Here is a 60,948-nt window from a genome sequence, read left to right on the forward strand (position 1 = left end):
TGTCATATGTATTGAGCAACAGAAAGCTGTATCGGGGGTTTTCATCTCGCTCTACAATTTTCTCATTGGCACTTTTCATCTAATTATACTATTTGAGAAGGTAATTAATTAATCAGGACTAATTATGCAATTAGTATGAAAAAAATCGGAGTATCTCCAAGCGATGACAAGCAGCCTTGGTTCACTCCAGCTACGTGGGATTCGCATATTTGTAAACTCTGGCTAAAGTTAGCTGGGACATCCTGTATATATATGAATGGAACCACTGTTGCAATTATGCTATCTAATTTGTTATGATGAATCTATTGCTTTCACTCAACAAAGCGCTTGCACATATGCTGTATCCAACATCGTCTCTCTTGCTCTTTACCGCACAACCCTAGTTAATGGCGCATCACCGACCCCGTCCCCGCCTATACCATCCCGAACGTCTCAAGTCATTCAAACAGGGCGACGATATATATTATTTAATAACAACGCGTTCTAACGATAGGTACGCTTCACAGTTTTGATAACGTGTTCAGATAAATTCGTTCTCACTGCTCGGAATTTTAGTGTGACTATTTCTTATTTGGGATTTGGGAGAAATATTTGAAGCAAATGGATTTTAAACGTCATGTTGAAGAAATTTCTGAAGCAGCGCAGCACCTAATGGACCGTGGTTCGCAATGTATTTCACGGGATCACAGAAATTTTGGTGAACTAGAAAGGTGCATTCCTTAGCAGACACGCCGAACTCTGAGACTTCTCGTCGCTCTACGTTATTAACTTTTTTTTTCTGAGCGACAAACTTTCTTTAGCACTGTGTAAACACGCATTTTGTGCGGCGGTAGCTCATTTTTTCGCAAACTAGCGTAATACAGGCATTACCGATGATTTACAGCAATTTGGAGATTTCAGGTTAGCGATCCTTCGTTTGTTCTCTTTATTGTAAGTTCTGTTGCGTTTACTTCATCGCCCAACACGACCAAGTTGAACTGACAGCGACTGTCGCGACGACGCATAGCGCGCAAGGCAAAAAAACGTGAAAAACTTCTGCGTGTCATTTTCATACACACGATTAAATGGCTCTCGGAAACGCGAACAATCCGTGGTGTTAAAGCGAAAATTGCTTGAGCGTTATTAGCAAATTACCCTTCTACACATAACGAAACAAACAAAAAAGATGCAAAAAGGAAATACGGATGGCGGCTACACCATGAATTTCCTGCACAAGCTTGCCGTAACATCGCGTATTTTCATGGCGCCTGCTACGGCCTACTTGTTCGTTTTTCTGTAGAGACGAACTACATTGTATTCTAAAAAAATTAAGGAACTGAAGTTCGCATATTCAAAAAGCTTTTACTGAGCCGAAGAGGTCCAAATACGCCAATCATTTCTTGAAATGCGCGACCCATTTCTGATCCATATGCGATCCATTTCCTCACAAATACACAATTAACAACATTCTCGTATGTGCTTCGCTGTCCTAAATGTACCTAGGTGTTCCTATATCTAACAACACATCCTGGCACGCACACGTCACGATCATTTCATCTGTTAACAAATGACTCGGTCTTCTCAAGCGCGTCATCTAAAATGCCCCCACTGGCTGGGTAATGTACTAGCGTTCGAGTCAACAGTCCGACCGAAACTGGCATATGCATCCGCTCTATGGAGTCCACACCAAAAATATCTGATCAACGCAGTCGAAGCCGTTCAAAAGCTCTCCACGAGGTTCATTCATTCTAATTATTCATAAGACGTGAGCACTTAGAACGGTTTGCGCACGAGCTAGCTGGTTCGGATCACTCATTTTAAACAGAGTCAACAAACACACACTAGGAAGAGCGCAGGACCAGCGCTGGTCCTGTGCTGTTCCTTGTCTGTGTGTTTTTTGGCGCTGTTTAAAACCAATGACGTGAGCACATCCGACTTAAAAGAAAGCATCCCATTTACTTTTACTTTGTACGCGCCGACGCATAGCGACCCTTTCACTTTCCACAAGTTTTATCACACGCCGCTTGATCAATCACCATATATCCTCCCCACAGTCCTAACATCTCACCGTACGCGACACACTTTTTCAAGTGGGCCGCCCTCGCATATACGCACCGTTGCCTTTACCGCTTCATTCTTTTGACATGCCGCTACACAGTGGAACAACCTGCCCCAGCAAATTGCCGCCATTGTTTATCCTTGTACGTTTATAGAGAGTTCGCAATGTAACTCGGCCATATGTTAGTGCACTTACCTGCTCGCGCACTTCATGAGTTTGCATTATGTGGTACAATGCGCTTGTACTTACGTATTTAACAATTTAACTCATGCACAAGGGCGAATCAGAAAGTCTTTGTCCCTATTTGTTATTAGCCAAAATAAGGTAGACACATGTAATTAAAAATGTACGTACTGTTCTACGTACAATACACTATTTTTCCCTATAGTCGCCACAGCGGTCCAGACATTTTTCCCATCGCATCATTAAATTTTAGATGCCCCTGTCGTAGAATTTGTCCCCGAACAGCTTCCCCGAACGCTAATTGTCATGCAAGTCTTCAGGGCCTCTTGCGAACTCGCAACAGCACCGTCTCGCACTTCTCAAAGCGAGACACATTTTCCCATACCACGGCTGCATTTCCCTGTGAATTCCGACGGGCGTTCCTCCCTTGCTCCACAGAAAATGAATCATACTTCGTTGCTCGTAGACCGTGAACGTGTGAAGCACAACCGCCATCTTCAACAAATGACAGCAGCTGCGCCGTGCCGCGGAGCTGCCGACAGATAAGGACGGGCCGGTCCAAGAAAGCTCCACCGCTTGGAATGGAGAAGTTGACTTCGTATTTACAGCTGTTATTTGGCTTTAAAAAAAAGAGCGGGGGGAGGGGGCAAATACTTTCTGATTCGCCGTCGTAGTTCCTTTTTCTTTCTTTTTGTTGCTGTTTGCGTCTACAATTAAGTATTATGCAACTTATGTACTGACGTATTCCCACCTCTTATCTAATACACCTACCAAGCGGTCTTTAAGGTAATAAAGTGAAATTGAAGTGGGGTCACATTGGCGTACCGGGGCGGGAGCTTCGGTGCATAGTTGGAGAAACGAAACTTTGGCCTTCATTTTCTTTATTAAATAATGAAGCCACTGCAGGAAAGTTGCAAAATATATAGTTTTAAATAACACTTCCTCAGTCAGTATACTGATATATACTGTCTCTCTTTCTTGTTCCTTTAAAGTCACTGCAGGTGTAAACAGGGCTATTGGTGGAAAGCTATTATCTCCAAAATGAATACAAAGGGTGCTAATAGTCACAATTTTCAAGAGGAAAGCACAGGGGAATTCGATGTGTCTGTTTTAAAGAAACGATTAATGCAGCGCACATTCAACAACTACTTGCCATTCCTTTTACCGCTATATCTCCTGTCTTAGCGACTGAATACTGGTAAGCGTAATTCCAAGGCGGGACCGAAGATAGATGCAGAACCACAGGATAAGCACTATGTATCTGTGTCTATCTTCTGTCCCGTCTTGAAATTGCGCTTAGCAGTATCCAATTGTTAAACAGGAACCAACTAGCCCAACAACAGATTTTATTAAGGTACATTTCTCTCCTGTTATGTGCTGCTTCGCATTAGTTAGGTATTAATGATGCGCGAAAGAACATATATGCACCCAAAGAACAAGGACAAGCTTTCGTTGAAAATCACTCACTCACTCACTCACTCACTCACTCACTCACTCACTCACTCACTCACTCACTCAATCAATCAATCAATCAATCAATCAATCAATCAATCAATCAATCAATCAATCAATCAATCAATCAATCAATCAATCAATCAATCGATCGATCAATCAATCAGGCAGTCAATCAATCAATCAATCAATCAAATGTATACTTCCAACAAAAGGTGGGGCTACCCTTGGGGAAAAGCAGTGACAAACCACTTGAGTATTCCTGGGTTCCCCGTAGGGCTCGCGTACCGCCGTGGTTGCTTAGCGGCTATGATGTTGGGCTGCTAAGCACGAGGTCGCCGGATCAAATCCCGTCCACGGCGGACGCATTTCAATTGGGCCGATATGCGAAACACCCGTGTACTTAAAATTAGGCGCACGTCAAGGAATCCCAGGTGGTCCAAATTATTCTTGAGCCTCACGCTACGGGCGTGCCATATAACCAGGTTGTGGTTCTGGCATGTAAAAACCCCATAATTTAATTTTTGTACTCTCTCTGCTTTCTTCGCCTAAAGTGAAAGTCATCTTCGGCAGTATACTAGCCGCGGTGACTCAAATGTTGTTGCAATGCCGAACACGAGGTCGCAGGTTCGATACCCGTTCATAGCCGCAGCATTCCGATGAACGCAAAAAAAGAAGACATCGTGCACCATGCTTTCGGTGCACGTTGGAGAACCACAGGTGGTTAAAGTTAATCAGGAGTACTCTAGAACGTCGTCCTACATCACCCAAAGTTACCAGAGGGTAAGCAGCCCCACAATTTCTCTAACCTCAGACCAAGGTTAATTGAATTGTGGGGTTTACCTAACTCGCAATCTAAACCTGAAGCTGAGGAACAATAGATTGTCCCAAATTTTTTCTGCTTCTTTTTGGGTTTTTATCAAAAACTGCGCTGTGGTCGCGGTGACCCAACGCTGTAATTTAAGAAGAACTTTAGATTTACTTTCCCTGTACGAGCAGTACACAACGCGCGTCTACGATGAGCTCATTGTCTTTCATCATGGCGATGCACTGCCTGAATCATTCTGTAAAACCCTGGCGGCTTTATGCTATACGTGGGAGGGCGCGTGCCTCGTATAATTATTGAATCTTTACAGTTGTGACTGGAGAGCGGAGGGGGAAACGCGTTCAGCACTCGATAATATGCTTTAATTTCCTTGCTAATTTTTGTGACAATCATGAGACGCTGCTTTTAAGACACACCAGAAAATGAAACACTGAAATATCCGGCTCTAACTATAGTCGATATTTTTTTATTCGGGGCATTTGCCACAAGACATATTTATAGTAAAAAAGAAATGAACGAAAACGAACACTAAATAAATACATGCAGCTCTGTGTGTTGCAGGTACTGCTACAGTGAGTTTGTGCAATCGTTGTCCGTCATCCAATGGGTATACACTCACCTGAAATTTCATGATTGGCCTTTCTGATCTTCTTGTACCTAATATTCGGAGTACAGGGGCAAAACCACGGCACTTTGTGTGTGTCCGCCATATACACGTGAGCTTAAGACTTAGGACACGTTCTAGGGTTGCCAGTTATAAACATCCTGGCCCGAGGGACAGCAGGCGTCGGGGCCAGCCCTGCCCGAAGCCTCCAAGGAATAACTTCATCCATACAGGAAAAGTTGATTCGTGCCACCTTCCTTTCTCTAATGATACAGATCTCGTATTTTCCTTGCTTACTAAGCGGTGTTATCCAGTTATAGAGAAATGAAAATAATAATAATAATAATTGTGGACTCAACGCGCGCACTTAAATCTACGTACCTGAAGCGAAGCTTTCGTGCAGTCGTCAATTAAATGCCGCATACAACTGAATCCGATGCGCACAATGATCTTTATTGTAATCCTAAGAAAAGTGTAATATCATGCAATGTTTTATGTTTATTCACCACTTAATTCACAATTGTATAGTCACGTAAGGCTTATGTTTATGCACTGCATTGTTCGCAAACTATGCGAGCTTGTAAACAATTCAGGTGGATGCACGCGGTGATACGTCCGCACAGCGATGCCACGAAGATGAAGGCGATGTTTGATGCTTCTGTGATGTTTTTCATCTTCCCTTTATTCATTTCCTCCTCTTCTTCTTCTTCGTTGTGGAGGAGAGGGGTACGCAGAAAAAGACCAAAAAGGAAAGGGAGGTATCTTAACCACACAATAGTGCTGTTGACTACACTATGCTAGGGGCAGGGAAAAGGGGAATAGAAAAAGAAGAGGAATCGAGGGGGGGGGGCGTAAAGAGACATGCATGGACAGCACTGCGGAGTCAAGGGTGCTCGCACAAGCCAGATGTTCTCAGCAAGCAGAAAAGTGCCTTCACACCCGCCGTGGCTGGCTATGGTGTTGGGCAGCTGAGCACGAGGTCGCGGGATCGAATCCCGGCCATGGCGGCCGCATTTCACTGGGAGCTAAATGCGAAAACACCCGTGTGCTTAGATTTAGGTGCACGTTAAAGAACCCCAGGGGGTCGAAATTTCCGGATTCCTCCGCTACGGCTTGCCTCATAATCAGAAAGTGGTTGTGGCACGTAAAACCCCCGATTTTTTAAAAAAAAGTGCCTTCTGAGTCGATAATCAGTGGGGACGGTGTTTTAGTATTGCCCGTTCACTCAGAAGACGATTGTGCAGTTTCCTGAATCCGTTGGACACAGATTCTCTTTGTGCTTCCCATTGAAGACAGTGGCACAATAGGGGGTCAATGTTCTCCTCGTAGCAGCAAACAGCACATACAGGACTGTCAGCCCTTCCAACTATTTTCGAATAAGCTTTCGTGATAGCAACTCCCACCTACAACTGATGCAGAAGAGACGCTTCGCGTTGGTAATGTCCAGCTGCAGGTCTGAGTTGCAGTGAAAGGTTTAGTATGTGCAATCTGCTACACCTTGTATGTGCGCTAATAGACTCAGCTAACTAGAATGTGCATGCTAGAATGAGAAACTGCCTCACAGCGTCTGTCCTTGAGAGAGGAATGAAAACAGAGTTGTCTTTTTGGTTTGACGTCCGAGCTACCATATCTGCGTCATCGTTTCCAGTGATACCGTATGGACTTGTATCCACTGAAGAGTGTACATGATGACCTTTTTATCTCAAGTGATCGATAAGTTTCACCATTTCGTGCGTCAGTTGATTGTAAGTTCCATATAGGAGAAACGGCTGCATACATTGTAAGGCCAGCCTTGAATCGCCGAAAGCTGCCGATTTCCAAGGACTCTGTATTAAATACATGAAGTGCTGCAGCTGTAGACGTAGTGATATGGGAAGTCTTGAACCATTGGGTTGTTCCCCGTGTTGGTATAACTACAGCGCCACCGGAACTTGTTGATCTAGTTGAGCCATCAGTATAGACGTGTGTGCACTCACTGTATTTCGCGTACAAGAGTAAACTAAGCTGCTTGTGTGCATATGATGGTAAGTCTGACTTTTTCCGAAGTCCTGAGATTGTAAGGCTTACTTGAGAATGGCTCACACATCATGGAAAAATCTAAGGTCTTGCCGCAGGTATGTACTCTGACGTAATAGAGGCAGGGGGCGCGAAGACAGTTACACTGAGTGTCGTGTGGGGCCTTTCTGCTCGGAGATTTGCGAGCTGGTGGGTAAGGGCCCCGACGAAGTGTGTTAGTGCACACGCATTGTTTCAATAATAATGTGCGTTCTGATAGTGTAAACTTGAACGATTGAAATAACTTCTGTGGTTGACGCGCACCGCGGTAGACTAAGGAATATCCTCAGGGCTTGGGCTGAGATATTTTGGATTGAATTCAGATTAGTTCTGCAGTTGTTAGAGATGACGGGTAGGTTGTACCGCAGGAATCCAATAAAGATGCCCCTGTACAGTTGCAGCATAGTGTGTATTGATACTCCCCGGTTCTGTCCTGCTAGGAACATATACATATGCCAGATTCCCATCAGACCTTTCTTCACATAATTCATATGAGAGGTCCAGGAGAGATTTCTCTCAATAATAAACACCCAAAATCTGTGACTTGGGCTGTAAGAGATCAGCTGCCTGTTGACAGATAGCACGCATGGAGATATTTGTTTCCTGGTAAATTCCACCACTGCACACTTTTCACATGATATTTGAAGTCCTTGTTCCCGAGTTAGGATGATGTTAAAGTGCCTGCCTTCTGAAGCAGCGCGAGACGCCGATGTCGCGTCATACTCGACGTCCAGATACAAATGACAGCGGCATAGATGGAAAGCCTAGCGTGCATGCAAGCATGTCGGCGAGTCCAATGAATGTTAGATTGAAGAGCGCTGGGCTCAATACTCCATCCTTAGGGATCCCAAGGTTACTGGAATGTTGGGAGGTTGGGCCATTCTCGGTAAGTATGGAAAAGATTGTCGTTTCCTGGTCGCTATTAATCCAGAAGTAGATCTTGCCGTCAAGTCCTAACTGCCTCTAACATGCTGACGATCGCTTCGCGTGTTACGTTATCACGTTCCCCTTTAATATCAAGAAACAGGGCAGTATATAACCGTTTGCAAGGCTTCTGGTGCTCGGCGTACGTATGTCGTCAAGTCAACAACGTTGTCTATGGAAGAATGGCAACGCCTGAAACCAGTCATTGCGTCTGGATATACCTCGTAATTTTCGAGGTACCATTTTATTCGTGCTAGAACCATCCTCACTATTAGTTTTCCGATGCAGCTGGAAAGCGCGATAGTTTGGTATGAAGTCGCCAGGCTTGAGCAGTGGAATCAGGCGACTGATCTTTCATTCCTGGGGAACCGTGCCTGCCTGTCAGGAGCTGTTGGACAAGAGCGGGAGCACTTTCCGAGCCTCTTCGCTGCGACCGGGCCGCGACTGGGAATGAACCCGCGACTTCAACAACGCGACGCCCTACGGGTTACAAGCTTTCCACAAAACTTCCCTGTCTACTTGTGAGCCTCGCGGTTGGTTTGTTTACAAAGTGAGGGTGTCGAAACGTTCGCGTCAGCCGTCGCGTTCGCGTCAGCATTTGCGGCGACCGTCAAGCCAGACGGTGGTTATCCCCGTGTCGCGTCTCTCTTCTGTTTACGACGTGAATGTTAGCAGGAAGCAGGGGAAGGGGGTGTGACGACTTCAGGTACAGCGATGAAAAAGGCGTGAACAAATGTTAAAGAAGACAGGACCGTTCTCGCAGTGGTGAAACATTTGGCAACTCTTCAAGAGAAAGCACGTCATTCGTATTCGCGAGCGTCTGACTGAACCCCTTCCGTTATCATTTACTTGCAAAGGTTTGATGAATCTCTTACCTTGTGATTCGTTTAGCAGAACCACGCTCTAGAGAGGCACCGCATCGAGATGACTGTGGTGCCACAAATGGCGCGAGGTTCGAGGTACATGTCCGAGGATGAGGTCAGTCTGAAATTGAATGCGGCTTAAATGCAACGCGTAGGTTATATAACCGGTGGACATTTAGGGTTACATTATGGGTGCCAAGGAAAGGGAAGCGCAGTCAAGGACTACAGAAGACTAGGCGCGTTGATGAAATTAAGAAATTCACAGGTGCAAGTTGGGATCAGTTGGCGCAGGACAGAGATAGTTGTAGATCGCAGGGAGAGGCCTTCGTCCTGCAGTGGACATAAAATAGGCTGGTGATGATGATGACAAAATGCAACTCGTGAGCATAAAAAGGGTGATCATATTTAAGATTTACAGAATTTTTAAAAATTGCCTGTCGCAGATAGCATAGTTCTTGTCCTTGAGCTTGAATAATGGCAGACGCGGACATGGATAGTACGAGAAATCAAAATATATATCCAAATAATAAACTAAATTTCAATAGTTAGCTTCCCAATTAATTACTACACGGCGCGTATTGCAGTTCACGACGAATTGTAGCCAGTGAGCTTGCAAGTCGCATCCATTTGAAGTTAATTTCCTGGATGACACCAGTTTCGAGATATTATTTCCCAAAGTGTGGAACGAAATACATGGGCGTGCCAGTTACTTTTCTCGTTCAATGCATAACAGAAAATGTTGTTAAAAAAGCAAGTGGAACAACAGTTCATCTTTAGAGCAAGCTTGACGGCGCATATCTCCAAATTGGCGTAATTCTGGAAATTAATTACAAGTGGATACCCCTTGCAAGCTCACCGGTTACAATTCGTAGGTTTGCTATATGCGCCGTCAAGTAATTAATTCGAAAGTTAATTAGCGGATGTTTGTTCATTAGTTCAATATGTGTTTCAATTTCTTGTGTAAGTAATGTCCACCTCTCAGAATAATCCAGCTCCAGGACTCGAATTGCGTTACCTGAAACAGGCTATTTAAATAAAATACATAGAACTTAAAGAGGATCACCCTGTATAACCACATATGACGATGGATGCCGATTCGACACAACCCCAAAATTTTGTATCGCACGCAGCTGTTTCTTTTTTTTTCTGATGTCTTATGCCACTCTATGCAGCTTACGAGATAACGCAGTGATACGATTCTCAGTTCTGCGCTTGAAGCGTATATTTGTTGCGCAGTCTCTGGCGGTGATGTATATAAGCACAGACGTAGGGTGGTCATTACTTTAGCAATCACAGGTTGTGTCAGTGTATGTGTTAGTACATTATTAATTTTAGCTACCACAGAAGCGTATGCCTTGCGCCTCTAAGCACGGGGTCGCGGCTTCAATTCCCAACCGCTGCGGTCACGCTCGAAGGGTTCGAAATGAAAGAAACGCTCGTGTACAGTGAATTGTGCGACCACGTTAAAGAACGCAGGGTAGTTCAAAATATTCCTGATTCCCTTAGTACGGCGTGTCTCATAACCGTATTGTGGTTCCGACACGCGACACACCAGAATTTGGTTTGTTGACGGCATGAGTTTCGAGTTTTCCGTGTCACTTTCTTCTGTGCTTGCCGGGGTTTCGACGTAATTTTAAGGGCACAGGCATTAACTGCAAGCATGGAGTACCCGAGCAAGATTTCGCCACTCAACCCGGTACGCAGTTTTTTTTTGTTCCTGCGCTGTTCCGACTACAACAGCCACAGGGTCAATGTCCAAGGGCCAGACAGAATAGCGATGCAACTCATATGCTTGATCATGCCTTCGACATTGCTGAGTTGCAGCATGCAATATTGAAAGTTAATTGCAGAAGTGTAGCTTCAACTGAGCGTTCGACATGTACGAGACTCCGCTATGTCACATATGAAAGAATGTCAGAACCTCTCAACCTTACAAATGAAGTATGGGGAACTGGAATCGGTACCAGAAACCTGAAAATATTCCCTGGTGATTTGCATCCCCGTACCAGGCAAGCCAGCTAAGATACAGCAACGAAGATGCGCCGTATTTCTTTGACGTCAAATTTGGGCAATACCATGGAAAAAATGGCTGCCGATAGACCACTGGTTCCTCGAAATTGAAAGAAAACTCTATCACACACAAACAGGCTTCAGTGCTCGCTTTTTGGCGCAATACAGCCTCCTTATGATCCACGAAGATCTAACTTTTCAACCTTGCAAGACCCAAAAATAATATCTACCACTGATATCAGGTGTATCAGTACGTAGAAGTGGGTGCGTTCACAACAGCAGGTCAATGCGTTTGCAAACACTGCTGAGAGGCTTACATAGCTTTAATTCATGAGCATATAGTAGAAATGAAGAGTGTTGAATTGTTGACAAAAGGTCATTTATGAACAGTAGAAAGAAGGCCGAGAGCAGATCCTTGAGAACTTCGCTAGTGACCTCGTACCTACAAAACTTTGTTCTCGGCCGTGTGTGTGTGACGGGGCTCAGGCTGTCCTGACGACTTGTTCAGACGTACTGAATGCCAACGAAGCACAGTCAATTGTTTTAGTTTGGTGTCAGGGCAGTGATGGAATAAGGTAAGTCTATTTTCGTGAGCTTTGTAATGAGGAGCTCATGGCAAACTGCATCAACTGCTTTACTTAGGTCAAAGTACAGACCATCTAATTGGAGCCTTGATGGAAGCATGGGTCATAAAGGTGACCAAGTTTGTTGTCGGGCGCCGAAGTGCAGATAACAGATATAAGCCGGTAGTTAGTAACTGCTTAGCACACGATTTGTTTAGAGGCACTATATCTGCTACCTCCCAAGCGCTAGGAAACGTACTAGACTTAAGGGACTTAGTTGTTTATGAAAAGAGTTGTTTATGAAAACAGGATTAGGTATGCTTCCATAGTTCTTAAGCAGTGCGCGGCGAAGGGGATACTACCAGTGCCACTAGGGAAGATTTGAGGCGCTTCATACCCTTGAAAACAATGTCTTTATTAATAGCGTACACATCTTACCAGACTGAGAAGAAAGCTTACTTGAGGTAGAGCATCTTTTCCACCATACACAGAGAAGAAATGTGCTGCAAAGGCATCAGCAGTGTCCGACACAACATCGCCATTTTAATAAACAAAACATACATCTTCGGCACTCTCTCTAGAAGAGTGAGAGCGCACGCAGTTCCAAAATTATTTGGAATCACCTGTCATAGCGAGCTATTTAGAGCAGGAATCTGCAGGGTGCAAAATACGCACGCACGCACGCACGCACGCGCACACACGCACGCACACACACACACACACACACACACACACACACACACACACACACACACACACACACACACACACACACACACACACACACACACACACACACACACACACACACACACACACACACGCACACACACACACACACACACACACACACACACACACACACACACACACACACACACACACACACACACACACAGGACAAGAACTGGGGATTGGACGGCCGCCCAACGCACAGATTTAGTGTTCCAAGTTGCGTGAAATGGCGCGCAGAGCGCCAGTGGCCTCTGGCATTGAGGAAGAGGAGTCTGAACGGCCAGATGGGCAGAGAGAAAGCTCTGTATGCCAGAGATAAGCATGTAGGCTTCAGCAGAAATAATTTCCCATCAAAACACTTTTGATACGATTCATCACCCAAGGGTCCTATTTTCGCACACTCCCTTCCGGAGATATCACTTTCAGTCCACATTGATTGGCTGGTTGAGCAAGATTGCTCCAATCATCCAGCACGCCTTGTACTACGTCAGGCAAAAGTGAAAGCATTGCCAAAAGTGATCGTTCGACAATACCGTTGCAGATCTGAAAGACAAATATGCATCAAGACTTCGTGCACAGGGCACGAAGTGCAAGACTAAACCAGAAATTTAACGAAAGGGCATAGAAGAATTGAAAATGAACAGAGAAGGACATACACCCGAGCACCAAATTCAACAAGAAGCATAAACTGCGGCAGACGCGGAGCGCTGTCATTTAGCGTAGCCTTCTGCGTAGCTGGGCATGCACTGAGTCATACAAATTTCTATGAACTCCCCTGTGTTTGCTTAGTATTATGCAAAACACACGGGCTGCTGGGCAGGTACGTTGTGTTTACATCAAAAGAAGAAAAGGAATTCTCTCTGTATTAATATTTCAACTGTAAGAAAGAGAACTAGACAAGAAGCTGTACAAATTCCTAATTTAGTTCTGCCTTGTCTTCCTGTCTTCTCTTCTCATTGGCCACACTGACTTGTGCACTCAGCCTTTACACTTGCCAGGTAGCAAGTTTTGGGCACGGCTTGGAACCTGGCACACAACTTGGCAACGACTTCAATAAAATATATGTGAATAGATACCGTGGTCGAGTAGTTCAGGGAAGTCAGGTCGTTGTCGGTGAGGCATAGAACGCACAAGCAACTTCTGTGGCAGGCGGCATTGATCGTTGCACTCTAGTCGCATTTGGGAAAGCACTGCGGGAGCTCCTGGGCACTGAACACAAGATGGCCGCACTGACACACCGTGCAAACAGCGAGGCTGTCTCCGCAGTGGTTGCATGCATCTTCGCAGCATTGCCGCCGACTGGCAGCTGCTAGCCGACACGCTCAAGTCAACCGAGCGCGACAGAATGTGGCATGCTGCTAAGCTGTCAATTTTCAAAGGTGGGGCAGAGGGCACCATCTGGTCAGAATCTAGGACGTTAATCAGAGACCTCGTGCTCACAAATTTGTAAGGCGGTGGTGTGAGCTTTTCCTTGCTCGAATCACGGGACAGCTGCGTCTGCGTCGAAGCCTGTAGTCCCTTGCCCGTATTATAGAAAAACTTGGACAGCGTGGACAGGTCCTTGATAATGGCCTCAGGCGTGTTGCTCGCATTGACTTCATTCCGTAATACATCGCTCAGCAGGGGGCTAATGTCTGCGCACTCGGCCAATGACTGCACTGAACTCGGAGGATGTGGCCCTGATGGAACAGGACATCCCCTTGCGTATCCTGTCAACTTCCCCATCGTAAGAGAGAGAAACAGACAAGTGGCCGTTCCGCTGAACGCCTGCTTTACTTCTGCCTAGCCGTACTCTCTTTTTTTTTCATTGACCGCGCTGCCTTGTGCACTTCATCCGTTACATAATGTATTTATTTCAGGCGCGTATGCTGCATATCAGCCTAATGTTGCAGTGGAAATGTTAACTCACTAATTAAACACATGTATTCGGCGACAATGCATTAAAAACGTGATTTTGAGTTAATATTTTCCGTGACAATAGTTTGTAGTATCACAGCAAGAAACGTTTTATTGGAAGCTGAAGAGATTTGTACAGTTTAAGTATACTGACTACACATCTAAAGCACTGATGACACCTTCTCTCTTTTCCTGCACATGCACGCACACCATCCGCTCTTTGAATCACCACAAAAAAAGAGATGAAAGGCCAATTACAGTTTTAGTGACTGAGTATGCATGTGTTGCTGCTCCCGCAGGCATAAGAGCGATTCTGGCGTACGCAGCTGCGTGCATAGGTCTTGTGTGATACAGACCCCTCTATGCATTTCACACGGTGCACATATTGCGAACAAAAGATTTTTTTTTATTTTGCTTTGCTCAAGTAGAAATACACACGGAATGAAACACGACAGTGCTTCATCACTTTCCTTTCATTGCGTCAGTGTTGTTGAGTGCTGCACGAGCGATTTATCATCAACTAGCCCATAAGACGCCGGCACTTGAAAGAAGTGAGCGAAGGAATACTGTGAATTCACGCGTTGAATGGAAGAACGTATTGACAGCTGAAACCGACGGCATGGCAGAAGATCTACTTCCCGTTGTTCGGCTACTAGTGTCTTTCGCTTTAGAAGATTATTTTTGCAGCTACAAACAGCACAGAGGTAGCCCATTATATTCGAGTTATCTGAGACCAAGTTAATCACAGAAGAAACCCGCCACGGCTCACCACAAGAAGTTCCACGCGGATCACCACAACACACACGACCCGAAATCAGCAACGCCCTGTTTCAAATCGCTGCAGCGCAATCAGAACTGAAAATTAATTTCCTTCAACAGAGCTACTCAGCTGGGCCCGTTCGCTCGCCGGTTACGAACTCTACGGACATGCTAGGCATATATACTGAATGTAAACGACATCAGCGGTAGGCGAGTGCTGGTTATCAGATTTTGGACTTCGACAGAATATTTCCGTTCGTTTCGAGCGCAACAATATATACATACGACTAGCAGAGGCGTTACGGCAATCATGATTTGGTGCGATTTTCAGCAGACGATCGCATTGAGAACAGTGCGAGGACAGTCGGCAGGTTGAATGTGTCGGCGCCGTTCGAACTCGGCCCGAACTCTCGTCGCACTGCCGCCACCCACGGTCGTCATCCGTGTCGTTGTTGGCCTAGTATCACAACACTGTCTTTCAGAAACACTGTCGCGCACGTCGTGCGTCCGTCGGCGGCCATCATAGGCATAATAGCCGGAGGTACACTGTGGCCTTATAATCCGTTTTATACATCAGATGCAACACTGTGGAAGCTACGTACGTAGCGCGGCCTCCAAATTTGATCACTCCGCGCGTTCCGTCTATGCTTCTCTAGGCGCCAGCGCCGTTGGCTCGCGCGAGCATGCACGTGAGGCTACCGCGACGGAATGCAAATAAGAAACAACGAAAAGCAAATTGACGCAGAAGAACGTGTTAGCGGCCAAATAAGCGGACGGTTTGTCTGCTTCTAAAGGTAAATTCTTATTTTTCGTTCAGAACTGACTTTATATAAAGAACATTTTCACAAAAGCGGTCAAAAGACACCGAACTGTATCGAAGCGCGAACGCGGCCACTGCAAAAAAAAAAAAAAAAAAAAAAAGCCAGTGGCTTAGCTCGGCTATGCCAGGATATACGTAGCAAAAGCTAAGGCATAGAGCATGGTTAGCCTTGTTTAGTCTTGATTTCAAGTCCAGGTTAGTCTGGTTGTCTAGCTAAGTTGTGGCGTTTAGCCAGCCGTTCGGCGCGCTGTTCGTCTGTTTCCTGGGCGATTCGTTTCCTCTTCATCTCGTTCCGATGTCGATTCCAGGCCTCCTCCTCCTTATCAGAATTGTCACCGTCCACAATGCCGCCTCAACTGTGGTTGCGGCGCACGCGAGCTCTCCTTTTCAATCCCCCGACATGTTATCAGGCATGCGACTCAGCTGGCGAAGCGAGCGGAGGCGAACGCAACGACGAGGAACGTGGTGTGACGAGAAACACGGTGTGACGTCATGTGCCTCCTCGAAGCACGGCCGCTGCGAAATCGCAAGTTCGCGACCAGTAAAGCGTTCACTTTAAAAGTAATGGGCGGTGAAGCTCCCGATCGGCAAGCATGTGACGGCGCCAATGAAGGTTTGTATCATGCACATTGTTGGGGCCAAAGATTTCTACTGAAGCGGCACATATATATATGATGACAAAATCCTCATCGTTAAGCTTTTACCACGTTGTGACTGCAGCTTAAGTGAAGGGGGACGCTCAAGGCCGCACGAAAATACAAGCTAACGAGTCTGCGACTAAGCCCTACGCTGTCGGAACGCCACTGTAACAGCTGATTAATTGCAGACCCGTTAGTCAGCTGTGTCTGGTTTTTCGGTGCCAGCCGAAAATGAACCCGCGTTAATTTGAGAGGCGGTCGATAATTTTAGCTGGTCATATGCGACGCTACGTACATTTGCAGTACTGTATTTTGAAGTATGCTTCCCGTCTTACTTTCTAGTGCGGTAGTATTGTGATGGTTATTTAACTTTCTAAGCTACTGCGCTTGAAGAAATATGCAGCACCACTCTTTCTTTGAGGAGAAGCAGATAACCAATTTTTTTTTCATGCCTGCCACGACAGCCGTATTTCGATTGGAGCGAACTGCATATATATATATATATATATATATATATATATATATATATATTGTACCGTGGCACAAGAAGGCACGCCATGCTGTGTATGCGCGATAATCATTTATACTTACACGGGGCCAGTTTGACATTACAGAGGGGGGGGGGGGAGGGAGAAGTACATATGTCATTGACAAAAAAAGCAGTTAATATAGAACACTTGAAGAGAAAAAGCATAGTTCAGGGCAAATCGCTGACGCAATATGAAAAGATAAGCAGAGCCTAATCGTACGTGCGCGAAGCGAAACGAAGCGGTTCTGGTGACGCAAGCACAGGGTACAGAAAGGCAATGGAAATCACGCGGCTGAAGCCGTGAGATTACATCGCGCAAGGCGTGGCAAGGCGTGCGAACAGCGCGACTGAGAAATACAACAGAGATCTCGTGCAGATTGATTCGACTGCCTTCGTCAAAGATAAATTCGAACTCGTATGCGCCTGGCCTTGAACGTGCAACGTCTGCATATACAGCCCTTGAATAGCAATAGCTTCAGCGCTGCATGGCTTCAGGGACATCGCGACAAGTGCGATAGCTGGGGTTCTGAAATTCCTTGTCTTCTTTTAGTCAAGGGCTCTTTTCTATTAATGCGAAAGCATTATATGTCCCATGAAGGGGAAAATCCAGTGTCCGGCATTAACATCCAATGGTGCCAAAAGACACGGGACCAAGTGATGACGTCTTGTTCCCGGCGCTGGACCTGCTGCGTCTCACACTGCGAAACCCCACGGTGAATAGTTCGACGCCGTGGCCCAAACCCAAAAAATTGACTTCGCCCAATTCGAAAACTGAGTTGACCTTGACACGCGTTCAAAACCGACCTGACCCACTTCCGAAATTGACTTGGCCTACTCCCAAAAATTGGGCGGCCCACCCCCAGAATTGACGAAAATTTCATTGAGCCACGTTCAAAACCGACATGGCCCACTCCCAAAAGTAACTTAGCCCACCCAAAAATTTTGGATGGCCCATCGTCAAAACCGACTTTGCCCAATTCGAGCACAGGAGCAGTGAAAGGTATCGCGCGGAAGAGTCATACTGCTTTCACATTCGATGAACGTAAGGAGGCTTAAATGCCTCTGTAACTTTTTTTAGAGGTTTGAAGGTGATCCGTCATGTCTGCTAAAGACACCTACTTTGCAAGAAGGCAGCGTCATCACTGCCTTTTTACACAGTTGATGAGAATAAGCTCGGCGTGCTACGACATCTACGGCCAGTCGGCGATCCTAATAATATCCGTGTCGGCCGTAATGGATCACCTCGCGTGCCACTTATAGTCCGTTAGCATTGCGAATAAATTGAGCTTTGGGTGCTTGCAAGGCTGGACTCTTGAGGAAGACGAAACCCCGGCGTTTGCATTCCTACGTGTGCCTGCACTTCCTCCTATATATATATATATATATATATATATAGGGGTTTTCTTCAAAGTTCAGCACGCAGGACCCGACGTAAAATACGCAGGAAAGAGACGACGAACTTTTTGGGAGACTTCTTTTACTTAACGTTTTCGGCTGGTGGACCAGCCTTCGTCAGAGTACAGTAACGCATGGACAACACATACACAGCTTTAAAGGCACCGTATCACGAGCAGAGGGCGCGCTATCTACACTGACTAGACCATACACTGCGCATCATAAATCATTATCATTGCGCATTATAAATGATTGTCCATGACACGCATTTTGGAATATACAAAAAATGAAATGCAGATGTGTTCACGATACAATACATACAAACATGACTCTCAAGTAAGTGCCAGCGGTTACAATGGTTATGTGTAGTGAAAACAAAATGACTTACACGAGCAGATACAAAGGCGTGATGTTTGACACATGGCATCTCTAAGTGCAACCTCGAATTATCTAAACATGTAATATGTTAAGCGTACAACTTCGAGCCACAGCGACATACGTCAAAAAAGCCACATGTAAAATAAGAGACAGAAAAAAGCGCTGAAATCATGTCTGTACACTGTGCGGGAAGTGTATATTTGTGCTCAATCTAAAGTTAGACAGGTTAGTTTTCCTTTGTTTTCATTTATTCCAGACGAGACAGTGTTAAATTTGTGAATCAGGTAAGATTCGCGAAGCTCGCGGTCATGGTTGGTGCGGAATGCAGATTCGAGTATTGTTACTTTGAGATTATTAAATGAGTGGCCCGGCATGTTAACATGTTTCGAGAGTGGTAGATTTGGTTGGGATTTGGCATGTGACCTGTGGTTGTTAAAGCGGATCCTGAAAGGTGTTTCAGTCTGGCCTATGTATTGCATGTGGCAAGTGCCGCACTCGAGCAAGTACACTACGTTATATGAATCACAGTTGAAACTGCCTTTAATAGTGAACATGAATTGGCTGGCTGTGCTGGTGGCAGTTAATGTAGGCGTTATATGAGCGCAGACTTTGCAACGTGGTTTATTGCAGCGGCTGCAACCGGTCGGGTTAGAAGTGGCGATTTTTGAAGACGTTAGTATGTCACCTATGTTTTTCGAACGTCTATACACGACACGAGGTGGCTCAGGAAAAATGGATGGCTTTTAACCTGTCGCTTTGGGTAAGAATGTTATAGTGTTTGCGGAGTATGCCTGAGACCTTAGGGTTAGATGCGGAATGTGTGAGTATCAAATTAGTCGACTGGGAGCCACTGGGCTTGTTCCTGCCTTTAAGAAAGTCCATCCGGTCATATCCTGCCGCTCGGTGTATCGCGTCATCGATCATCTTCTCTGGATATTTACGGTTGAGAAGTTTCTTTTTGAGTTCCTGGCAACAAGAATTAAAATCGCCTTCTTCGGAACATATGCGCTTAAAGCGCTGTGCCTGGCTATATGGAATCGCAGTCTTACAATGACGCACGTGGCTGCTTTCAAAATGAAGAAATTGATGATTATCAGTTGGCTTTTTGTAGAGTTTTGTGATTAGGCGTCCATCGGCAATGGTAATCGTCACGTCAAGGAAGTCTACAGATGACGGGGAGTAATGATGCGTGAATTTGATAGCGGGGTGTGCCTGGTTGAATTCCGCAATGAAGTTTAGGAGTTCCGTTTCGCTATGCGTCCAAATACAAAATATATCGTCGATGTAGCGCTTAAAGTAGACCGGTTTTAGTCGTACACTATTAAGGAACGCGTCTTCGAGCACTCCCATAAAAACATTCGCATAGTTGGGGCCTATTTTAGTTCCCATCGATGTCCCACTAATTTGTACGTAATGAGAATTATTAAATTCGAAGTTGTTAAACTCGAGAACTAACTTAAGCAGAACCTCGAGGGTTGAGCTATCAATCGGGCTATTACATTGGAGGTTTTCATAGGATTTCAAGACAGCTTGAATGCCATCCCTATGGGGAATATTCGTGTAGAGGGAAGTGACATCCATCGTTACCAGAAGCGAGCCTTCGGGAACGGTTAGATCTATTATGTCATTAAGAAAAGCATTAGTATCCTTAATGAAAGAAGAAAATGTGGCTGGAATAAATTTGATTAGACTGTCGACGTAACGAGAGATGTATTCTGTGACTGTTCTGATGCCGGATACAATGGGACGGCCTGGATTACCTGGTTTGTGTATCTTGGGCAGCAGGTAAAAGCGCCCAGCTATTGGACTAAGTGGGATCAAGGAGCGTGCTGTTTTATCGTCGATCTTCTGCTTCTTCACCAATGCTTTTATGGTCTCCTTAATGATGGAAAGGAATTCGTCGGTAGGATCACAGGGAAGTTCTTTATTAAATGTACCGTCAGATAACTGTCTTACGACTTCTTTGTTGTAATTTTCTTTTGTCATTATCACGACCGAGCCACCCTTGTCTGCCGGTTTAATAACAATATCATCGCGCGTGCTTAGGCTTCTAAGAGCATCGGATTCGCTAGTGGAAAGATTTCTCTGGAATGGGGCGCGTGTCTTGTAGGTGTCGAGCACGTCGCGAGAAACAGCTTTGATATATAGGTCTAGGCATTTGTCCCGTTGTGAGGCAGGCGTCCAGTGTGTCGCGGACGGTATAGCTGGGTGGTCCTGTTTGCTGCTAGCGCGGCCATGAAAATATTCTTTGAGTCTTAAGTTTCGGGAGAAGTTTTCAATGTCTCAAAGTTCGTCGTCTCTTTCCTGCGTATATATATATATATATATATATATATATATATATATATATATATATATATATATATATATATATATATACAATGGATGAAAGTGGATGAAGACACACCTTGCCGCAGGTGGAGAACGATCCCATGTCTTCGCATTAAGCTTGCGATGCTCTATCGATTGAGCTACCGCGGCGCAGTTTCCCCATCCACTTTCTTGGATGTGTTTGTTTCCTACTAGAAATAGTAGATAAACTCAAACACAAAACTGAAGAGATGAAGGTAGCTACGCAGACAGCCAAAGATAAATACTTTAGCACGTTCCACTTGCGTATACAGAAAAGACCGAAAGAACTGTGACCATTCTTTAAAATGGATTTCGCAGTGGATTTCCTGTACAACACAGTTGCTTGAGCTGACGCATGATTTAGCAGGAGCTTTGGATAAGGGTTTTTCTGTTGACTGTTTGTTTCTAGATTTTAAGAAGGCGTTCGATGTTGTCCCTCACTCTTTACTTATAGAAAAATTAGAAATATATAATATAAACGGTACAGTTGTTAACTGGATAAAAGAATACCTAAATTTAAGAAAACAAAAAGTTGTGCTTAATGGCAAAACATCCCGTGAAGTTGATGTGTCCTCTGGAGTGCCGCAAGGATCAGTCATAGGACCACTTTGATTTCTTATCTATATAAATGATATTTGCTCCGGTATATCATCGAAAATCAGGTGCCGATGATTGTGTTTTGTACAGGACTATTCATACTACCCATGACTGCAGTGTTGTACAAAACGACCTGTACAAGGTAAATGAGTGGTGCAACAAGTGGCACATGCGCATTAACATGAAAAAAAGAACCGTTCATATGCGTTTCTCGAGGAAAAGAACCCCCCGTGACTTCTGTTACTCTTTAAATTCAACCATGATAATATCGGTTCAGGAGCACAAACATCTCGGCGTTTATTTCACACCTGTTCCTTTTTGGAGCCGTCACATTGATCGTATCACAACTTAAGCACGCCGCATTCTAGGTTTCCTGCGCAGAAATGCAAAAACGTTGTCGCGGGAGACAAAGGTATCATTGTACAAATCAAATGTCCGATCTGTTCTGAATTATGCGTGCGCAGTGTGGAATCCGTGGACGGCACGTGACGTGAACAGTTTAGAAAGAATTCAAAGCATAGTCGTTCGTTTTGTTTATTCAAATTACACTAGGAATTTCAGTGTTTCAAGAGCAAAAGAAAGCCTCAGTTGGGAACCACTGCAGCAACGCAGGAAATATCTCAGACTGAAACTCTTTCATAACATATTCCACTCTCGAACAGGTATATATGCCGGGAAATATTTTTCCAAGCCTGATTACGTTTCTCAACGGCTGGACCATGAAAATAAGATTAAAGAAATAGCCTGCAAAACTGAAGGGTTTAAAATGTCATTTTTCCCCAGAACCATAAGCCAATGGAACAAGCTACCATCAGATGTCGCAATGATTCTATCAAATGATGTATTTTCAAACTCTATACGCCCACTGAAGTAAGATAGTTTTTTTGTGTTTTTGTGTGTATGTGCGAGTATGAAAGCATTCCGGGCATATGTTTTGTTTTGCCTGCTTTATTTATTGGTTCTTTGTTTCCTTCTCCTCCCCCGCTGTAATGCCTACGGGTGGTGTGGGTATTGTGATAAATAAATAAATAAATAAATAAATAAATAAATAAATAAATAAATAAATACATAAAAAACCCTGGGGGTGTTCCATTTCCATTTATTAATTTCCATTTATTTATCATTTAGGTATTTCATTTATTAAGCACAAGTAATTTCCCTATGTTGTCCTTGGTGTCAGTGTTAGTTGGCTTCTTATGATATGATTAATAAAAATCGGGCCCCTCATTTAACCCCCTTTCTTCTCGTTTATATATATACCGGGTGACGTAGTAGTTCTGCGGAAACCTGCAAGGTGGAGAGAAGCAATGAATAAAAGGAAAATCAGACATCCACCCGTTCGTAGCAATTGCTACAAAGGAAACCCATACGGGTTCCTCGAAAGAAAAGCCTCATAGTTGAAGAAAAATTCGTCCTGGTCCGGGACTCGAACCCGGGACCACCGCTTTTCCGGGGCAGCCGCTCTACCATCTGAGCTAACCAGGCGGCTAGCAGATGGTAGGGCGAAGTCGAATTTGTCGACAACACGAAGCATAAGTAAGTGTTTGACGTAGTAGTTCTGCGGAAACCCGGAAGGTGGAGAGAAGCAATGAATATTGCTTTACATTTTATTTTTTGTGCAAGTAGTGTCCGCCGCTTTGAGTAGACCAGCTCATAAACTACAATGGAGCTATCTGTCAAAGGCAACCTTTAAAAAATTTTCAAAGTGTTCGCTGAAACACCCTGTATATATCTGCGTCTGTCTATGTATGTGTGTGTGTGTGTGTGTGCGTGTCATCGAAGTGCAGCACCACAAGGTGTTGGCCCTGAGATAACATATTTCCATTCGGGATGCAATATTTCTTCGATGGGTGCTATAAAATATGGCACACCTCGATATTCTTAGGTATGGTACACAGATAAAACAAACACAAAATTGTGGAGTCACGCCTAGAACTAAAGAACGGGTCATCTTTCTTTTGGTACTTTGATTACGCAAATATAGTGTTAAGAAGCTTAATGAAGATGATGGTCTTTGTGACGACGTCAGACACGTAGACAGCCCTTCAAAAAGATAAACAACAGTGACACGTGTGCGATCAAGACATGGGCTGGTCATAGCCTTTTTCTGCGCTTGCTGTGGTTTTAGGAGATCACGTGGTTGTATATTTCAGCAATAGGTTTCACACTACTGAAATTTACTCATGCTCCTCCTGTGCACGCGTCCAATACAGACTGATTCATTTGTTTCAACAAAGGCCCCCTCCCCAGCGCATTGCCGTAACCTTTGGCGCTGACGGGGGCAGTCAAAATTTCCTTCTATCTATACCTTCTTTATACCACTTTGCTATTAAACTATTTACCACGTTCATCAGTATTGTTTTCTTTATTTCCTTAGCCTCTGGTGATGCTTCACTTCATTTCATACACCATCCTAATCCCTCCTCACTCGATTCTTTTTATACCTGTGATAGAGTAGTGGAACAGCTTCAGGCTGCCTCCACGTCTCCAGCCTATCTCAATCTGTGTACTTCTCCGAAATAAACTCTTTTTCTTCAATGACGAAGCTGTGTGCTCGTGAACCCCGTCTGAGTTATTCTTATTTTTTTGTGTGGTATACACACTGTAATTGCCAACTTGCTCTGGCTTGGGTCATCCTCTATCTTGTGAATTTATGCACTGTTCGTTTGGCTAACCAACGTTTTCGAATGAATGTCAGCACGAAACAGAAAGCAATAAGACACATACGCTGATGACACCATCTGCCTTGTCGCTCCCTGTTTCACGCTGTCATTGATACAAAAATGCAGTACCCACTCACCTGAACAACCACCCCGCAGGTAAAGAAGACTCCTTCGTTTATTTAGCTCTCGCTTCAAAATGCCACCCTGATGTAATTTGTATTTTGCTTCTTCTTGCTTTGTATTGTGCATTTTACTGTGCATATGCCTCCTTTGGTCAGTTCTAGGCTGCGGCAGCACTGCTATCTCGTTTCGTTTTTCTTGCAACTGCCCTATAGTGGCCTTCAGCCAACAGTATTCCTAAACAAAAATAAATAAAATCAAATGGTTAGTTGCAATAGTGGTTATTCGGAAGATAAGCCGGACGTACGCACTTTGCTGCATCCGGAAAGAATCGGATGACCCGCACTAAATGGCTAGGAGATATGATGCAATCTAACTTGGTTTCTGGCTCAAGGAGGTGTCAACAAAACATAAGCAAAAGCCAAAAGAAAGCAACTAAATTGTGCTGTTACCAGTACAAAAAAAAATGTGGACATCCTGGGCACTGTGGGAACCCATATTATACGAAGCGTTTGGCAGGTACTCGGCAAACCAGCATTGTTTGGGGTTCCGCAAAACCCTATCAGCTGGCTGGACTAACGGGCTTATGTATATTGAGTAAGTGCGGCTCGCGGGCGTACGTTTACGAGACGACAGCAGCACGACGATGACCACGTTGAAGACAGTTGTAAGACGGCAAGGGCACGATTTCTGTGCCGGCTGTTCGACACGAGCTTAGACACGGCGATTGGTGGGTTCTACATAGGCAAGGGACGAAAGAAGCGAAAGAAACACGGATTGTGAAATCGCCAGCGACTACATGTTATACAATCGTATGCACCTACAGTTGAAACTCGATTTAACAAAGTGATGACCACGCTCGAATTATTTCTTTAAATCGGGAAGTTCGTAAAATCGAGAAACGACTTTTTCGCTCCTTCAAAATCTAAAATTGCAACATGGCCACACGCAAAAGCTATCGCGGAATTGTATTTACCGCTAATCTAGCAATCGATCGCACAAACCATAAAATAATGGAAGCAATCACCGCAGCCCCTACCGAGGCGGTGGTGAGTCCGCTGTTCCGTGAATGTGCGTGGCGTGCGGCCTCGTCGAAATAAAGCTAGGGCCTTGACTAGGGCGCCTAGATGGTTTAACACGATAGCTTTAGAGCGCACGCTCGAAGAAAAGCTAGTCTGTGTCAAGATTACAAAGAAATCGCCGCTTTTTTACTCATTTATTTCAGGAGAAACTTCGTTAAATCGAGTTCGGCCAAGTAAGTTTCGTTAATTCGGTTTGATGACAACATTTAACCCTATGGGTACTGCCGGGGAACCGAAATTTTTCCGTTAGATCGGGAACTTCGTAAAATCGGGTTTCGTTAGACCGAGTTTTGACTGTCCGTCTATGTCAACGTAGGGTATCTTAAGTCGACGATGGTATTTGTACTGCGGCGAAGAAATCTTGAAATATGATTAACTTGGGCGATCATAGAATTGGATAACGTGTAACAGTTTCCGTGTAGCGTAAGCTGCTACGGGGAAGGTACTATGGAAAGTTGGCCAGTGCCTAAAATAGTGCAGCTTAACAGGGCACCTCAAAGCGCAAGCTGTCACAAAGAAAGAAGACGAGAGGGTGGTACGAGGCACACGCGCCGAGTCTTTCGAAGAGCTGGCTGGCTTTGGAACGAGCAAAGTACGAATCCGATTGTCGTCTAATAGCAAAAATTGCAAGAAAAAAAATGATCGTGGTCAAATGGTTGGGGCATCCGGCTGCTGTGCTCGGCGACAGATGTTGGATTCTGCCATTGGTCACACATTGTTTTGTTTCTTTATGAAAGCGAGGTGAGACAGGAACTCGCCTAAAAAGCTACCTACCTACGTACCGTACGACGTCAAGAATGAGACAGAGTATGCTGCTCATTAAAAACTGTTTCCAACGAAAAGCGGGGGTGCACAATAATACAATGCGTAGTGAAATTCAAAGTGAGGTTCTAGCTGCGGGAACCAAGTCATTGATCTGCTTAAGCTGTCAATATGCCCGCAGTCTTGTGAAAGCGATGAACGCGGAGTTAATAACAGGATGACAACGTCATTATAAGCAGCGCCAGGGACGCAGACAGCAAAAAGAAACAATGGAATGGCATGCTGTTGTTTCTTTTCGCTATCGGCGTCCTTACCGCTGTTTTAATTCCCACTCGCCCATGGCAGTGCCTACTTTTGGATGACAATTACTGGAGGACGGAATCTGGGCAGCAGTCCTCGGGCATGACCGTCGTGCCTCCATCCCGCTATTAAGTTGTGTGAAAAAACATAAATAAAACGGAATGGAGAAGCAGAAGCTCTTGTCACTTTCCTGTTTTTTTTTCTTCTTTCTTTTCTTCTCGCTTTCCCGTGCCGCAGTGTAGGGCAGCAAATGAGCTACAACCTGATTTACCTCCCCCGTCTTTCCTTTTCTTTCTTTATCTTTCTCTTGGCTGCATCAGGAAGGCTGCAATGTGGGCTTGTTGGTAATGCATCTTGAAGGGGTGTGTGGTCGCACTACCGTGCACCCCTTCAAGGCTGCATCAAGTCAGGGTTAATGGCTGTGGAGCGCGAGGACGCACCGACAGTGCACAACCAGCGCAGAACGCCCAGGCTAGGGACGGCTCGCCTGTTTCATTGCACTCGCGGGTCTACGCAAGCGTTGGTAGTGCTTACTGCACTGGGCCCGCTGTCACCTCAACATAATTGTCGGGGGTACTGAAAACACCTACCGCTGTAGAAGAAAACCGAAAAAATTAAAAAAAGAGATCGTGGAATCGATGATTTAAAGGGATACTAAAGAGGTTGGGAGAGTTAAGAAAGAGGTGAAGAAAGTTAAGCTAGTTTCCTGTGTTACTCGTCTGGAACGCCAAAAACGTCAGTATCGCATCCGAAGCGCTGGAAAGCCGGAAAACGCTCAAACACATAAGGCGGGTGGCGATACCAATGATGTGTTCTCGATGTAACTTATCATGGGTACGGACAGCCTTTGCTCGTGTATAACATTCTGGTTGATAAACAGGGTTATTTTACATTTTAACGGAAGTATAGAATCAACCTAGTGACTTTTGGGAACTTCATTCGCACATGGACGACTCAAACACGTGATAATACTATGAAATCCGCAACATTACACTGACGTAGACCGACGCCTCGCCTAGTGTGCAGAATCTAAGACGATAAACTTTGACCTTCATTGTCTCCGCTAGTAAATGACTATTTTCTGTCGAATGAATTAAAGCAGAATCTTGAACCTGTAGTTTCTGATTCTGAACTGGTTTAGTTTTGCTCTAAAGGCTTCCATCGCAGTGTCAGCATTTCTCTAGGCGTTCCTATAGGCCAACTCACAATCGAAAGAGCAGGCCAGGAGCGTTGAGTCTGGGTTCATGTAGTCCGGCAATAAATATATTAACGTTGACATCTATTGTTCAGCGCGAAAATCATGGGAGAAGTATACGCAATGCTTAAAAATTGCTTATCACAGCTGATGAAATTTTCGAATATTGTAAAATAAGGTGCTTTTTTGTTTTTCGCAATGTAATCGAGCAAAATATAACTCCCGGCCCAGTCAGCATTTCTCAGTGTGAGATGTCATAAACAGAAACCAATTATAGACGATTATACTGCACTGCAGTGGAATTTGAAGTGCACATTCTGCCAGGGCAACATTGTTGCACATGGACACAAAGTCGAGCTGTATACGTTACGTATTACTTTCCACGGCAATATTAAGCCATGGTCGAAATCGCAGACACGACTGACGATCCGAATATGATAGTATCAGGTCAGCGACTGTAATTTAATATCGAACGCTTCTATCGAGACAAGCAGCTGCGTTTGTCATCGCGTTGGTAAATCAATGCGCCTTTTTAATTAAATTCCGTCGAGTCATGTAGTTCAATATGCAAGACAAGGACGTTCCCTACATGTGATCAGCCCTTATTGAAACAGGAGAACATAAATTGCAAGAACGAAATCTTTTTTTTTTCTTTTCCACGAAGCGTTTGTTATGCAGGAAAGCAAGGAAAGTATAAGAAACATTTCAAAATTTATTTACGAAGTGAATCCTCGCTTAAAATCACTGACTTTTCCTTCTTTGCCAGATAAGTGGGCAGATAACAGCTCCGACAATCGTCTCTATTTGGTTTCTGTTTGTGACATCTCACAGTGAGAAATGTTGATTGGACCGGGAGTTATATTTCTCGAGTACATTGCGAAAGACAAAAAAGCACTTTATTTTACAATATCCGAAGGTTTCATCTGTTGTGATAAGCGATTTTCAAATATGGCATGTATTTCTCCCATGATTTTCCCGCTGAACAATAAATGTCAACGTTAATGTATATATTGGCGGACTACAGGAAAATATTGTTTTCACCAATTTCACGAATCAGTGACGTAACATTCCCATCTGCTAGGCAGATGTTCAGCCTATGCCAGGCAACACTTTTTCATTAATTAGTCTGTTAAATATCGTGCCACCGTCTTGTGTGTGATGTTATTAGTGACACCATTACTTCTGCTTTCTACTTCCGAGTTTACAGAAATTTCGGCAAACTCGTGCTCACGTGGCGATTCTGTGCTTTGCTGTGTGGTAACCAGTAATTTTTAATTTATTTATTTGTTTATTTACTTGTAAAATACCTTTCAAGGGTTACAATACGTTACAAGGCCTTACACATGGGGATTGAGTAAGGGGGGCATACAATCAAGCACATACAATCTAGTAACAACAAAAATAAAAGAAAACAGCAGCCAAGTGCACAGCCTAAAAGTCAGAGAAACATATTAGCTACATAAAGCTGCATATGAGTTCAATAAAAAGGAAATATATCAGTTTGTAACAAACGTGTAACAGTGCAAGAAAAAGCTAGAAAAAATAACACAGAACAGTGAGTGTGATATTAAAGGTTAACAAGGGTTAAACGAGTTCAGTGAGTGCTTGAATTTTTTACGGTCAGTTTCCTCAACTATGTTGTAGGGGAGGTTGTTCCAGAGCCGAATGGCACGTGGGATTGCACACGAATTAAGTGCTTTTGTTTTACCATAGATGTGCGTGAAGCTATGATGATTGTATAATCTGTGCGGCGTGTGCGATGACGTTTCTAGGTGTAGGGAACGTTTGTTAGTGTGGTGGGCGTATTTATGAAATAATGACAAAAGGGCTATGTCGCGGCGATTACTTAGCAGCTGAAGTGAAAGGTGAATCTGCATTTGAGTTGCGCTAGAACTGTGGTCATAATTCCGGGAAATGAAACGTGCGGCTCTATTTTGGATTGATTCCAGCATGGTAATTAAGTAATTTTGGTGGGGAGACCAGACTGGAGCGGCGAACTCAAGTCAAGGGCGAACAAATGTGTGAAATTATGATTCTGAAATTAATTGTAATTATTCCACACACTCAAGTAATTCAACTTGTAATTAAAATTTGCTCTGATATCATATACATAATGAAACTCATGAATTTTCTACTGTAATATTCTTTCTATTTTTTGCTAATTTATACTGAATTCGACGCTCGTGCCACTGAAAATAGTTGATTTTACATGCATATGTTTAATGACCTTAATGTTTTTCTTTTCTTTTTTTAATCCTTCTCTCTCTCACCTATTGCGTCCCCTTGCCCCTCCCCCAGTACAGGGCAGCCAACCGTAGATAATCTCGGGTTAACCTCCCTGTCTTTCCTTTGCTTTTGTCTCTCTCTCTCTTTTAAATGACGCTGCGAGATTTGCAAACTCTTTAATAAAATTGAGTATTTCATTTCAAATTTTCGTACTGACATATGATATACATCATTATCAAAGGATCAATGTGCGAGGCGTAGTTGAAACTCACCATTCGATACAGTATGTTAAATGTCAATAAAAGTACACACGTAAGTAAGACGTAATGCTTCAGGGTGGAAATTATTTGCACACACTAAATACGGTATAACAACCAAAAACTAAATTTCTAGTTACTTGTTCAATATGTGGTGCCTAGAGTAGTGACGAGCCGAGAGTTACTTCTATATATTTATGGCTGCTTTTTTGTTGGATTTATGCGTCTTCAAGATACAAGTTACGTGTGCTTTTCGGCAAGAAGCGAATGCTATGTATATTCTTGGTATTCACGGAATTTAAAGCAAATGTTCGTTAGTTTGAAAAGTTTCAAACCATGTAAATCTCTTGCTTTGGCAAGTTGGTTCATGCTTGAACTAGTAAAGGCAAGGCGCAGAAGACCAGGACTCGAGATCAAACACAACCGACAAGCTTTCAAACCATGCTTGACGTATTTTGCAGCTCACATTGAGCAATGTCTTCTGCTTCCTGTCTTGGAGTTAATAGAGCTGCGTTATCTGCTGCATCATCTGAAGCATCATTCCAGCATCTTGTTTTCTAATTCCCTCCCCGGATTACAGCTGGAAGCTCCCAGTTAGTCAAAAGGACGATTCGTCATTGTGGGAAAAGTGTTTGTCCGCAACAAATAAACAAGTTACTGGCCGCTCAGACATCACTTTGCTACGCGCTCTGCCACAGATAACACAATTCTCGTAACAGGCGCTGTAGCTCCAAACAAGGTGTTTCCCAATGAGGCGAGAATCCCGCAACAAGCTTCACCGGAATAAAGCAACATATGATGCCCGCAATAGCTGTTAAAATATCCCCACAAGATAAAAACAGCCACAGCGGCCCTCGTGTGCCATCGGAAGAACCACCCAGCGGTCGTGGGCCCGCAACCCGGCCGCCTATGAAATTCCCTCTCTTTGCGTTCGCGAGCGTGCGTAATGTAGGCCTTTCGGCGAAAGCCGTGGTCTTTTCCTCTTGTGCAACCGCTGACCGAAGGGTGCGCACGCGACGACACCGTCTAGGCACGCGCGTGGCCGCGTGTGAGGCGTGCGAGAGGCCAGGGTAAACAAACACCGACCGACGCAACAGCAGCGACCTCCTCGCGCAATCCCCACAACGCCGGCGAACGGTGTTTCCCCGACGCTGACTCGTTTGCCGTCTGACGCGCCGGCAACGGACGCCGAAAAGAACCCGCTCTTCCCAGCCTCCTCTTACCGTCGCGTCAATCCGGTTTTGTGACATCACTACGTCTCGCCCGCCAATCGGGAGCGTCCCAGCGCGACTGCCGCGACGTTCGATAGCGGAAAGGTACGCGTGCCTGGCCACATCCTCGCCGCGCCGCACGCCACAGCGCACGCACGCCCAACTTCTTGTGACCGAGCCGGGCGGCGGTGTGAAGGGACACGCGCGGGGTGCTCGAGCATGCGCTTCGGAACACCCCGTGCTTTACGGGCGATAATGATGACGTCAATGACGTCACCGACCAATCAGCGGGCTCGCAGGTGTCCGACGCCGCGCCCCATTGGCCCCAGAGAACGCACGGTACTACGCCGTGTACGCGAGCACGTGCCAGGGCTCGAATTTCTCTGACGTCAGCGAGACGGCCGCGACCGACTGTCTAAATGGCGTCGATCTCGTTCGGAAATTGTCAGTGTTGGCTCCGCGCTCGACCTAGACGGACACACGCAGGGCTGTGCGACGACGTACCGTGCCGCTATATACACGTCGATCGACCAAACCGGGAGGCGCTACAACCGGCAACGTGCTGCAGTCATGGCCCTGTTGGAAGACGGATTCCGATACCTGTCCTCCCTCGCCGACCCCCGGGTCCAGGGTTGGCCAATGGTCGACAGCCCGATCACCGTGATCAGCGTCGTGGCCGTGTACGTCTCGTTCGTGACTACGGTGGGGCCCCACTGGATGCGCGACCGCAAGCCCTACAACCTCAAGCCTGTGATCATGGCGTACAATCTGGCCAACGTCATCGCAAGCGCCTACTTCGCCGTCCAGTTCTTCCGGTACACGTACTTCGGGGGTGGCTACAGCTGGGCCTGCCAACCGGTGGACTACTCTGACAACCCGAAAGCTGTGGCGCTGACCAACCTCGTCTGGTGGTACATGTTGCTCAAGATCGGTGACTTGCTGGACACCGTCTTCTTCGTGCTCACCAAAAAGCAGAGCCACGTCACTGTGCTGCACGTCGCCCACCATGCCATGGTTGTGTGCACTGTGTGGCTTGTGCTGAAGTACGCCTGTGGCGGCAACAACATGCTGACGGCGGCCGTCAACAGTTGTGTGCACGTCATCATGTACGGCTACTACTTCCTCTCCCTGCTGGGCCCCTCGGTGCAGAAGTACCTCTGGTGGAAGCGCTACATCACCCAGATACAGCTCATCCAGTTCGTCGGTCTCGTAGCGCACGCCATCTCGCCTCTATTCTTGCGATGCGGCTTCCCCCTTTTCTTCAGCTGGCTATGTATCAGCGAGTGCATTTTCTTCTTCCTCATGTTCTACCGGTTCTACCGCAACAGCTACAAAAAGCTAGTCAAGGATTGTTAGTGCCCAGTCAAGCTATACTCGAATCACTTCAGCAGGGACCATTGCCGGCAACCGACTGTCCACAAGGCAACCGACAGTCTTTCCTGGGATATTCAAGTGACCGTGCAATCTGTGAGCGTCGCAGCAAGAGCTCGCAACACTTGCCCATCTGTTGGACATAATCGTGAGCGTTTTCTCGGACAGGTCAGGGTGCAGCATGCGTTAACGCATGTACCGGACGTTCGGTGGTGTCAGAAGCAGCATGCTTGCGACATTCGCGCAAGCACACAACTCCGCCGATCGAGGACAGAGAATGTGAGAAGACGAAAGATCCGCACTCGCCTGCAATTATACAGGCGCGTCTACATGGATGGGATCGTCTGTCTTCACATCGAAGGTTGTCAGGTGCATGCACTCATACATACTCCAAGACTCTATGTACTACGACAACAATTCGCAAGATAAAGCGACAGGCGGCAGAAGCAAGAGGCGGCGGCTGAAGCTCTTGTATTGCACATACGACGTGCCAGGCACAAGCGTTGACGAGGCTTCTTTGTTTTTTCTATTTCCGTTTGCCGAATTTTGTTCCTCTCTTTTTTTTTCATTTAGGCGAGCGCGATCTGCGTTCCCATTTCGGTCTCGCTTCGAAGGCGGCCTCCCGTAGTTTGTTTTCATTGTCACTGTCGTCGCTTCGTCGGCCCAGACACGCAGAATGGTACTATCGTACTACCCGCACTCCCCCCTCCCCTCCCTCGACGACGCCTTTTACCAATACTTCCTCTTGCCATAGGCGCCCTTTGCGTAAAAGTCACGCCAACTGTTCTTATGCCCCGTGTAACAGTTATTTGACTCATGATTCCCAGAAGAAAAAGAAAAAGAATGATATAGACGGCTCCGGAAGACATGGTCTCGACGACAGCGGTGAACGCGCAAGGCCCCATTGAATGCGGTCGTGAGTGCGACCCTGCCGACAGTGGGGAGATTGGTATCGGCGCTTGCTGGAGAAAGGTCGAGCGGTCACAGACCATCCTCTTCGCCTCGCAAGTCAATCTTCCGCTCTCGAAAACAATGCGAGGTCGTGCAGCAGCAAAACGCCGCATATCCGTCCTACGGGGAAACGGTGAGGCGCCATATCAAGGAACGGCGTTACCTTGTGTTTCCAATGAGCGAATCAAATTACCCTCCCTGTCCCGCGTCTTCGTGCTAATACTAGTCCTAAGGGCAAGAATGACGACGCAGTGGCGATGGATTTTAGATCGAGCGAGTTAAAGTAATGAAGGCGTGTAAGTTTTGCTCGTTATGTTCGTGTTACATCAACGATGTAACACGCTAAAACAATGTTGAAAGCAGCCGCGAGGACCGGAAATGTCTTAATGTGAATCACTGATGAGGGTACACGCGTAGTTTCTTAGGGCACGCGGGGACCACCACCTCCAGCGGCCTTATTATGATAAAAGCTTCTAAAATATAACATATGTTTTGTCGGAGAGCCATCGGTAGTATAATGCGAGACGGATTTCGTACTGGACAGGTCCTCCTCGCGCATTGAGCCGTGCCCTGATTATGCCACCCACGCTCCATGTGATATTTTGTCCACGGTCGTCGACCACAACGTGTATGGACATACCTCGAATGCTCAATTTGAGCTGCTTTGTATGTGGATGTTTGTATTTCGATTGCCATTTTTATTGTAAAGCGCACTGGAGTCTCTCGCGAGGCCTGTTTCGAGGCTGTGAATAACGCAGACTCGCAAGAGAAGCGCCTTCCATCACTGATCGAAAGCTTACGGGTCTCGAGGTCCTAGCCACACGTGCTGAGAAACTGTGGCGGTAGCGAGCTGTTTTTACTCCACAAGCGAGTTCGTCTTCCTATGCGTATTCGCTCTCATCAAACGCTTTTATCCCTACCTATTTATTTTCGTTGTTGCCTTACACCTTTTACATCTGTACATAAGTCGTGTTTGCCTTTTTGTTTCGCTCTGTCTTGTATTGAACCATGAGAGAATGAATTTCGTTTTTCTTTTGCATCTTGAATCATATCAACCTTCCGAATTAAAAGAATTTTGAAGATACAGAAACTGGTGGTTTTGATTCTTTTATTGCGCCTTGTGGAACAAATATTTTATGGATGCCCGTGACAATTCACGCGCGTATTTCTTCGTGCAGTGATTTCAGTGGATGCACTTTACTACAACTTCCATGTAGGCCACGGAAAATACAATGAGGAATACTCTCGACTAGTCTCAACCACTTTCACGTCTTTAACGGCCACTTAAACGAATAAAAATATATACATTCAGGTTTTTTTTTTCTTTTTGCTTTAATATTGAAAGGAACCTGCAAACAGGCCCACGTTCTTGTACTCCTAATGCAATCAGGCAGCCTTTCGGCGAGGAGTGTGACGAGGTTCTTTATGTACAGTGCACTTTCAGAGTGTTATTGCCTCTGTCTCGTTCGTTCAATGTTTCACCTTACGCAAACTTTCTTGGTTAAGTGCCTTATCATGTCTAAAACAAAACACCTCTGGTATGAGTGCGGACTTCATGTTGACGTCTGTCCGCGAGACTCTTATTCATACAGATTCCAAAATAACACATTTTCTTTTTTCAAGTACTTTTTGTCTTCACTGCATGGGAAAGTCTGCTCGATTATGTACGCATTAACTGATCAAAATTTGAAGCTTTGATCTCAGAGGCGCAGAAGATATTCTTCATATAAATACTACTCAGACACGTACACATTCTTTCTAGTCACTTCTTTGAAGAGCTTGGACAACGGGGACGACCAACCTACATTGCCAGTCTAAAGTATAGATTCACTATATGTCGCGAATAGAGTGCTGTCCCTCGTAACTTTAGGCGGCGGAGCAGAAAACGTCTATTTATACTGGAAATAAACTCCAAGTTGTTTGTGCCCGTGATATGGGGAAAAATTAAGTATCTGTCGCGCTAGATGATAATGAGCGCATGGTCCCCCGTCGCGCATTTAACTTCACCTCTGACAGCTCTGAGCTGAGCGACGTGCAATTTTGTCATCAATTTCTTTGTCATTTATCTCGGTGTCCGTTACTTCCCACTTGCAAATAAGTAAATAAAAAGAGCCTAGCAATTTTAAAGAGGAATGACCCATCAAATAAGAAATCAGTAACTGCACTGTTCTCTAGATCGAGGGAAACACCACACTAGCTCATCCTGCGACATTAATTTATGTACGCAATCTTTCCTACGCGGCAAAGTAAGAGCCGGAGCAGGAGGCAGTGGCGTAAGCTGTTGTCTCGAAAAAGAAACTTTAAATTTGTGAGGCTTGTGAGTGAGATTCAGTCACAGTCGAATCAGTCAAATCATTATGAAAATTTACCGACCCGCCCAACCAGCCGCACTTGCTAGAATCAGAGTTCGGATAAAGCATTGCTTTTCATGCGATGCATTAGCATTCTCGCACCGGCATGTCAAGCTGCGTTCTGGTTTAGCGCAGTGCTCTTTGCGAGTGGAACGGCCTGGTTAGGAGTTGTTAGGAATTGTTTGTTCCCACCAGAAAGCGAATTCATTGTTCGCGACGTTTTGTAACCAGTGAGGGAATGCGAACTTTATTTAGGTCCCAAGGAGAAAGAATTAAATCAATCCTGCGGCTCCACCCAGGTCGGGGCCGCTAGACAGAGTCCTTCGGCAACGTCCCGGGCCCTCTGGACAGGTTAGAGCTGAGCGATCAGCTTTGTGCTTCTGAGCGCTGAGTCCCCGGAGGACTGGTCAGGAAAGTCCGTGCCCGCGTTGACATGGGCACAGCCAGAGCATATGTTCGAAGTTGTATTCGTGGCCGCAGTGGGGGCATTCAGTAGAAAGGTCCGGATTGATCCTGCTTAATGTCGTTGGTGTGATGTATGTTCTAGTCTGTAACTATCTGTAAGTGACGGCCTGTGCTTTCTTGAGTTTTGCGTGAGAAGGAGGAAAAATTGGTCGTCCTAACCTATGATTTGAAATGATTTCGTGGTATGACACGAGTGGGTCTTTGTTGTCTAGGTCCCTCTAGGCTGGGTCGAAGCGAGGGGGTGGACCGCAGAACGCGGAATGCGAGTTCTCGCGCCAGTTGATGTGCCCGCTCTTTCAGATTACAGTCAGGACGTCCGGAAATGTTGTCTATGTGGGCCGGGAACCATGTGGTGTGTGGGCAGATGAGGCTGTAACCTCCCGTTTCTTGAAAGAAAGGTTTGTTTACAACCGTAGCTGCTTTCCGAGAGACGAGGGCCGCCGAGAAGGTTCGAATGGCTGTTCTTGAGTCCGAGTAAATGACGGAGGCTCCTTTGCAGCTTCGAAGGGCCACCACGATGGCCATTTCTTCTGCTTCATGAGTGATGTTGGTAACTACCGGGGCTGTGTTGACGAGCGAGCCATGGGCTTCCATCACGGAGACCGCGTAGGCGCCTCGATTCCAATATCTGGTCGCGTCAACGAAGAGGACTTGCGTTTCGTTACGTTGGATGTTGTCGAGGATTGCCTTGGCTCTCGCTTTTCTCCGCCCTCCGTTGTGGGTCGGGTGTGTGTTTCTTGGGATTGGATCAACTTTTATTGCCCTCTTCGCGTTTGTGCATAGTTACGACTTCTCTGGTGGCATGAAGAGGGGCTGTGTGCCAGCTTCTAGTAAGATCTCGGTGCCCGCCTTTGTGAGTGTGAGCTAATTTGGGCTTTCGCTGTGATTCAAAGAGTTCAGTCGCCTTGTTGTGTAGCCCCAGTTGGAGGAGTCGTTCCGTGCTAGTGTTTATAGGGAGGCTTATGACCTTTTTTAATCCTGTTCTGATTAGTGTGTCGATTCTGATCAGCTCCGTCTTCTTCCAGTTCAGGAAGGGGGCGGCGTAGGTTATGTGGCTGATGAGGAAGGCGTGAAATGCTTTCATAAGGTTGTCCTCTTTCAGTCCGTCCCTTGTGTTGGCGATTCGTGATATGACCCTCGTGAAGTCGAGGGTGCTCTTTTCGATGCGTTTTAGTGCCTCCGCGTTGTCATTGCTGCAAGTGGGTTCCTTCTTCAGGGAGAAGTGACAACAGAGGTGGCGGGATGCAACATTTAAACGCCCTTCGTGATAGTAAAGTTGTTAGTTGGTCCAGTTGGTACGTATTAACGGTTTGAAATCCACCTGCAAAGCACGGAGAACAAGACGAATAAGACGGCGGGACGAGGCTGGATGATAGCGGTGAGGATGTTGAGCTTCATGGTGGAGGTTTGACTTCCCTTGCGTCCGTGACTAATGAAGTGAATCGAAAGTGTCAGACTTCAGGAAGGGTCCGAGACAGTTTTTCTCACCGTGCGTAAACCATGAATGTACACTGAATGGACGCTTCCAGGGATACGAGCGTGGGCTGGTCGCCCCCCCCCCTTTGGACATGAAAACTCTCCGGCTGTGCATTAGAGTAGCATATTCAAATGCGTGGTCCCTTATTATTCGGATGACCAGAATTTTTCGGGTGCAGCGAAAGGACTGCGCGCCTTTTTTGCGAGTGCCCTCGTTTCAACAACGGAAGAGCAGCGCTCTCATCGGCACTAAACCAGCTGGACAAGTGCCCATTCACAGAAAGCAAAATTCTTGGACACAATTCATGGACATCAGCACAAGCTGCTATATACGGTGTCCCAACTTACCTTAGCCAAAGGGGTCAACGAAAGAAAAAAGAAATATGAAAAGACACAGTGCGAGATGCAATCATAAGACCTACGGCGTACGGTCGTCAGACCTGTGGAAACCGAACAACGTAGGTTTTGTAACTGTATCGTGCACCATGTTTTTCTAGATCGTCTTTTTTCCTTGAGAAGCTTGGCTAACGTTGGCTGGGACACACTGCATAAAGGCACTGCTGCGTTATTTAGGGTATACCGGACTGTGCGACAAATTGTGACGGTGCACTGTGTGAAGTTGTATGTTGCAGTGGGATATTGACATTGCGTATTACTGTGTGGCGCCTTCACAGGCTGTGTGACAGCGCCTGGACATACAGTTATGTTTTTAAATTAATTCTTCGTTTCTTTTGCTCATCTGTCAGAGTCCGCTCCCACACACACGCATATATATATATATATATATATATATATATATATATATATATATATATATATATATATATATATATATCACTCGTAAAGTACGTCCATGCGAACGGGTTCTCATCCTTACCAGGCCGTCGTCCAAATACCAAACAAAGATACCCTTCCCTTCATCCTGCCTTGTGATGGTGGCCCGTTAGGCAGCCCGGTATTACTTTTCTCTATCATACCATCGCTCGCGCCTCACAGCACAAACGCGCACTGGTTTCATACCACGGCATCGAGATCGACGCGGTGCCAACAAACTTCCGATTCCCGTAACCGCCGCTCTTCAAGGGACCTTGGCTGGTCCATTCACGATCGACGTGCTTTCTGGCAGCAGGAGGTAGCGCCAGACATTCGAGAATCGCTATTTGGGATCTCTGTTCGTGTCACTATTTTTTTTTGGCTGTCTTGAAACTGATATTGCGGTCCAGAGATGTCTATCACAGCGAGCTTGATCTCGTCGTGAACGAACTTGATGCCGTGCCAGGCCGGAATCGCGTTGTGTCAGTTTTTTCGTTGGCCGCGTTTCTCTCAGCTGTAATATGGTTTGCGTTACGCACCGTAAAGCGCAGCCATAAAACGGGGGGCGGAAAGGCAAAGTGGCCCAGCAGTTTGTGTCCGTGAAGAGATGATATGTGTACCTGTGTCTGCGTGCCTTGCTCACAAGGTCGACCTCGCTAAGCTTGCACGGAGTAAAAAAAAAAAAAAAGCTAGATTCGAAAAGAGAGGGAGGGGAGGGGCATAGATGTGGAAACAGCGCGGCGTCCTGCCAAAAAACGCAGAAACGCTGAGAGCACACATTCACACATTCAAAAGAAAAAAGAAATCCGTCTCCATTCCACCTTGTGAAAGTGGATGTACGGCTAAGCTGGTGTGGACGTTAGACAAGTACTACCACCTCAACTGACATTATACGACGTCACACAAGCACCGCCACCACAAGTGACGTACGTCACGCACGCACACACAGGTGCGGAAGTGCAGCATACGACCTCATTCTTCTCGACCGTCCCCCAAGAGTAAGTGCCTTATTGCACTAAACTGATGTTTAAAAGTAAATTGCGCCAGAAAATGCGTAAAGTGCGACTAACACACAAGCTGAAGGCATGATAGCTTCGTATTGTTATTCGAATATACGAGAAAACATGGATCCGTTGCGCGGAAAGTCAAACACAAAGTACTTTCCCAGCAGCCGTTTGAGGTCTGAGGTGGCGATACCGTTTGCACAGCATATATCCTCAATATTGTAGGCCATCGACCTAGCGCAAGTGGGTTGTTGAAATAAATGAATTTCTCAAAGTAAGATGCGTGAGAGAAATCGTAAAGTACGACTTAGAAGCAACCTGCAGGCATGGTAGCACCGGATTTTTGAATATACGAGAAAACATAATTATCTTACATGGAAACTCAAACACAGACCCTTTTTCCAGCTGCCGTAATTTGGGTCAGCACGGCACGAAGAACCCCGACCAACTAGAGGCTAACAACTTGGCTGCAAAAAGGATTACGCAGTTCCCACGCACTCTGGAAATCGATGTTCTCGAAGCTTTCCGTGCGGTTAGTTGTCATTGATGCCAGCTGGGCATACGGGCTTCCGTCGCGCACCACGACCTCCCAGTGTTGCAGGGTAGGGAACATTGTGGCTTAAGTTTTGATTATGCTGAACCACCACTTGCATATTGTCCTTCAGACACAACGATGCTTCAATGCGCCCTGCTTTATTTGCCGGCATAGACAAACTTGCATGGTCCTTATTTTTCATGAATAGCAGGAACGTGCCGTGCCATATCTTGAGTTATTATTATTATTATTATTATTATTATTATTATTATTATTATTATTATTATTATTATTATTATTATTATTATTATTATTATTATTATTATTATTATTATTATTATTATACAGTGTGTTTGCAACTGTCGCCATGTCTTATAGTACGAGCGTTTCTTTTATTGAGAGACCCCAAACGAAGCCAAAGCCGCTGCAGAAGCCACGGGGGTCCCGGACTAGACTTCATTATGAGACATGCCGTAGCGGGGGACTCCGAATTCATTTTTTACCAAGTCAAGTTCTTTAACGCGCACCCGTTATGGTACACGAGCGTTTTGGCACTCCGCTCCTTCGGAATGCAGCCGCGGCGGCTGACTTTTGTTTCGTTTTGGAGGTATATATATATATATATATATATATATATATATATATATATATATATATATATATATATATATATATATATATATATATATATATATATATATATGGGAATTCGATGGCTAAGAAAGGGGGATGTTATTTTTTTAAAGAGTAAAACCGGGCAGCAAATGGGGGCTTTGTTGTTTGGTAGCTCAGTTCCGAATCCTTCTCGGAGAGTTTATAACCAATTAGCACAACTAATAGTCTCCCTTTGGACACAAGCGTTCTGTTTAAACAAATGAACTCCCCCACACGAGCATTTATTGGTAAATAGAAGTGCCCCAAATATCATGTCCCGAACTCATCTCTGCAAATCTTTGGTTGGCAGGCATTAATAATAATGCATTCAAAAGAAAAAGGAAATTAACAAAAACAACAAATAGAGGCGGACCTGGCGATCCCTCCTTCGTCTCGTTCTCTGCATTTATTTATTTTTTAACAAAGAAAGTAAGTACTACAAGTACTGCACGCAAGCATGCTCAGCTTGAGTCGTGGCGCCTGCCAATATGGCACGAGCCCTCGTAACTGCTGACGAACATTACGATGTGCATTAGCGGCAGTGGAAACAGCGGTGGTCGCACGTGTGTATCAGAAACGTGAACGACTTGCTACCCCTCCGGCTAAAGGACCTTGCGCAAGGTGTAGGCTAGGCCGCGACGTCGCTGGCGGTCACTTCCCTTCAAAGCATGCAAAACGGGCTCATGTTTGCATTGCACTTCGCCATCGCCAACACCTTGGCAGCGGCCGGTTTCATCCTAGCCCGTTCGCGGTTACCTGTGACGCAGATTCTTCTGAATTACGCCGTGTTTGCGGAACGCAAGCATTTCTGAAGCTAAACGTACCTTAGACGAATAGAATAAAAATAGGGAAAGAGAAAGAAACCTGCGGCTTATCGCAATCACCTTGACGGTTCCCGCGGCGCGGACGCGGGCACTGCCAACAGTGGGTTAAACTGATGCCAGGAAGGCGACGATCCTTATCAATCCGGGGCGAACGCGCCGGCCAATCTGGCGCGGGTACTATAAGCAGTATCGGGTCCTGCGATCGCTTCAAAACACCCGCCCCGTGCGGCAGCTTGGCAACAGAGCTGCCGCAATGCCTGTGAGTTTGAAGGCTGCGGCATGGCGCATTACGGCATAGACCTCAGAGGCGCGGAAGTGCAGGGATGTCAGAGCACGCAGTGCAAGGTCCCCGATACCCTTCCCGCTGCTGATGCTTCCGCAGACGGGCTGAGGATAAACAGACGGCTTTGTCCGTGCCATTATCTTCGGCCACTGGTGAGCCCCCTAATACCGGTAACCTTAAGTGTGACCTGGATAACCGCCAGATAGAGACCGCAGTTGTCCCAAGCCTTAGCGTATCACTTTTGCGCCTGCAGCCCTCTTCTTCTTCTGCATGTGCAAGCGGCGTCCCTTATACTGCCGTATGGGGTCGCTTTTCCAATCTTGGTCTTACAGTTCATCTTTCTCAAAGCTCCTTTCTTAATGTCTTAGTGTTTAAACCTTACATGATAATTTCCCCGACACCTTCAATAGACTGCCTTTGCATTCGTTAGCCCAGCAGGGTCACTTCATCTAGCGTTCTCGCGCCATGCCTTATAACTCCCGTCTCTTAATTACGTGCCCAAACTATATCATTCTTCTATATTAAAAATTTGCCGCAAAATTTGTTACTTTGACCTGTCTGTAGTTGTGGATGGACACATGCTTGCTTGCATTATATAAATATAAATCAAAACTTAAATCAAAGTTCCGCAGCATTTATGGGTGCCGTAAGTTTTTCGTTTTTGGAGCTCAAGATCAGGTTGCATAGTCAAGCTCGGTTGCCGGCATTAAAGGTTAAAAATAAGCCAAGTGTGGTTTATTGATATACGTAAACAACACTGGCACTTCCCATCTGGCTTAATGACATGGAACAATCAGCCCAACAGGCAAAGTGCCAGGAAAAGTAGACCGGACAATACAGCTTTCCACAAAGAGAATCAGAAACCGTTGATAAAGATTTATACAAATCAAATACATCCGTTTGTTAGGCAAGGCGAAATTAGAACAACGCGATACAAGGGGTAAACGTCAGAAGAAATAAATACGAGACATACCTTCTTGTTATTGAGCAAGAAAAATTCTCTGATTTGAGATAGCAGGGAAGGAAATACTTTGTAGATACTCTACTCTTTTGCAGGGATAGCTGTGTGGCTTCCTGTGTGTATTTTTTTTTCAAGCTCGTAGTGGCTTCCAGAGAACAAGCTTTGTTAGTGCAAAAACGTTGGAAAAGCAGCTTCAAGCAGATTTCAAATTTTCTAGAAAAAATGTGTAGTTACACGTGACCGGCGAACTTCTTTTCTAGTCCCCTTTTCCCCTTCATCAGTGCAGGGTAACCAGCGGATATCAGCCTAGTCGAAGCCTACTCGCTATCACATCTCTCTTTCGGCTAAATTACCAGTGATTAAGTTTCATCTATCATCTTTAAAAATAAAATCATGTGCCTGCCAGGGATCGAACCTGGGACCTTCCGCGTGTTAGGCGGATGTGATAACCACTACACCACAAGCACAGCTGTCTTTTCGTGCGTGGTGGCAACAATGACTGACGGCGCTCCGAAGTGGTGGCCTCGTTTTCCAACCGGTTGTGCCCTCTCAGACCATGTTCCTTGCAGCACGGCAGCGGTTTATAGTGGATCATTTGGAAAGCTAGCGTCCTCTACCCACAGAAGTTCACCCCAGCGCAAAATAGACACGCTAGGCAGTCATGGAAACGGCCTCTTGGGGATTCCCTTGGCCTTTTTGCTCTTGTCTGAGGCGTTCTCTTGTTCTTTTGCTTGTGAAAATTGCTGCCGCGACTTGACGCTTGCGGGACTTAAGCGAATGGCGCGCTGAGCTCATGCAGCACAGCCGTGTCGTTACCGCATCTCACGCAGTACACGCGGCCGGAAAATAAATTGTGAGTGCAATATATGACTCTGATCTGTGAATATCATCATCACACGTAAATTTTCTCAGCTGCACAAATTATGCTGGTACAAATTATCAGCGCTGCCAAGCCGTCTTCGTCTTCATAACTTGAGCTCGGCCAGACTATCGTGGTCCCTTAACGAACGAAAGAACGTGCTAAAGCACGAACCAACCTATAAACAAAAGAACAAAGATATCCTTTAGCCATTTTCAACCTGCCTTCAGTTTGTCTCTGTACGCGCTGTAGTCAAGTTTGCAATTTAATATCAATGTGCCCCTACGCAAACCCTGCTTCAACTTGCCGTTCATCGTAGCCGCAAATGCCATCTTTAATCTTTTACAGCAAATGCAGAGAGGTACGTCAAATATTACCGGTGCACAGTAAGAATCACTTCCTTCCTATGCAAGGGACTCACTCACTTAGGCGGCTTGAGTTTGCTTTCTACAGTATATCACACTGCATTTTAATGTGACCATGCGCATGACATGGTCAGCAAGATGGAGGCTCGAGTTCTTTTTTCTTCAGAAACAAATTTTATCCTTAGTAGTCTGCCTTATAGAAAACGCATCGCTCATTATATAAGAAACACGTGGGCTTTCAACTGCGCATTCGGTGAGCTTTTCCGGCTAGGGATATTGTATTAGTATTTCTGGCCAAGGAAGCTTTTGCGTCATCATCATCATCATCATCATCAGCCTGGTTACGCCCACTGCAGGGCAAAGGCCTCTCCCATACTTCTCCAACAACCCCGGTCATGTACTAATTGTGGCCATGCCGTCCCTGCAAACTTCTTAATCTCATCCGCCCACCTGACTTTCTGCCGCCCCCTGCTACGCTTCCCTTCTCTTGGGATCCAGTCCGTAACCCTTAATGACCATCGGTTATCTTCCCTCCTCATTACATGTCCTGCCCATGCCCATTTCTTTTTCTTGATTTCAACTAAGATGTCATTAACTCGCGTTTGTTCCCTCACCCAATCTGCTCTTTTCTTATCCCTTAACGTTACACCTATCATTCTTCTTTCCATAGCTCGTTGTGTCGTCCTCAATTTGAGTAGAACCCTTTTCGTAAGCCTCCAGGTTTCTGCCCCGTAGGTGAGTACTGGTAAGACACAGCTATTATATACTTTTCTCTTGAGGGATAACGGCGACCTGCTGTTCATGATTTGGGAATGCCTGCCAAACGCACTCCAGCCCATTCTTATTCTTCTCATTATTTCCGTCTCATGATCAGTATCCGCCGTCACTACCTGCCCTAAGTAGATGTATTCCCTTACGACTTCCAGTGCCTCGCTGCCTATTGTAAATTGCTGTTCTCTCCCGAGACTGTTAAGCATTACTTTAGTTTTCTGCATATTAATTTTTAGACCCACTCTTCTGCTTTGCCTCTCCAGGTCATTGAGCATGCATTGCAATTGGTCCCCTGAGTTACTAAGCAAGGCAATATCATCAGCGAATCGCAAGTTACTAAGGTATTCTCCATTAACTTTTATCCCCAATTCTTCCCAATCCAGGTCTCTGAATACCTCCTGTAAACACGCTGTGAATAGCATTGGAGATATCGTATCTCCCTGCCTGACGCCTTTCTTTATTGGGATTTTGTTGCTTGCTTTATGGAGGACTACGGTGGCTGTGGAGCCGCTATAGATATCTTCCAGTATTTTTACATATGGCTCATCTACACCCTGATTCCGTAATGCCTCCATGACTGCTGAGGTTTCGACTGAATCAAACGCTTTCTCGTAATCAATGAAAGCTATATACAACGGTTGCTTATATTCTGCACATTTCTCTATCACTTGATTGATAGTGTGAATATGGTCTATTGTTGAGTAGCCTTTACGGAATCCTGCCTGGTCCTTTGGTTGACAGAAGTCTAAGGTGTTCCTGATTCTATTTGCAATTACCTTAGTAAATACTTTGTAGGCAACGGACAGTAAGCTGATCGGTCTATAATTTTTCAACTCTTTGGCTTCCCCTTTCTTATGGATTAGGATTATGTTAGCGTTCTTCCAAGATTCCGGTACGCTCGAGGTGATGAGGCATTGCGTATACAGGGTGGCCAGTTTCTCTAGAACAATCTGTCCACCATCCTTCAACAAATCTGCTGTTACCTGATCCTCCCCAGCTGCCTTCCCCCTTTGCATATCTCCTAAGGCTTTCTTTACTTCTTCCGGCGTTACCTTCGGGATTTCGAATTCCTCTAGGCTATTTTCTCTTCCATTATCGTCGTGGGTGCCACTGGTACTGTATAAATCTCTATAGAACTCCTCAGCCACTTGAACTATCTCATCCATATTAGTAATGATATTGCCTGCTTTGTCTCTTAACGCATACATCTGATTCTTGCCAATTCCTAGTTTCTTCTTCACTGTCTTTAGGCTTCCTCCGCTCCTGAGAGCATGTTCAATTCTATCCATATTATACTTCCTTATGTCAGCTGTCTTACGCTTGTTGATTAACTTCGAAATTTCTGCCAGTTCTATTCTAGCTGTAGGGTTAGATGCTTTCATACATTGGCGTTTCTTGATCAGATCTTTCGTCTCCTGCGATAGTTTGCTGGCATCCTGCCTAACGGAGTTACCACCCTCTTCCATGCACACTCCTTAATGATGCCCACTAGATTGTCGTTCATTGCTTCAACACTAAGGTCCTCTTCCTGAGTTAAAGCTGAATACCTGTTCTGTAGCTTGATCTGGAATTCCTCTATTTTCCCTCTTACCGCTAACTCACTGATCGGCTTCTTATGTACCAGTTTCTTCCGTTCCCTCCTCAGGTCTAGGCTAATTCGAGTTCTTACCATCCTGTGGTCACTGCAGCGCACCTTGCCGAGCACGTCCACATCTTGTATGATGCCAGGGTTAGCGCAGAGTATGAAGTCTATTTCATTTCTAGTCTCGCCGTTCGGGCTCCTCCACGTCCACTTTCGGCTATCCCGCTTGCGGAAGAAGGTATTCATTATCCTCATATTATTCTGTTCCGCAAACTCTACTAATAACTCTCCGCTGCTATTCCTAGCGCCTATGCCATATTCCCCCACTGCCTTGTCTCCAGCCTGCTTCTTGCCTATCTTGGCATTAAAGTCGCCCATTAGTATAGTGTATTTAGTTTTCACTCTCCCCACCGCCGATTCCACGTCTTCATAGAAGCTTTCGACTTCCTGGTCATCATGACTGGATGTAGGGGCGTAGGCCTGTACAATCTTCATTTTGTACCTCTTATTAAGTTTCACAACAAGACCTGCCGCCCTCTCGTTAATGCTATAGAATTCCTGTATTTTACCAGCTATATTCTTATTAATCAGGAATCCGACTCCTAGTTCTCTTCTATCCGCTAAGCCCCGGTAGCACAGGACGTGCCCGCTATTTAGCACTGTATATGCTTCTTTCGGCCTCCTAACTTCACTGAGCCCTATTATATCCCATTTACTGCCCTCTAATTCCTCCAATAGCACTGCTAGACTCGCCTCACTAGATAACGTTCTAGCGTTAAACGTTGCCAGGTTCATATTCCAATGGCGGCCTGTCCGGAGCCAGTGATTCTTAGCACCCTCTGTTGCGTCGCAGGTCTGACCGCCGCCGTGGTCAGTTGCTTCGCAGCTGCTGGGGACTGAGGGCCGGGGTTTGATTGTTGTGTTCATAGGAGGTTGTGGCCAAGTACTGCACCAGGGTGGCCAATCCTGCTCTGGTGAGGGAGTGCGTTACCGGTTCTGGTCACCGGAATCAGGCCACACTCCAGGCCTGTTTGTGCAATTTTATCAACACGCGGATTTTTTTTTTTTGCGTAAGCTTTTGCGTAAGCCCGGCCAACTGCGGTCATTGGTCTGACGCAGTTCTTGCCTTTTTGTCTGAAGGCAAGTACAGCATGGCCGCCTCTATCCATTCACGAATTGATAGACTGTGTTTTCGAAGCGAAGTTTTCTTTGCATCCTCGCAGGATATATATATATATATATATATATATATATATATATGTATGTATGTATATATATATATTCCTGTTTATATCAACATTTCTGTATCAATGCTGAACAAATAAAGCTGGATCAAAGGCATCTCTGTGTAAAAGTACTACTGACGTAATGCTTTCGAGTATTCAGTTTTCCTTTTCGTGTTAAGTGAAGGTCTTAGGCCCCTGTACTGTGGAATAAGTAGTCAGAAGCCTTTGAGCGCCCTTAAATAATTTAATATATTTGCGTTTGTGCTGCCAGTACCGGTTAAGGTTTGCCGGAAACACTATGTTTTGACGTCAGGACGCAGTATGTGGTCACGTGAAGGCAGTACGTTGCGACATTTTGACATTCGCTCCGGCTCTCTCGCTCACCTCGTATGATGGTACGATGCTACTCGTTGTGAGGGCCGATGTAGCAGCACAGCGGATAACTGAGTGAGCTGGAGCGAAAGTCAAAGGTCACATTGTACTGCTTTCACGTGACCACATACTTCATCATGACGTCACAACACAGCAGAAACGAAAACGTAACTCTCTGTAGAAAAGCTGTTATATTTTTACGCTTAGAAAGCTATTTACATGATGTATTTACAAGAAGAGAATGTTTGCCGAGACGGAAGAGAGCAGCCAGGCTGTGTCGACCTTTAGTCCTCTTCAGAACCGTCGTCGTTTCTTTCTTCACCTTACTGTAACACGACCCCGGGCGGAAAAAGCACCGTCCCGGTGCGTCAAACGGGACCGTAAGGAAGATGGTAAAGATTTAGCTGTGAGACGTAGGTGACATCGACGTAGGTGATCTCAAAGGTGACATCAATAGCTTGACGTAGGACGCGCTAAGGCTCCTGTAGCATGGAAGGAATTTTTCTGGGAGCCCTACTTGACGAGAAGGGGGCCAAAGTAGCACAATGGAACCTGGTGAAAAGCGTACGTCATGGTGTCGCATATTGTAAACAGGCTGTTGAGTTTCTTGTGATTCCAACAGACGATTACTGGCAAGCTGCCTTGCGTGTTCAGCATGGTCAATGGCGCCGAGAGCACAGTCGCTGCTCCATGCACTATCAGAGGGAAGTGAAACGTTGAAGGACAATGCAGCGTCGCCACCGAACAACAGGTAAAACGGCGAATAACCGGCTAATAACGTAATATAGGACAATGTCCCAGTCACGGTGGTCTGGTGAAACGTACTTAGACAGCATGTCGGTGATGGTACGGTTCAAGTGCTCAGTCAGGCCATTGGTCTGAGGATGGTACGAAGTAGTGAGCTTGTGCTTGGTAGAGCAAGATTACAAGATGTTGGCGATGACTTTGGATATGAAAGTAGGACCATGGTCCATGAGGCGCTGTCATGGGGAATAATGTCGCGGATGAGTAAATCCGTGACATCAGTTGCACAGCTAGTCTGAAGCAATGGCGTAGCGTGTGGCGTAAGCAGTACCCACAGCAATCCGCCTGATGCGGGGCCTGAACTCGGAGGACTTAAGGACCGACAAGCTCTAAAATAAGCTGTCTTTTTTTTTTCTTCTGATGCTGACAGGCCTCACACGCACAAACGTATGGCCCTACAGAGCGAGCAAGGCGAGGCCAGTGGAAGCGATGGCAGACACGGTCGCAGGTACGAATGACACCAAGGTGTCCTGCGATTGGTGCGTCATAATGCTCATGGAGAACGGCTGAGTGAAAGTGGCGAGGGACGATACAGAGAAGGGAAGTACCGTCGATGTGGAAATTACAGCGGTACAAATCTCCGTCCTGGGGGACGAACCATGGTATGGATGGGTCAACGAGGGTCCCCTCAATGAAGATCCCCAAAATGGCGTCATGGCGTTGCTCATTGGCAATGTTAAACAGTTGGAAGACGGAGAGAATGCAGGGGGAAGCTTCTGTGTCGTCTACGTCGGGCGTGTTCTATATACGGGCTAATGCGGCAAGCAGTCGGCATTGGTGTGCTGGCACCCAGATTTGTAGACCGCCAAATGTATGAATACTCCTGCAGCCGCAAGGCTTATCATCCCCTTATCAGGTCTTTCAAGGACGAAAACCAACAGAGAGCGCGATGATCGGCGACAGTACAAAAGTACCGGCCATATAGGTAGCGACGGAATTTCGCAACCGCTCAGACAAGAGCCCGACACTCTCGCTCAGTAATGGAGTGGTTTCGCTCCGAAGGTGACAAAAGGCGGCTGGCGTACGCAATAACATGGTCATGACCACGCTGCACTTGCCCAAGACAGCACCGATTCCGTGGCCACTTGCATAGGTGTGCCCTTATGTATGGGCTGAAGCATCGAAGTGGCCGAGGATAGGTAGGGTGGTGGTTAAGGTCGTGAGACGAGAGAAGGTGGCAGTTTGGGAGAAGCCCCATGAAAAAAAAAAAACTTCTCTTTTGAGGAGGTCTGTGAGAGGCCGCGCTCTGGCAGAAAAATTTTCAAAAAAGCGGCATAAGTGAGAGGAAAGTCCTACGAAGCAGCGAACTTCTGAGTGCGGCACGGAAAAGCCTTTAACGGTCCCAATTTTTTTCAGGGTCAGATTCCGGGTCAGATTTCCGGGTCGGATTCCAGAAGCGTTAACTAAATGTACAAGCCAAATTATCTGACCGTGGCCAAAATGGCATTTTTTTAAATTCAACTGCAGGTCAGCCACGCGAAAAATACCAAGAATGGCTGAGGGTCGCTTAACGTGTGCGCCGAATGTCATCCAGGTAGCAAAGACGGCTCGACCATTTAAACCCTTCAATCAAAGAGATATTAATTTATTTCGGGCATCGTGAGATCTGACAGTATTTTCTTTGGTGTATAGAGGTACTGGACCTTCATCTAAAGGGGTTGAGACACCAAAGTTTGAGGCTTTAAAAAGCCTGCTGTAGGCTGCTTCTTTATGCGAGGACACCGACAACGAGGTATTGGATGCTGCAAACATTTGAAAATAATTTTAATTCAGTCGCAAAAAGTCATTAAAAGCTCTTTCTCGCTAGCACGACTGCTATGACGTGACAACGGAGGAATGAAAATGTTGACGTCATAGCACACTAGCACAAAAACGTGACGTATGATGAGTAGCGATGAAATGCGGATTACGGAGTCTGCTGAACCGAACGACCGAGCATAGCCTCCGCTATGATGGAGCTACAGGCATATAGAAATCCTTTCTCTATGCTACAGGCTTCTAGAACACTGTAACCGAGCTAACCCTGGCCCCCGGCTGACCGAGACATGCACGGCACTGTAGCGGAGAGCCGTTGACGTAGCATCTGCCAGTCGCATAGTTCGGCAGCTTGGAGCGGTCTCTCGTTCGCTTGGCGTTTCCCAACGTGTAAACGTCCCTCCATGTTACCGGCGCGGCAACTCGCCGCACGCCGTTTGCGGGCCGCCGTGCGACGGCGGTTTTGCTCGCGAACGGCGAGATTTGCTTGCCGTAGAGAGGACGGGTCCGGGACCCATTTGTGCGGCAGCCGTACGCCGAAGTGGCCAATCAGCGACCGAGGAGTGGTCACTCAGGCACCGACGGCTTCCTCACCACCGCTGATGAATCACCGACGCTCACGCGCCGCAATATTTTCTTACCATTGTTGTCACTCTTCACAATAATTATAATAATCACGGCATGCATTTCGAGTCGCCACTTGTTTACCTCTGCTGGCAGAGCACGCGTATGCACTATAGCAGACGACGGAGCGTAGTTTTACATCACAATTTTTTGTGACACACGTCACCAAGCCGTGTTGCGTTTCCTCTCCTATGACGTCATAGCATCACCCGGAGCCCAGAAACCGAAACTGAAATTGCTCGGTTTAATAATGCTATTATTAAATAATTTATCGGGTATATATGAATCCCATTGTGTGTATCGTGCTTCTTGAAGCACTACGTAACGCTTGAATCAAAGAACGTATGAACGACAATTTTCATGTCTCCACCCCTTTAAAGCTAAAAAAAAAAGATGACTCGAAAATATTGCATCAGTGCCCCTTAAAGCATGCCGACATCTTAGGAATGGCGCATTATAATCTGTGGCTCCCTTGATTTACTTAACTTTCTATGATATAGCCATTCGCCGTGTACGTACGCGTGGTATGCGCTACCAGGTGTGTGCCTGTAATTGGCTAGTCCTCCAAAATAGGTATGTGCCGCTCAAGGATGTTCAACTGCCACTGTGACACAAGAGGTGTAGAAGCCTTACATGTATGAGTGCCGACACGACACAGGAGATATAAAAGTTCTGACCTTTGCGCTGCATAAACATAGCTATTGCATGAGATTACACGTTGCATGGGACGAAAGTAAACACAATTGTAAGCATTGCCGTCAGTTGTATAGCAGCTATTTATCCGCTTCACTTGAGCTTCGCTTCAGGTAGACTCCAACATGCGCGTTTGATCTCCATATTTTTCTTTATTTCTTTATTTGCGGTTTTCACCATCTCGAGCCCTCGAGATGTGAAGAGTGCACCTTACCTGCGCTTCGCCCTCAGCGTCGCGACTACTAAAGAAGGGAGGCATGAGCGCTCGTGCTCTATCGCCGCGCAATGGGTTTGGCGCGCTGCCCAAACGTCTTGACGAGAGCTTAGCTTCCGCAGGGCTATTTTGCTCTGCTCACGGGACTCCTCTCTGTTTCCCGTCACTCCAACGTGGTGCCTCCCAGTGCACGCTTCCCTGGCTTGTAGAGCTAAAATTGAATGCCGCGGTGAGGACCATACTAAAAGAAAGAAAAAAAAAAGTGGTTGATTCGGCTATAGATACCCGTACATGCTTTACCTTCTCTAAACGCTGCGGAAACATATTGTCGCGTAGTAGTGACGGTGAACAAAGCATCAAAAAGTGTGAATGACGAAAGTAGCGTTTTTGTTGGGCGAACCTGTGCCCTCAAAAACAGTCAAAGAACACTACACTCAAAGAACAACGATAGCGGCGAACACAGTCGGCGATCGGCGAAAATCAGATCTGTCGGTCAAGTGCGTCGACTTTTATACACGATTCATCGAAGGTTCCAGAGTAATCGCTGGTGACCGTGTGTCTTCCAGAAAGTACTACACAATTTGCGTCGCACATGCAATCAAATTACCCAAGCATCGGTGACAACAGACAGCATACAGAACCATCGATAACATTCGAGAAACTTCCGATAAATGCGGGGGCGTCCTACGCTGAAGGACAACATAAATTGCCGCGCGACTGGCCGCTCGAGGTACTTTGCGTGCATTCGCGGGCTTCTTTCACGCTCGAAAAAGCACTTATGTGGCACGTATCGATCAACAGTAAGCTGTATTGGGAGTTTCTCATGTTGCTCTACAATTTTATCATTGACGCTTTTCGCCTAATAATAAAATTTGAAAAGGTGATTAATGAAATAATACTAATTATCTAATTAGGTGGAATGAAAAAAATAATTTGAGTAGCTCCATAACAACAGCAAACAACATTACCTTGGTTCTGTCCAGTTACGTGTCATTCACACATTTTGAAACATTGGATAAAGTTAGAGGGGACACCCTGTGTACAGGGCGTTTCAGCTAACCTTAGCCAGAGTTTTAAAATATGCCGATGCACTCTAAGACGACGCGATCAAATGTATGTTACTCAATTTTGTATGCAGTGTGTCACGCTATTTTATTGTATTTTGCTTAATTAGATAATTAGTCGAGATTAATTAACCAACTTCTGAAGCAACAAAGTTAGGCAAAAAATTACAATTAAAAAATTGTAGAGCACTTTGCAAAACGTCCGAATAGACAGTTTCTAACTTTCTGTCTATTAAGTATTAGCGTTTTTCGGCTTACTGCAGATGCCCGCGAAGCACAAAAAGCACCACATGACATACCCGCTCGCGCGGTGATATTACAGCGCTTCCAAAGTCCACGTACAAACGGATAAAGCATCTAGCAGGGCGTGCGGCCGCTTAAAAGGCCTTCGCTGTGCGATTAACGCCAGCGATGTGCTTCCCTCGCGGCGGTTCATGATAGTGATAAGCAGACGCACGGGCAGCACATCCGCCTAAATGCCATCTTCGTTTGATGCGCGGAACGCTTGGGAGCAGTGCAATCACGACGCGCAAGCGGACATGTCACTTGGTGCTTTTTGTGTCTCGCGGGCATCCGCAGTAAGCTGAAAAACACTAATGCTTAATGGATATAAATACAGAAACTGTTTATTAGGACGTTTTGCAAACCGCTCTGCAACTTTCTAATTGGAATTTTTTTGCTAGCTTTGTTGCTTCAGAATAATGTTAATTAATCTTGACTAATTATCTCATTAAGCAAAATAAAAACATTAGCGTGACACACTACATAAAACGAGCAAGGCGCATTTGCTCGCGTCGTCTTAGAGTGCATCGGCATATTTTTAAACTCTGGATAAAGTTAACTGGGACACCCTGTGTACATATCCACGCCTTTACGCTGTAGACAGACAGAGAACCGTAGTTACAAGAACGGGGCAAACAGGACGGCTACATTGACCATGAGTGTACTCTGGGTGCATAGAAATGGTCGGAAACATCACGGCGATAAAGCAGACGGAATTCCGCACTATTCCAAACCTGACAGCCCCCCTGATTTCTTACTTCCAGATCATCATTCTATCCTTTGAGCTCAAAAATCTCTTCTCCGTTCGGGACATGTGCGCAGTATTCGATCCGTGTGTCTCCTCATTTCTTCGCATTTATACTTGGGTGGAGGAAATCACTCTCCGGAGACTACGGGCTGGAGCGGCGCTTACACCATCCGCCATCTGGGCCTGGTTTCCGGCACCTGAACACCCAGTGAGTTGTCGAAAGTGTGCTGCTCCACCCTCCACAGCGGACCTTCACCACACCTCAGGGCTATGGCAAGGAATGAGGAGCACCCGAGAGAGTATTCTAAATGAGGCCAAGGCTACAGATAGACGAAACAGCTTTATGCATTGACTTACGGACAACAGATAAAATAAAGCCCTCCTACAATTGCTACATGAAGAGGCCCTCCACGCATATATATATATATATATATATATATATATATATATATATATATATATATATATATATATATATATAGGTGTGGTACGGCAAGATGCTAAAAAAAAAGACACTTAGTAAATACTATTCGCACAAAAGCTTGTGCCTGCCAGGGATCGAACCTGGGACCTTCCGCGTGTAAAGCGGATGTGATAACCACTACACCACAAGCACAACTGTGCAGCAAGTCTTTCAATAGAACTATGACGCTTTGCGATATCTTTGAACATTTGTGACGTAACAGGTTCTCTGACTATGATTGGTACACGTTCCAAACTTACTGTTGCATTCCATCGCCTGTTCGGGGGCTGTTATAACACAACATTTTGAGATAAACCTCTCAAAACTGCAAAGTACACATGTTGAATTATTTGGTTGGGAGGAATCACTGATATTTCTACATGAAAAAACAGCGTTAGGTAGTGCACATAGACGTAGATTTATTTATTTATTTATTTATTTATTTGTCAAATTTATTCACAACAAAAATCGGGTTGACTCATACAAACGCGTATTGGAGAGCTGAGATATAACTTTCACCCCAATGATAATCTAATATGGGCGCCCAAACCATGGTACACGAGCGTTTTTGGCACTTCGAAAAATAATAAACACACTTTACGTCATGTTGCTTGTAAATAAAAAGGGGAAAAAAGGCTGCATCAGCAAAACGAATATGTGCCTGCCAGGGATCGAACCTCATACCTTCCGCGTGTTATTGTTACTGTTAGGTGGTTGTGACAACCACTGCAGAACAGGCGCCTTTCCGTTAATGCCGCATTGAACAGTACAAGAGCGCTGAAGTAGACGTGACGCCGATATTGCTACATTTCAAGAAAAAACATCTGTAGGACTATAGCTGTGTACTAGCTTTAAACCCCAAAGCCTTCGCAACCAAATAAATAATTAATTAAATAATTCGCATTGTTAAACATACGCGAATATTAGCGGGATCGTGCAAAGCCAGTTCCTGGAGGCCGATCCCGTGAATGTGTCTCTTTCTCACTGCCCCACAAGCAGAGCTGTTCAAACACGTATTATAACCGAACCATTTTCGCTGGACCGTATGGCACCAGTCAATATTTGCTGTCAGGTTATACGGTCTCATATAAAGTACACACACGCAATAGTTCTTTAATAAGTAATCATCTATCGGATTGCTGTTACAACTACACATACAAAAGTGAACTGCATCCCCGTAGGTTATTGCTGCTGCAGATTAACGGGTGGCCTTGTTACAGCATCGACTTGGAAGAGAGCCTGACCATTGTTTTTCTTCCGAGAAAAAAAATGTTGTTACTGCATCGACTTGGAAGAGAGTCTGAGCAGTTTTTCTTCGGAAAAAAAAAGTATTCTAGTTTTTAAAGAAACGTGTTAGGCGGATGTGATAACCACTACACCACAAGCACAACTGCAGAGCGGCTCTACATATGAAGACCGCTACGCTACCCACGCGCTGCCGACGTCGCCCTACTTTTAGGACCGGTCGTGTCCCCTGCAGCTGCGTTTATTGCTGCCCACGCGGCAGTGCAGGGCGCATTGTTTGTAGCACTCGTATTCCGTGAAGATCGATGCGCTCTAGAGCAGCAGGCTGAGCTATAAAGCGGTATACACAGGCAACTTTTACTTGGCCATTCCCAGTTGAAACGAAAGCTTCTAGTAGTTATTGTGTATGATTTTTTTGGTAGCGTAGGTCAGCCGCTTCCGTGGCCAGTTTTGTTCTTCACAATAACACTGCCTCCGATAAAGTGAACTTACGGCAATGTTGCTTGATGCTGGGCTAATCTGGCCTGCCATGTTATGTTGATTTACGTTGTTTTTTTCACTGTTTCCTATAAGCTGTGGCACAGGCACCCATTTAGTGCTGGTGAAATCGTGGTCCATTGTCGGACAGAAGTGGAAGCGGGATGGGACGAGCGAACGCTGACGAGACAAAATTGAACGGGAAGGCCTCTTCTGAGTGAGTTATTGGAGGTGCGATGTGACGTCGCGGTTAGCCAGCTGACGTTTTCTGTTATTATTGAAGCGAAAATAAAAGAGAGTGCTCTTGTTATACTCGGCTGCTGACAAACGCTGCTTTTCAGATAAAGTTAACAATCAGAAGAAAAGTTTGTACGACAAGACGCACCGTCAGAGATTCCGGAATGCTTGACTGCACAGAAAACACTCATCGTATCAGAATGAGTGGCTCTCGTGAGTGCCATGTGCACTCAGCAACATGAAAGCGCGTTATACACTTAGTTATTTCCCATTAGCGTTTTATTAAGCCCGCGTGGTGCCAAAGTGGTCATAGTCAAAATTTGCTGAAGTCTATTTCAAGAAGTAGCAGACGTAGACCCCGTTTCTCAAACTGAGCGTCAGCGCTCGTTTCTAAGCCCCCGCGACGTAGATTGCCATTTGTGCAGTTGTCAGCGTGCTGCATGCCACTATATGGGACGTGCCGACGCTGATAGTGGCTTATCGCTTTAGTTGACAGGAAGAAGAGAACAAAATGATAAAACGAGTCGATATGTCCATGCTATGTAAGCGAAAAGGCCGGAGTCTGGAACAGCGCTTTGCAAATTCAGCTCTTGAACGAAGGGTGCGCGTAACGTGAACGTTGAAGCGGGTGTGAAAATGTGCCAAATAAATCACCCTTATTTAGGTTTCACCAACAGTAGCGCAATATTAGCCAATGTATAAAATTGCCCCCTTTATCGAAAATGCAAGGCGAATCAGTGACCCTAAATTGTAATTTGTCAAGTCGTCGCGTATCTGACGTTTACGCTGTTAAGATGGTTTCCGCGTTGTTGTCGCTTTCCTTGCAAGTTTCTTTTTGGAATTATAATAAAATGTGGGGTTTAGCGTCCCGAACCTTCACAACGGGTGATTATTGACGCTGTAGAGGACGGCTTTGAAGGAATTTCGATCACATGAGGTTCTTTGACCTGCACCCAAAGCGCGGTACGTGACCGTTTTTGCAATCAGCCCTAGTCGGAATTGAACCCGTGGCCTGGTGTTCAGCAGAGCAACGCCGTAGCCATTAAGCCAGCCCGGCGGGTGATGTCTGTTTAAGTCGGTGCATCAAAAGAAAAGAAGAAAGAAATCTGGGGTTTAATGTGCCAATACGACGATTTGACTATGAGTCACGGCGTAGTGAGGAACTCGGATTCCGGATTTCTTTAATTTTGCGTGACTTTACTGGTGTGAGGTATTACTCTAAGTCAATTATGGTCAGCTGAACATGTATCAACATAAGTGATTGAGCCAGCCCCAGAAGCATTGCTTTGTGATACTTTATCACCAGTCCTTTGCATGCTACCTGCTTACCCTGTACTATGTCATGTTTAAGCATGAAAAAGAAGCGTCAGCTAGACAGCAAAATTGCCATCTTGCTTTTCGGTTAACAAATAACGTGAGATTGAACTTTTTATTCGAGATAGTACATCATTTACCTGCAGAAAGCTCAACTGTCTTAAACTGATTATATTTTGCAGAGAAATTCTCAGACTTCTTTGACAAGTTCATAAGTGTCTTTGTAGCTGCAAAATACCGCATATTAACTTGAAGGCTGACTCTGCTCTGCATATTAATAACTATATACCAAGAAATATACTGTAATTTTAAGCTTCGTCACATGCATAGCTTAAGACTAAGTGCCCAGTGCCTTAAGAGAAGTGAGCGCTTAAATTTATTTTTAATGTGAGTCAAACTTCTTGCTTGGCAGATATTGCTAATAGAAGTTCCGTTTTCACATTCTCATTTCCTGTGTTGCTTTTTTCCTCTTCGGTGCAGCTTTTGCTTGCCTTGTCTACAAGAACCTTCACAGGCGACCTGATACAGCGAGATTTTGTGGGCGGCCAGTGCTGCTCTGTCTGCGGCAGCAATCGTCTTCAAGACCCATGCATGACTGCCTTTGACGCCATTTGTCACTCTTGTTCATTGCACTTTCTGCATCTTTCCTTATTTATTAGGTAATCAAGTTTGACTACGTCACGTGGTATGAAGTAGATGTCGTATTTTAGTTTGCAGACATGTTTTACCTACTGCAGTGCACGAAGAGCTCATCTGTAGAATGTGTGTAAAAGTAACAGCACATTCGGATTTATGTTTCAGTTCCGGTAAAATGAACTACGCAGGGAATTCACTAATGTGTGGTGCGCCCGAGAACAGGCCATTATTTATGCGTGATGCTATGCAAGCATGTGGCGATGCTTTACAAGGGGCACCCACAAAGTAAGTGACAATTTACTTTTAAATAAAGCATGGGCATCGAAGCATTTTTTTTTTAGATTGGCAGGTAGAGTAGTGTACAGACTGTTTTTACAGATGTCAACAATTCTTTATTTTTATGAATTCATTGTAGCACTGCATTCTGCCTTTTATACTGGTGTCCTGTTATCCGGTCGCGCCTGTAACTAAAACCAGGATGTCATTTATGCCTGAACCTCAGCATTATCAAAATATTTCCTATGTTAGAAACTATTTCAGTTTGCAGGAAACCCAGCAGGGCAAGTTCTTATCGACAATGATGTGTTTTATGCAGAAGTAATATCCTTCTTTCAGTCAATTGGAGCACATTGTCGTGACAGCGCCATACAATACAGATCTTCTTTTATTTAAAAAATTATTTTAGCAGGTACCATTAAATTGATCGGTTTAAGCAAAATGCTCTAGTCGACCTATCACACTGTGCTACACTAGTGACCTGATTCTTTCTTTCTTTCTTTCTTTCTTTCTTTCTTTCTTTCTTTCTTTCTTTCTTTCTTTCTTTCTTTCTTTCTTTCTTTCTTTCTTTCCATTGCTAAAATACAATGACGGGGGCTAAGATAAAAGATCACATCTCAAAAACTACTTGTGCATCACTATACTAGAAAATATATATTTTTCCGATGTCCATGCCTCACTTCAAAATAAATTGTAGTTGTCGACACACCTGGTGTTACTGTAACCGCTGCCACAATAATTTGAGAGAACGTCTAATAAAAGACTTCAGCTGTTCTTGTCGAGATGTCCCTTAGCCAACTTTTAGCACAATGTTAGCAGGCTTTGCTGGAGGGCTTCAAGACGCCCAAGGCTACAATATGTCTTGCTCAAGACAGCTACTAAACTTTTAAGTTATCCGTTGAAGACTTACTTTAGATATAAAATAGCTGCTTGCGTGTTTCATGAGATAGGCACAGGAGCCGGGCACTTGGAGAATTTTTCAGGGCTGTCAGTTGTAGATTCCCAAGTTCAAGTGACACGTATACGCACAACTCTCGCTTTCATTCTTGCTATGGCGCATGGTTTGGAGCGTAAAAAAAGGACAAAGGAGAGACAGCGAAGCGCACCATTGTCTTTTCTTCAAGTTCTGAAACACACGCAAAATAAAAAAAAATCAACAGCACGCCTAGGCACCAATTTATCCAAGAAGTTCTTTTCGATTATCTCTGCCAATTCTGCTCTTATGTAATTTGCTACTTTGATGTGTTTTTTTCATGACCATGGCAAAAAAAAAACGTGTGCCTGCCAGGGATCGAACCTGGGACCTTCCGCGTGTTAGGCGGATGTGATAACCACTACACCACAAGCACAGCTGCGAGGAATGGCACTTCGAAAGGGATCACAGTAGAATCCGCTCTGCCGCCGGCGGCCTACTTAACGCGACTGGTTGCACCGTACTCCTGCCAGTGCGCCGCGGATTACTTTGTATCGATGGAAATGCTGGCGCCCTCTGAAAGTCGATGTGGAGACTAGCGGCGTTTACCCGGAAAGCGCGGGTTACTTGGAAGCACTTTCTCGAGGAGCCACGATTCCCTTGAAGATTTCGCTAATGTTGTCAGTTTGTTTGCATTTATGCTGCGGTCGTGACAAGAGAGCACATCGCGTATTTACTATCTATTGTTTTCTACTTGTTTCACCACTCCAGGTTGCTGTTAGATGTAACAAAGCAATGACATCTATGAAAAGTGGAAATGTAGCCTCAAGTATACCCAGGCTGGCTTGTATAGTTCCCAAAATAAGTTTAACGCAATTTGCGAGGCATACCATAATTAGAACAGTGC

The 60,948-nt window shown here is 45.4% G+C and overlaps 4 non-coding genes and 1 pseudogene across 4 annotated transcripts; 1 reads left to right on the top strand and 4 right to left on the bottom strand.

Moving 5' to 3' along the window:
• Positions 1-23,027: 23,027 nt before the first annotated feature.
• Positions 23,028-23,102, bottom strand: TRNAP-CGG (transfer RNA proline (anticodon CGG)). Its single transcript has one exon. It is a non-coding gene; the product is annotated as a tRNA-Pro (tRNA).
• Positions 23,103-31,571: 8,469 nt separating this feature from the next.
• On the top strand, positions 31,572-34,792 carry LOC142579390 (very long chain fatty acid elongase AAEL008004 pseudogene; annotated as a pseudogene).
• An 8,723-nt stretch (positions 34,793-43,515) lies between these two features.
• On the bottom strand, positions 43,516-43,588 carry TRNAV-AAC (transfer RNA valine (anticodon AAC)). The gene has a single exon. It is a non-coding gene; the product is annotated as a tRNA-Val (tRNA).
• Positions 43,589-55,023: 11,435 nt separating this feature from the next.
• Positions 55,024-55,096, bottom strand: TRNAV-UAC (transfer RNA valine (anticodon UAC)). Its single transcript has one exon. It is a non-coding gene; the product is annotated as a tRNA-Val (tRNA).
• A 5,308-nt stretch (positions 55,097-60,404) lies between these two features.
• TRNAV-AAC (transfer RNA valine (anticodon AAC)) lies at positions 60,405-60,477 on the bottom strand. The gene has a single exon. It is a non-coding gene; the product is annotated as a tRNA-Val (tRNA).
• Positions 60,478-60,948: the final 471 nt, after the last annotated feature.

Source organism: Dermacentor variabilis, chromosome 4 (genome assembly GCF_050947875.1).
Source record: "Dermacentor variabilis isolate Ectoservices chromosome 4, ASM5094787v1, whole genome shotgun sequence".
Classification (NCBI taxonomy): Eukaryota; Metazoa; Arthropoda; class Arachnida; order Ixodida; family Ixodidae; genus Dermacentor; species Dermacentor variabilis.